Genomic DNA, 70631 nt, shown 5'->3' with positions numbered 1-70631 from the left:
CTTGAAGCTGGCTGCGAATGCACAGCTTAGGAGGAAAGCAGTACGCGCATGCTACGAATGTGATCTCTTGATGGTGCCCCAGAAAGGAACTCTGGCACTTGTACTTCCCAAGTGAGGTTAGCTGCACAACGTTTGCCCCACAGTGGAGAGCAGAAACATTGCTAGTGGCCAGTGAGCCACCCCAAACACCGGGGCAGTAGCACCACACACATCTCCCAGAGAACAGAGACTTCCCAATCCGTGCGTGTTCTCTTCGAATGGGGAGGGTAGTTTGCAGTCTGCGAAGCAGAGACATGGCCCACAGCGCTGTAGGAGTGCCATCTCCAAAGTGAATGGGAAGCTGCCCTCCCTCGAGTGGGTAAAAGCCTAACCCAGGCCTGAAAGCACGTCACCGTGTGCAAAAGAAGAACAGAAAACGGACATTTTTCCCTGCACGAAAAGGGCTCTTGCTTTCTCAAACGGAAAGACAAGCTGTCAGACGTAAGTCAGTATTGGAGAGAGGCAGAAGGCTGTACTTGGCACACGCTAGGGGAAGAGGTTCCTCAAAGAAGCCTTCTCAAAGGGCATAGAAGCAGAGGCCTTCTCCAGCGGCCTATCCACCAGAGTCTATCCACAAAAGGAACACCTTGAAGCTGGCTGCGAATGCACAGCTTAGGAGGAAAGCAGTACCCGCATGCTACGAATGTGATCTCTTGATGGTGCCCCAGAAAGGAACTCTGGCACTTGTACTTCCCAAGTGAGCTTAGCTGCACAACGTTTGCCCCACAGTGGCGAGCAGAAACATTGCTATTGCCGAGTGAGCCACCCCATACACCGGGGCAGTAGCACCACACACAACTCCCAGAGAACAGAGACTTCCCAATCCGTGCGTGTTCTCTTCGAATGGAGAGGGTAGTTTACAGTCTGCGAAGCACAGTCATGGCCCACAGCGCTGCCGGAGTGCCATCTCCAAAGTGAATGGGAAGCTTCCCTCCCTCGAGTGGGTAAAAGCCTAACCACAGCCCTGAAAGCACGTAACCGTGTGCAAAAGAAGAACAGAAAACGGACATTTTTCCCTGCACGAAAAGGGCTCTTGGTTTCTCAAACGGAAAGACAAGCTGTCAGAAGTAAGTCAGTATTGGAGAGAGGCAGAAGGCTGTACTTGGCAGAGGCTAGGGTAAGAGGTTCCTCAAAGCAGCCTTCTCAAAGGGCATAGAAGCAGAAGCCTTCTCCAGCGGCCTCTCCACCAGAGTCTATCCACAAAAGGAACACCTTGAAGCTGGCTGCGAATGCACAGCTTAGGAGGAAAGCAGTACCCGCATGCTACGAATGTGATCTCTTGATGGTGCCCCAGAAAGGAACTCTGGCACTTGTACTTCCCAAGTGAGCTTAGCTGCACAACGTTTGCCCCACAGTGGAGAGCAGAAACATTGCTAGTGGCCAGTGAGCCACCCCAAACACCGGGGCAGTAGCACCACACACATCTCCCAGAGAACAGAGACTTCCCAATCCGTGCGTGTTCTCTTCGAATGGAGAGGGTAGTTTGCAGTCTGCGAAGCAGAGACATGGCCCACAGCGCTGTAGGAGTGCCATCTCCAAAGTGAATGGGAAGCTTCCCTCCCTCGAGTGGGTAAAAGCCTAACCACAGCCCTGAAAGCACGTCACCGTGTGCAAAAGAAGAACAGAAAACGGACATTTTTCCCTGCACGAAAAGGGCTCTTGGTTTCTCAAACGGAAAGACAAGCTGTCAGAAGTAAGTCAGTATTGGAGAGAGGCAGAAGGCTGTACTTGGCACACGCTAGGGGAAGAGGTTCCTCAAAGCAGCCTTCTCAAAGGGCATAGAAGCAGAGGCCTTATCCAGCGACCTCTCCTCCAGAGTCTATCCACAAAAGGAACACCTTGAAGCTGGCTGCGAATGCACAGCTTAGGAGGAAAGCAGTACCCGCATGCTACGAATGTGATGTCTTGATGGTGCCCCAGAAAGGAACTCTGGCACTTGTACTTCCCAAGTGAGCTTAGCTGCACAACGTTTGCCCCACAGTGGCGAGCAGAAACATTGCTAGTGGCCAGTGAGCCACCCCATACACCGGGGCAGTAGCACCACACACATCTCCCAGAGAACAGAGACTTCCCAATCCGTGCGTGTTCTCTTCGAATGGAGAGGGTAGTTTGCAGTCTGCGAAGCACAGACATGGCCCACAGCACTGCAGGAGTGCCATCTCCAAAGTGAATGGGAAGCTGCCCTCCCTCGAGTGGGTAAAAGCCTAACCCAGGCCTGAAAGCACGTCACCGTGTGCAAAAGAAGAACAGAAAACGGACATTTTTCCCTGCACGAAAAGGGCTCTTGCTTTCTCAAACGGAAAGACAAGCTGTCAGAAGTAAGTCAGTATTGGAGAGAGGCAGAAGGCTGTACTTGGCACACGCTAGGGGAAGAGGTTCCTCAAAGAAGCCTTCTCAAAGGGCATAGAAGCAGAGGCCTTCTCCAGCGGCCTCTCCTCCAGAGTCTATCCACAAAAGGAACACCTTGAAGCTGGCTGCGAATGCACAGCTTAGGAGGAAAGCAGTACCCGCATGCTACGAATGTGATCTCTTGATGGTGCCCCAGAAAGGAACTCTGGCACTTGTACTTCCCAAGTGAGCTTAGCTGCACAACGTTTGCCCCACAGTGGCGAGCAGAAACATTGCTAGTGCCGAGTGAGCCACCCCATACACCGGGGCAGTAGCACCACACACATCTCCCAGAGAACAGAGACTTCCCAATCCGTGCGTGTTCTCTTCGAATGGAGAGGGTAGTTTACAGTCTGCGAAGCACAGTCATGGCCCACAGCGCTGCCGGAGTGCCATCTCCAAAGTGAATGGGAAGCTGCCCTCCCTCGAGTGGGTAAAAGCCTAACCCAGCCCTGAAAGCACGTCACCGTGTGCAAAAGAAGAACAGAAAACGGACATTTTTCCCTGCACGAAAAGGGCTCTTGGTTTCTCAAACGGAAAGACAAGCTGTCAGAAGTAAGTCAGTATTGGAGAGAGGCAGAAGGCTGTACTTGGCACACGCTAGGGGAAGAGGTTCCTCAAAGAAGCCTTCTCAAAGGGCATAGAAGCAGAAGCCTTCTCCAGCGGCCTCTCCACCAGAGTCTATCCACAAAAGGAACACCTTGAAGCTGGCTGCGAATGCACAGCTTAGGAGGAAAGCAGTACCCGCATGCTACGAATGTGATCTCTTGATGGTGCCCCAGAAAGGAACTCTGGCACTTGTACTTCCCAAGTGAGCTTAGCTGCACAACGTTTGCCCCACAGTGGAGAGCAGAAACATTGCTAGTGGCCAGTGAGCCACCCCAAACACCGGGGCAGTAGCACCACACACATCTCCCAGAGAACAGAGACTTCCCAATCCGTGCGTGTTCTCTTCGAATGGAGAGGGTAGTTTGCAGTCTGCGAAGCAGAGACATGGCCCACAGCGCTGTAGGAGTGCCATCTCCAAACTGAATGGGAAGCTTCCCTCCCTCGAGTGGGTAAAAGCCTAACCACAGCCCTGAAAGCACGTCACCGTGTGCAAAAGAAGAACAGAAAACGGACATTTTTCCCTGCACGAAAAGGGCTCTTGCTTTCTCAAACGGAAAGACAAGCTGTCAGAACTAAGGCAGTATTGGAGAGAGGCAGAAGGCTGTACTTGGCAGAGGCTAGGGTAAGAGGTTCCTCAAAGCAGCCTTCTCAAAGGGCATAGAAGCAGAGGCCTTATCCAGCGACCTCTCCTCCAGAGTCTATCCACAAAAGGAACACCTTGAAGCTGGCTGCGAATGCACAGCTTAGGAGGAAAGCAGTACCCGCATGCTACGAATGTGATCTCTTGATGGTGCCCCAGAAAGGAACTCTGGCACTTGTACTTCCCAAGTGAGCTTAGCTGCACAACGTTTGCCCCACAGTGGCGAGCAGAAACATTGCTAGTGGCCAGTGAGCCACCCCATACACCGGGGCAGTAGCACCACACACAACTCCCAGAGAACAGAGACTTCCCAATCCGTGCGTGTTCTCTTCGAATGGAGAGGGTAGTTTGCAGTCTGCGAAGCACAGACATGGCCCACAGCGCTGCAGGAGTGCCATCTCCAAATTGAATGGGAAGCTGCCCTCCCTCGAGTGGGTAAAAGCCTAACCCAGGCCTGAAAGCACGTCACCGTGTGCAAAAGAAGAACAGAAAACGGACATTTTTCCCTGCAGGAAAAGGGCTCTTGGTTTCTCAAACGGAAAGACAAGCTGTCAAAAGTAAGTCAGTATTGGAGAGAGGCAGAAGGCTGTACTTGGCACACGCTAGGGTAAGAGGTTCCTCAAAGAAGCCTTCTCAAAGGGCATAGAAGCAGAAGCCTTCTCCAGCGGCCTCTCCACCAGAGTCTATCCACAAAGGGAACACCTTGAAGCTGGCTGCGAATGCACAGCTTAGGAGGAAAGCAGTACCCGCATGCTACGAATGTGATCTCTTGATGGTGCCCCAGAAAGGAACTCTGGCACTTGTACTTCCCAAGTGAGCTTAGCTGAACAACGTTTGCCCCACAGTGGCGAGCAGAAACATTTCTAGTGGCCAGTGAGCCACCCCATACACCGGGGCAGTAGCACCACACACAACTCCCAGAGAACAGAGACTTCCCAATCCGTGCGTGTTCTCTTCAAATGGAGAGGGTAGTTTGCAGTCTGCGAAGCACAGACATGGCCCACAGCGCTGCAGGAGTGCCATGTCCAAAGTGAATGGGAAGCTGCCCTCCCTCGATTGGGTAAAAGCCTAACCACAGCCCTGAAAGCACGTCACCGTGTGCAAAAGAAGAACAGAAAACGGACAATTTTCCCTGCACGAAAAGGGCTCTTGCTTTCTCAAACGGAAAGACAAGCTGTCAGAAGTAAGTCAGTATTGGAGAGAGGCAGAAGGCTGTACTTGGCACACGCTAGGGGAAGAGGTTCCTCAAAGAAGCCTTCTCAAAGGGCATAGAAGCAGAGGCCTTCTCCAGCGGCCTCTCCACCAGAGTCTATCCACAAAAGGAACACCTTGAAGCTGGCTGCGAATGCACAGCTTAGGAGGAAAGCAGTACCCGCATGCTACGAATGTGATCTCTTGATGGTGCCCCAGAAAGGAACTCTGGCACTTGTACTTCCCAAGTGAGCTTAGCTGCACAACGTTTGCCCCACAGTGGCGAGCAGAAACATTGCTAGTGCCGAGTGAGCCACCCCATACACCGGGGCAGTAGCACCACACACATCTCCCAGAGAACAGAGACTTCCCAATCCGTGCGTGTTCTCTTCGAATGCAGAGGGTAGTTTACAGTCTGCGAAGCACAGTCATGGCCCAGAGCGCTGCAGGAGTGCCATCTCCAAAGTGAATGGGAAGCTGCCCTCCCTCGAGTGGGTAAAAGCCTAACCCAGGCCTGAAAGCACGTCACCGTGTGCAAAAGAAGAACAGAAAACGGACATTTTTCCCTGCACGAAAAGGGCTCTTGCTTTCTCAAACGGAAAGACAAGCTGTCAGAAGTAAGTCAGCATTGGAGAGAGGCAGAAGGCTGTACTTGGCACACGCTAGAGGAAGAGGTTCCTCAAAGAAGCCTTCTCAAAGGGCATAGAAGCAGAGGCCTTCTCCAGCGGCCTATCCACCAGAGTCTATCCACAAAAGGAACACCTTGAAGCTGGCTGCGAATGCACAGCTTAGGAGGAAAGCAGTACCCGCATGCTACGAATGTGATCTCTTGATGGTGCCCCAGAAAGGAACTCTGGCACTTGTACTTCCCAAGTGAGCTTAGCAGCACAACGTTTGCCCCACAGTGGCGAGCAGAAACATTGCTAGTGGCGAGTGAGCCACCCCATACACCGGGGCAGTAGCACCACACACATCTCCCAGAGAACAGAGACTTCCCAATCCGTGCGTGTTCTCTTCGAATGGAGAGGGTAGTTTACAGTCTGCGAAGCACAGTCATGGCCCACAGCGCTGCCGGAGTGCCATCTCCAATGTGAATGGGAAGCTGCCCTCCCTCGAGTGGGTAAAAGCCTAACCCAGCCCTGAAAGCACGTCACCGTGTGCAAAAGAAGAACAGAAAACGGACATTTTTCCCTGCACGAAAAGGGCTCTTGGTTTCTCAAACGGAAAGACAAGCTGTCAGAAGTAAGTCAGTATTGGAGAGAGGCAGAAGGCTGTACTTGGCAGAGGCTCGGGTAAGAGGTTCCTCAAAGCAGCCCTCTCAAATGGCATAGAAGCAGAAGCCTTCTCCAGCGGCCTCTCCAACAGAGTCTATCCAAAAAGGAACACCTTGAAGCTGGCTGCGAATGCACAGCTTAGGAGGAAAGCAGTACCCGCATGCTACGAATGTGATCTCTTGATGGTGCCCCAGAAAGGAACTCTGGCACTTGTACTTCCCAAGTGAGCTTAGCTGCACAACGTTTGCCCCACAGTGGAGAGCAGAAACATTGCTAGTGGCCAGTGAGCCACCCCATACACCGGGGCAGTAGCACCACACACAACTCCCAGAGAACAGTGACTTCCCAATCCGTGCGTGTTCTCTTCGAATGGAGAGGGTAGTTTGCAGTCTGCGAAGCACAGACAGGGCCCACAGCGCTGCAGGAGTGCCATCTCCAAAGTGAATGGGAAGCTGCCCTCCCTCGAGTGGGTAAAAGCCTAACCCCAGCCCTGAAAGCACGTCACCGTGTGCAAAAGTAGAACAGAAAACGGACATTTTTCCCTGCACGAAAAGGGCTCTTGGTTTCTCAAACGGAAAGACAAGCTGTCAGAAGTAAGTCAGTATTGGAGAGAGGCAGAAGGCTGTACTTGGCAGAGGCTAGGGTAAGAGGTTCCTCAAAGCAGCCCTCTCAAAGGGCATAGAAGCAGAGGCCTTATCCAGCGACCTCTCCTCCAGAGTTTATCCACAAAAGGAACACCTTGAAGCTGGCTGCGAATGCACAGCTTAGGAGGAAAGCAGTACCCGCATGCTACGAATGTGATCTCTTGATGGTGCCCCAGAAAGGAACTCTGGCACTTGTACTTCCCAAGTGAGCTTAGCTGCACAACGTTTGCCCCACAGTGGCGAGCAGAAACATTGCTAGTGGCGAGTGAGCCACCCCATACACCGGGGCAGTACCAACACACACATCTCCCAGAGAACAGAGACTTCCCAATCCGTGCGTGTTCTCTTCGAATGGAGAGGGTAGTTTACAGTCTGCGAAGCACAGTCATGGCCCACAGCGCTGTAGGAGTGCCATCTCCAAAGTGAATGGGAAGCTTCCCTCCCTCGAGTGGGTAAAAGCCTAACCACAGCCCTGAAAGCACGTCACCGTGTGCAAAAGAAGAACAGAAAACGGACATTTTTCCCTGCACGAAAAGGGCTCTTGGTTTCTCAAACGGAAAGACAAGCTGTCAGAAGTAAGTCAGTATTGGAGAGAGGCAGAAGGCTGTACTTGGCACACGCTAGGGGAAGAGGTTCCTCAAAGCAGCCTTCTCAAAGGGCATAGAAGCAGAGGCCTTATCCAGCGACCTCTCCTCCAGAGTCTATCCACAAAAGGAACACCTTGAAGCTGGCTGCGAATGCACAGCTTAGGAGGAAAGCAGTACCCGCATGCTACGAATGTGATGTCTTGATGGTGCCCCAGAAAGGAACTCTGGCACTTGTACTTCCCAAGTGAGCTTAGCTGCACAACGTTTGCCCCACAGTGGCGAGCAGAAACATTGCTAGTGGCCAGTGAGCCACCCCATACACCGGGGCAGTAGCACCACACACATCTCCCAGAGAACAGAGACTTCCCAATCCGTGCGTGTTCTCTTCGAATGGAGAGGGTAGTTTGCAGTCTGCGAAGCACAGACATGGCCCACAGCACTGCAGGAGTGCCATCTCCAAAGTGAATGGGAAGCTGCCCTCCCTCGAGTGGGTAAAAGCCTAACCCAGGCCTGAAAGCACGTCACCGTGTGCAAAAGAAGAACAGAAAACGGACATTTTTCCCTGCACGAAAAGGGCTCTTGCTTTCTCAAACGGAAAGACAAGCTGTCAGAAGTAAGTCAGTATTGGAGAGAGGCAGAAGGCTGTACTTGGCACACGCTAGGGGAAGAGGTTCCTCAAAGAAGCCTTCTCAAAGGGCATAGAAGCAGAGGCCTTCTCCAGCGGCCTCTCCTCCAGAGTCTATCCACAAAAGGAACACCTTGAAGCTGGCTGCGAATGCACAGCTTAGGAGGAAAGCAGTACCCGCATGCTACGAATGTGATCTCTTGATGGTGCCCCAGAAAGGAACTCTGGCACTTGTACTTCCCAAGTGAGCTTAGCTGCACAACGTTTGCCCCACAGTGGCGAGCAGAAACATTGCTAGTGCCGAGTGAGCCACCCCATACACCGGGGCAGTAGCACCACACACATCTCCCAGAGAACAGAGACTTCCCAATCCGTGCGTGTTCTCTTCGAATGGAGAGGGTAGTTTACAGTCTGCGAAGCACAGTCATGGCCCACAGCGCTGCCGGAGTGCCATCTCCAAAGTGAATGGGAAGCTGCCCTCCCTCGAGTGGGTAAAAGCCTAACCCAGCCCTGAAAGCACGTCACCGTGTGCAAAAGAAGAACAGAAAACGGACATTTTTCCCTGCACGAAAAGGGCTCTTGGTTTCTCAAACGGAAAGACAAGCTGTCAGAAGTAAGTCAGTATTGGAGAGAGGCAGAAGGCTGTACTTGGCACACGCTAGGGGAAGAGGTTCCTCAAAGAAGCCTTCTCAAAGGGCATAGAAGCAGAAGCCTTCTCCAGCGGCCTCTCCACCAGAGTCTATCCACAAAAGGAACACCTTGAAGCTGGTTGCGAATGCACAGCTTAGGAGGAAAGCAGTACCCGCATGCTACGAATGTGATCTCTTGATGGTGCCCCAGAAAGGAACTCTGGCACTTGTACTTCCCAAGTGAGCTTAGCTGCACAACGTTTGCCCCACAGTGGAGAGCAGAAACATTGCTAGTGGCCAGTGAGCCACCCCAAACACCGGGGCAGTAGCACCACACACATCTCCCAGAGAACAGAGACTTCCCAATCCGTGCGTGTTCTCTTCGAATGGAGAGGGTAGTTTGCAGTCTGCGAAGCAGAGACATGGCCCACAGCGCTGTAGGAGTGCCATCTCCAAAGTGAATGGGAAGCTTCCCTCCCTCGAGTGGGTAAAAGCCTAACCACAGCCCTGAAAGCACGTCACCGTGTGCAAAAGAAGAACAGAAAACGGACATTTTTCCCTGCACGAAAAGGGCTCTTGCTTTCTCAAACGGAAAGACAAGCTGTCAGAAGTAAGGCAGTATTGGAGAGAGGCAGAAGGCTGTACTTGGCAGAGGCTAGGGTAAGAGGTTCCTCAAAGCAGCCTTCTCAAAGGGCATAGAAGCAGAGGCCTTATCCAGCGACCTCTCCTCCAGAGTCTATCCACAAAAGGAACACCTTGAAGCTGGCTGCGAATGCACAGCTTAGGAGGAAAGCAGTACCCGCATGCTACGAATGTGATCTCTTGATGGTGCCCCAGAAAGGAACTCTGGCACTTGTACTTCCCAAGTGAGCTTAGCTGCACAACGTTTGCCCCACAGTGGCGAGCAGAAACATTGCTAGTGGCCAGTGAGCCACCCCATACACCGGGGCAGTAGCACCACACACATCTCCCAGAGAACAGAGACTTCCCAATCCGTGCGTGTTCTCTTCGAATGGAGAGGGTAGTTTGCAGTCTGCGAAGCACAGACATGGCCCACAGCACTGCAGGAGTGCCATCTCCAAAGTGAATGGGAAGCTGCCCTCCCTCGAGTGGGTAAAAGCCTAACCCAGGCCTGAAAGCACGTCACCGTGTGCAAAAGAAGAACAGAAAACGGACATTTTTCCCTGCACGAAAAGGGCTCTTGCTTTCTCAAACGGAAAGACAAGCTGTCAGAAGTAAGTCAGTATTGGAGAGAGGCAGAAGGCTGTACTTGGCACACGCTAGGGGAAGAGGTTCCTCAAAGAAGCCTTCTCAAAGGGCATAGAAGCAGAGGCCTTCTCCAGCGGCCTCTCCTCCAGAGTCTATCCACAAAAGGAACACCTTGAAGCTGGCTGCGAATGCACAGCTTAGGAGGAAAGCAGTACCCGCATGCTACGAATGTGATCTCTTGATGGTGCCCCAGAAAGGAACTCTGGCACTTGTACTTCCCAAGTGAGCTTAGCTGCACAACGTTTGCCCCACAGTGGCGAGCAGAAACATTGCTAGTGCCGAGTGAGCCACCCCATACACCGGGGCAGTAGCACCACACACATCTCCCAGAGAACAGAGACTTCCCAATCCGTGCGTGTTCTCTTCGAATGGAGAGGGTAGTTTACAGTCTGCGAAGCACAGTCATGGCCCACAGCGCTGCCGGAGTGCCATCTCCAAAGTGAATGGGAAGCTGCCCTCCCTCGAGTGGGTAAAAGCCTAACCCAGCCCTGAAAGCACGTCACCGTGTGCAAAAGAAGAACAGAAAACGGACATTTTTCCCTGCACGAAAAGGGCTCTTGGTTTCTCAAACGGAAAGACAAGCTGTCAGAAGTAAGTCAGTATTGGAGAGAGGCAGAAGGCTGTACTTGGCACACGCTAGGGGAAGAGGTTCCTCAAAGAAGCCTTCTCAAAGGGCATAGAAGCAGAAGCCTTCTCCAGCGGCCTCTCCACCAGAGTCTATCCACAAAAGGAACACCTTGAAGCTGGTTGCGAATGCACAGCTTAGGAGGAAAGCAGTACCCGCATGCTACGAATGTGATCTCTTGATGGTGCCCCAGAAAGGAACTCTGGCACTTGTACTTCCCAAGTGAGCTTAGCTGCACAACGTTTGCCCCACAGTGGAGAGCAGAAACATTGCTAGTGGCCAGTGAGCCACCCCAAACACCGGGGCAGTAGCACCACACACATCTCCCAGAGAACAGAGACTTCCCAATCCGTGCGTGTTCTCTTCGAATGGAGAGGGTAGTTTGCAGTCTGCGAAGCAGAGACATGGCCCACAGCGCTGTAGGAGTGCCATCTCCAAAGTGAATGGGAAGCTTCCCTCCCTCGAGTGGGTAAAAGCCTAACCACAGCCCTGAAAGCACGTCACCGTGTGCAAAAGAAGAACAGAAAACGGACATTTTTCCCTGCACGAAAAGGGCTCTTGCTTTCTCAAACGGAAAGACAAGCTGTCAGAAGTAAGGCAGTATTGGAGAGAGGCAGAAGGCTGTACTTGGCAGAGGCTAGGGTAAGAGGTTCCTCAAAGCAGCCTTCTCAAAGGGCATAGAAGCAGAGGCCTTATCCAGCGACCTCTCCTCCAGAGTCTATCCACAAAAGGAACACCTTGAAGCTGGCTGCGAATGCACAGCTTAGGAGGAAAGCAGTACCCGCATGCTACGAATGTGATCTCTTGATGGTGCCCCAGAAAGGAACTCTGGCACTTGTACTTCCCAAGTGAGCTTAGCTGCACAACGTTTGCCCCACAGTGGCGAGCAGAAACATTGCTAGTGGCCAGTGAGCCACCCCATACACCGGGGCAGTAGCACCACACACAACTCCCAGAGAACAGAGACTTCCCAATCCGTGCGTGTTCTCTTCGAATGGAGAGGGTAGTTTGCAGTCTGCGAAGCACAGACATGGCCCACAGCGCTGCAGGAGTGCCATCTCCAAATTGAATGGGAAGCTGCCCTCCCTCGAGTGGGTAAAAGCCTAACCCAGGCCTGAAAGCACGTCACCGTGTGCAAAAGAAGAACAGAAAACGGACATTTTTCCCTGCACGAAAAGGGCTCTTGCTTTCTCAAACGGAAAGACAAGCTGTCAAAAGTAAGTCAGTATTGGAGAGAGGCAGAAGGCTGTACTTGGCACACGCTAGGGTAAGAGGTTCCTCAAAGAAGCCTTCTCAAAGGGCATAGAAGCAGAAGCCTTCTCCAGCGGCCTCTCCACCAGAGTCTATCCACAAAGGGAACACCTTGAAGCTGGCTGCGAATGCACAGCTTAGGAGGAAAGCAGTACCCGCATGCTACGAATGTGATCTCTTGATGGTGCCCCAGAAAGGAACTCTGGCACTTGTACTTCCCAAGTGAGCTTAGCTGAACAACGTTTGCCCCACAGTGGCGAGCAGAAACATTTCTAGTGGCCAGTGAGCCACCCCATACACCGGGGCAGTAGCACCACACACAACTCCCAGAGAACAGAGACTTCCCAATCCGTGCGTGTTCTCTTCAAATGGAGAGGGTAGTTTGCAGTCTGCGAAGCACAGACATGGCCCACAGCGCTGCAGGAGTGCCATGTCCAAAGTGAATGGGAAGCTGCCCTCCCTCGATTGGGTAAAAGCCTAACCACAGCCCTGAAAGCACGTCACCGTGTGCAAAAGAAGAACAGAAAACGGACAATTTTCCCTGCACGAAAAGGGCTCTTGCTTTCTCAAACGGAAAGACAAGCTGTCAGAAGTAAGTCAGTATTGGAGAGAGGCAGAAGGCTGTACTTGGCACACGCTAGGGGAAGAGGTTCCTCAAAGAAGCCTTCTCAAAGGGCATAGAAGCAGAGGCCTTCTCCAGCGGCCTCTCCACCAGAGTCTATCCACAAAAGGAACACCTTGAAGCTGGCTGCGAATGCACAGCTTAGGAGGAAAGCAGTACCCGCATGCTACGAATGTGATCTCTTGATGGTGCCCCAGAAAGGAACTCTGGCACTTGTACTTCCCAAGTGAGCTTAGCTGCACAACGTTTGCCCCACAGTGGCGAGCAGAAACATTGCTAGTGGCGAGTGAGCCACCCCATACACCGGGGCAGTAGCACCACACACATCTCCCAGAGAACAGAGACTTCCCAATCCGTGCGTGTTCTCTTCGAATGCAGAGGGTAGTTTACAGTCTGCGAAGCACAGTCATGGCCCAGAGCGCTGCAGGAGTGCCATCTCCAAAGTGAATGGGAAGCTGCCCTCCCTCGAGTGGGTAAAAGCCTAACCCAGGCCTGAAAGCACGTCACCGTGTGCAAAAGAAGAACAGAAAACGGACATTTTTCCCTGCACGAAAAGGGCTCTTGCTTTCTCAAACGGAAAGACAAGCTGTCAGAAGTAAGTCAGTATTGGAGAGAGGCAGAAGGCTGTACTTGGCACACGCTAGAGGAAGAGGTTCCTCAAAGAAGCCTTCTCAAAGGGCATAGAAGCAGAGGCCTTCTCCAGCGGCCTATCCACCAGAGTCTATCCACAAAAGGAACACCTTGAAGCTGGCTGCGAATGCACAGCTTAGGAGGAAAGCAGTACCCGCATGCTACGAATGTGATCTCTTGATGGTGCCCCAGAAAGGAACTCTGGCACTTGTACTTCCCAAGTGAGCTTAGCAGCACAACGTTTGCCCCACAGTGGCGAGCAGAAACATTGCTAGTGGCGAGTGAGCCACCCCATACACCGGGGCAGTAGCACCACACACATCTCCCAGAGAACAGAGACTTCCCAATCCGTGCGTGTTCTCTTCGAATGGAGAGGGTAGTTTACAGTCTGCGAAGCACAGTCATGGCCCACAGCGCTGCCGGAGTGCCATCTCCAATGTGAATGGGAAGCTGCCCTCCCTCGAGTGGGTAAAAGCCTAACCCAGCCCTGAAAGCACGTCACCGTGTGCAAAAGAAGAACAGAAAACGGACATTTTTCCCTGCACGAAAAGGGCTCTTGGTTTCTCAAACGGAAAGACAAGCTGTCAGAAGTAAGTCAGTATTGGAGAGAGGCAGAAGGCTGTACTTGGCAGAGGCTCGGGTAAGAGGTTCCTCAAAGCAGCCTTCTCAAATGGCATAGAAGCAGAAGCCTTCTCCAGCGGCCTCTCCAACAGAGTCTATCCAAAAAGGAACACCTTGAAGCTGGCTGCGAATGCACAGCTTAGGAGGAAAGCAGTACCCGCATGCTACGAATGTGATCTCTTGATGGTGCCCCAGAAAGGAACTCTGGCACTTGTACTTCCCAAGTGAGCTTAGCTGCACAACGTTTGCCCCACAGTGGAGAGCAGAAACATTGCTAGTGGCCAGTGAGCCACCCCATACACCGGGGCAGTAGCACCACACACAACTCCCAGAGAACAGTGACTTCCCAATCCGTGCGTGTTCTCTTCGAATGGAGAGGGTAGTTTGCAGTCTGCGAAGCACAGACAGGGCCCACAGCGCTGCAGGAGTGCCATCTCCAAAGTGAATGGGAAGCTGCCCTCCCTCGAGTGGGTAAAAGCCTAACCCCAGCCCTGAAAGCACGTCACCGTGTGCAAAAGTAGAACAGAAAACGGACATTTTTCCCTGCACGAAAAGGGCTCTTGGTTTCTCAAACGGAAAGACAAGCTGTCAGAAGTAAGTCAGTATTGGAGAGAGGCAGAAGGCTGTACTTGGCAGAGGCTAGGGTAAGAGGTTCCTCAAAGCAGCCCTCTCAAAGGGCATAGAAGCAGAGGCCTTATCCAGCGACCTCTCCTCCAGAGTTTATCCACAAAAGGAACACCTTGAAGCTGGCTGCGAATGCACAGCTTAGGAGGAAAGCAGTACCCGCATGCTACGAATGTGATCTCTTGATGGTGCCCCAGAAAGGAACTCTGGCACTTGTACTTCCCAAGTGAGCTTAGCTGCACAACGTTTGCCCCACAGTGGCGAGCAGAAACATTGCTAGTGGCGAGTGAGCCACCCCATACACCGGGGCAGTAGCACCACACACATCTCCCAGAGAACAGAGACTTCCCAATCCGTGCGTGTTCTCTTCGAATGGAGAGGGTAGTTTACAGTCTGCGAAGCACAGTCATGGCCCACAGCGCTGCAGGAGTGCCATCTCCAAAGTGAATGGGAAGCTGCCCTCCCTCGAGTGGGTAAAAGCCTAACCCAGGCCTGAAAGCACCTCACCGTGTGCAAAAGAAGAACAGAAAACGGACATTTTTCCCTGCACGAAAAGGGCTCTTGTTTTCTCATACGGAAAGACAAGCTGTCAAAAGTAAGTCAGTATTGGAGAGAGGCAGTAGGCTGTACTTGGCAGAGGCTAGGGTAAGAGGTTCCTCAAAGCAGCCTTCTCAAAGGGCATAGAAGCAGAAGCCTTCTCCAGCGGCCTCTCCACCAGAGTCTATAAACAAAAGGAACACCTTGAAGCTGGCTGCGAATGCACAGCTTAGGAGGAAAGCAGTACCCGCATGCCACGAATGTGATCTCTTGATGGTGCCCCAGAAAGGAACTCTGGCACTTGTACTTCCCAAGTGAGCTTAGCTGCACAACGTTTGCCCCACAGTGGCGAGCAGAAACATTGCTAGTGGCCAGTGAGCCACCCCATACACCGGGGCAGTAGCACCACACACAACTCCCAGAGAACAGAGACTTCCCAATCCGTGCGTGTTCTCTTCGAATGGAGAGGGTAGTTTGCAGTCTGCGAAGCACAGACATGGCCCACAGCGCTGCAGGAGTGCCATCTCCAAATTGAATGGGAAGCTGCCCTCCCTCGAGTGGGTAAAAGCCTAACCCAGGCCTGAAAGCACGTCACCGTGTGCAAAAGAAGAACAGAAAACGGACATTTTTCCCTGCACGAAAAGGGCTCTTGGTTTCTCAAACGGAAAGACAAGCTGTCAAAAGTAAGTCAGTATTGGAGAGAGGCAGAAGGCTGTACTTGGCAGAGGCTAGGGTAAGAGGTTCCTCAAAGCAGCCTTCTCAAAGGGCATAGAAGCAGAAGCCTTCTGCAGCGGCCTCTCCACCAGAGTCTATCCACAAAGGGAACACCTTGAAGCTGGCTGCGAATGCACAGCTTAGGAGGAAAGCAGTACCCGCATGCTACGAATGTGATCTCTTGATGGTGCCCCAGAAAGGAACTCTGGCACTTGTACTTCCCAAGTGAGCTTAGCTGAACAACGTTTGCCCCACAGTGGCGAGCAGAAACATTTCTAGTGGCCAGTGAGCCACCCCATACACCGGGGCAGTAGCACCACACACAACTCCCAGAGAACAGAGACTTCCCAATCCGTGCGTGTTCTCTTCAAATGGAGAGGGTAGTTTGCAGTCTGCGAAGCACAGACATGGCCCACAGCGCTGCAGGAGTGCCATGTCCAAAGTGAATGGGAAGCTGCCCTCCCTCGATTGGGTAAAAGCCTAACCACAGCCCTGAAAGCACGTCACCGTGTGCAAAAGAAGAACAGAAAACGGACAATTTTCCCTGCACGAAAAGGGCTCTTGCTTTCTCAAACGGAAAGACAAGCTGTCAGAAGTAAGTCAGTATTGGAGAGAGGCAGAAGGCTGTACTTGGCACACGCTAGGGGAAGAGGTTCCTCAAAGAAGCCTTCTCAAAGGGCATAGAAGCAGAGGCCTTCTCCAGCGGCCTCTCCACCTGAGTCTATCCACAAAAGGAACACCTTGAAGCTGGCTGCGAATGCACAGCTTAGGAGGAAAGCAGTACCCGCATGCTACGAATGTGATCTCTTGATGGTGCCCCAGAAAGGAACTCTGGCACTTGTACTTCCCAAGTGAGCTTAGCTGCACAACGTTTGCCCCACAGTGGCGAGCAGAAACATTGCTAGTGGCGAGTGAGCCACCCCATACACCGGGGCAGTAGCACCACACACATCTCCCAGAGAACAGAGACTTCCCAATCCGTGCGTGTTCTCTTCGAATGCAGAGGGTAGTTTACAGTCTGCGAAGCACAGTCATGGCCCAGAGCGCTGCAGGAGTGCCATCTCCAAAGTGAATGGGAAGCTGCCCTCCCTCGAGTGGGTAAAAGCCTAACCACAGCCCTGAAAGCACGTCACCGTGTGCAAAAGAAGAACAGAAAACGGACATTTTTCCCTGCACGAAAAGGGCTCTTGCTTTCTCAAACGGAAAGACAAGCTGTCAGAAGTAAGTCAGTATTGGAGAGAGGCAGAAGGCTGTACTTGGCACACGCTAGAGGAAGAGGTTCCTCAAAGAAGCCTTCTCAAAGGGCATAGAAGCAGAGGCCTTCTCCAGCGGCCTATCCACCAGAGTCTATCCACAAAAGGAACACCTTGAAGCTGGCTGCGAATGCACAGCTTAGGAGGAAAGCAGTACCCGCATGCTACGAATGTGATCTCTTGATGGTGCCCCAGAAAGGAACTCTGGCACTTGTACTTCCCAAGTGAGCTTAGCAGCACAACGTTTGCCCCACAGTGGCGAGCAGAAACATTGCTAGTGGCGAGTGAGCCACCCCATACACCGGGGCAGTAGCACCACACACATCTCCCAGAGAACAGAGACTTCCCAATCCGTGCGTGTTCTCTTCGAATGGAGAGGGTAGTTTACAGTCTGCGAAGCACAGTCATGGCCCACAGCGCTGCCGGAGTGCCATCTCCAATGTGAATGGGAAGCTGCCCTCCCTCGAGTGGGTAAAAGCCTAACCCAGCCCTGAAAGCACGTCACCGTGTGCAAAAGAAGAACAGAAAACGGACATTTTTCCTGCACGAAAAGGGCTCTTGGTTTCTCAAACGGAAAGACAAGCTGTCAGAAGTAAGTCAGTATTGGAGAGAGGCAGAAGGCTGTACTTGGCAGAGGCTCGGGTAAGAGGTTCCTCAAAGCAGCCTTCTCAAATGGCATAGAAGCAGAAGCCTTCTCCAGCGGCCTCTCCAACAGAGTCTATCCAAAAAGGAACACCTTGAAGCTGGCTGCGAATGCACAGCTTAGGAGGAAAGCAGTACCCGCATGCTACGAATGTGATCTCTTGATGGTGCCCCAGAAAGGAACTCTGGCACTTGTACTTCCCAAGTGAGCTTAGCTGCACAACGTTTGCCCCACAGTGGAGAGCAGAAACATTGCTAGTGGCCAGTGAGCCACCCCATACACCGGGGCAGTAGCACCACACACAACTCCCAGAGAACAGTGACTTCCCAATCCGTGCGTGTTCTCTTCGAATGGAGAGGGTAGTTTGCAGTCTGCGAAGCACAGACAGGGCCCACAGCGCTGCAGGAGTGCCATCTCCAAAGTGAATGGGAAGCTGCCCTCCCTCGAGTGGGTAAAAGCCTAACCCCAGCCCTGAAAGCACGTCACCGTGTGCAAAAGTAGAACAGAAAACGGACATTTTTCCCTGCACGAGAAGGGCTCTTGGTTTCTCAAACGGAAAGACAAGCTGTCAGAAGTAAGTCAGTATTGGAGAGAGGCAGAAGGCTGTACTTGGCAGAGGCTAGGGTAAGAGGTTCCTCAAAGCAGCCCTCTCAAAGGGCATAGAAGCAGAGGCCTTATCCAGCGACCTCTCCTCCAGAGTTTATCCACAAAAGGAACACCTTGAAGCTGGCTGCGAATGCACAGCTTAGGAGGAAAGCAGTACCCGCATGCTACGAATGTGATCTCTTGATGGTGCCCCAGAAAGGAACTCTGGCACTTGTACTTCCCAAGTGAGCTTAGCTGCACAACGTTTGCCCCACAGTGGCGAGCAGAAACATTTCTAGTGGCCAGTGAGCCACCCCATACACCGGGGCAGTAGCACCACACACAACTCCCAGAGAACAGAGACTTCCCAATCCGTGCGTGTTCTCTTCAAATGGAGAGGGTAGTTTGCAGTCTGCGAAGCACAGACATGGCTCACAGCGCTGCAGGAGTGCCATGTCCAAAGTGAATGGGAAGCTGCCCTCCCTCGATTGGGTAAAAGCCTAACCACAGCCCTGAAAGCACGTCACCGTGTGCAAAAGAAGAACAGAAAACGGACAATTTTCCCTGCACGAAAAGGGCTCTTGCTTTCTCAAACGGAAAGACAAGCTGTCAGAAGTAAGTCAGTATTGGAGAGAGGCAGAAGGCTGTACTTGGCACACGCTAGGGGAAGAGGTTCCTCAAAGAAGCCTTCTCAAAGGCATAGAAGCAGAGGCCTTCTCCAGCGGCCTCTCCACCTGAGTCTATCCACAAAAGGAACACCTTGAAGCTGGCTGCGAATGCACAGCTTAGGAGGAAAGCAGTACCCGCATGCTACGAATGTGATCTCTTGATGGTGCCCCAGAAAGGAACTCTGGCACTTGTACTTCCCAAGTGAGCTTAGCAGCACAACGTTTGCCCCACAGTGGCGAGCAGAAACATTGCTAGTGGCGAGTGAGCCACCCCATACACCGGGGCAGTAGCACCACACACATCTCCCAGAGAACAGAGACTTCCCAATCCGTGCGTGTTCTCTTCGAATGGAGAGGGTAGTTTACAGTCTGCGAAGCACAGTCATGGCCCACAGCGCTGCCGGAGTGCCATCTCCAATGTGAATGGGAAGCTGCCCTCCCTCGAGTGGGTAAAAGCCTAACCCAGCCCTGAAAGCACGTCACCGTGTGCAAAAGAAGAACAGAAAACGGACATTTTTCCCTGCACGAAAAGGGCTCTTGGTTTCTCAAACGGAAAGACAAGCTGTCAGAAGTAAGTCAGTATTGGAGAGAGGCAGAAGGCTGTACTTGGCAGAGGCTCGGGTAAGAGGTTCCTCAAAGCAGCCTTCTCAAATGGCATAGAAGCAGAAGCCTTCTCCAGCGGCCTCTCCAACAGAGTCTATCCAAAAAGGAACACCTTGAAGCTGGCTGCGAATGCACAGCTTAGGAGGAAAGCAGTACCCGCATGCTACGAATGTGATCTCTTGATGGTGCCCCAGAAAGGAACTCTGGCACTTGTACTTCCCAAGTGAGCTTAGCTGCACAACGTTTGCCCCACAGTGGAGAGCAGAAACATTGCTAGTGGCCAGTGAGCCACCCCATACACCGGGGCAGTAGCACCACACACAACTCCCAGAGAACAGTGACTTCCCAATCCGTGCGTGTTCTCTTCGAATGGAGAGGGTAGTTTGCAGTCTGCGAAGCACAGACAGGGCCCACAGCGCTGCAGGAGTGCCATCTCCAAAGTGAATGGGAAGCTGCCCTCCCTCGAGTGGGTAAAAGCCTAACCCCAGCCCTGAAAGCACGTCACCGTGTTCAAAAGTAGAACAGAAAACGGACATTTTTCCCTGCACGAGAAGGGCTCTTGGTTTCTCAAACGGAAAGACAAGCTGTCAGAAGTAAGTCAGTATTGGAGAGAGGCAGAAGGCTGTACTTGGCAGAGGCTAGGGTAAGAGGTTCCTCAAAGCAGCCCTCTCAAAGGGCATAGAAGCAGAGGCCTTATCCAGCGACCTCTCCTCCAGAGTTTATCCACAAAAGGAACACCTTGAAGCTGGCTGCGAATGCACAGCTTAGGAGGAAAGCAGTACCCGCATGCTACGAATGTGATCTCTTGATGGTGCCCCAGAAAGGAACTCTGGCACTTGTACTTCCCAAGTGAGCTTAGCTGCACAACGTTTGCCCCACAGTGGCGAGCAGAAACATTGCTAGTGGCGAGTGAGCCACCCCATACACCGGGGCAGTAGCACCACACACATCTCCCAGAGAACAGAGACTTCCCAATCCGTGCGTGTTCTCTTCGAATGGAGAGGGTAGTTTACAGTCTGCGAAGCACAGTCATGGCCCACAGCGCTGCAGGAGTGCCATCTCCAAAGTGAATGGGAAGCTGCCCTCCCTCGAGTGGGTAAAAGCCTAACCCAGGCCTGAAAGCACCTCACCGTGTGCAAAAGAAGAACAGAAAACGGACATTTTTCCCTGCACGAAAAGGGCTCTTGTTTTCTCATACGGAAAGACAAGCTGTCAAAAGTAAGTCAGTATTGGAGAGAGGCAGAAGGCTGTACTTGGCAGAGGCTAGGGTAAGAGGTTCCTCAAAGCAGCCTTCTCAAAGGGCATAGAAGCAGAAGCCTTCTCCAGCGGCCTCTCCACCAGAGTCTATAAACAAAAGGAACACCTTGAAGCTGGCTGCGAATGCACAGCTTAGGAGGAAAGCAGTACCCGCATGCCACGAATGTGATCTCTTGATGGTGCCCCAGAAAGGAACTCTGGCACTTGTACTTCCCAAGTGAGCTTAGCTGCACAACGTTTGCCCCACAGTGGCGAGCAGAAACATTGCTAGTGGCCAGTGAGCCACCCCATATACCGGGGCAGTAGCACCACACACATCTCCCAGAGAACAGAGACTTCCCAATCCGTGCGTGTTCTCTTCGAATGGAGAGGGTAGTTTGCAGTCTGCGAAGCACAGACATGGCCCACAGCGCTGCAGGAGTGCCATCTCCAAAGTGAATGGGAAGCTGCCCTCCCTCGAGTGGGTAAAAGCCTAACCACAGCCGTGAAAGCACGTCACCGTGTGCAAAAGAAGAACAGAAAACGGACATTTTTCCCTGCACGAAAAGGGCTCTTGCTTTCTCAAACGGAAAGACAAGCTGTCAGAAGTAAGTCAGTATTGGAGAGAGGCAGAAGGCTGTACTTGGCAGAGGCTAGGGTAAGAGGTTCCTCAAAGCAGCCTTCTCAAAGGGCATAGAAGCAGAGGCCTTATCCAGCGGCCTCTCCTCCAGAGTCTATCCACAAAAGGAAAACCTTGAAGCTGGCTGCGAATGCACAGCTTAGGAGGAAAGCAGTACCCGCATGCTACGAATGTGATCTCTTGATGGTGCCCCAGAAAGGAACTCTGGCACTTGTACTTCCCAAGTGAGCTTAGCTGAACAACGTTTGCCCCACAGTGGCGAGCAGAAACATTGCTAGTGGCCAGTGAGCCACCCCATACACCGGGGCAGTAGCACCACACACAACTCCCAGAGAACAGAGACTTCCCAATCCGTGCGTGTTCTCTTCGAATGGAGAGGGTAGTTTGCAGTCTGCGAAGCACAGACATGGCCCACAGCGCTGCAGGAGTGCCATCTCAAAAGTGAATGGGAAGCTGCCCTCCCTCGAGTGGGTAAAAGCCTAACCACAGCCCTGAAAGCACGTCACCGTGTGCAAAAGAAGAACAGAAAACGGACATTTTTCCCTGCACGAAAAGGGCTCTTGCTTTCTCAAACGGAAAGACAAGCTGTCAGAAGTAAGTCAGTATTGGAGAGAGGCAGATGGCTGTACGTGGGAGAGGCTAGGGTAAGAGGTTCCTCAAAGAAGCCTTCTCAAAGGGAATAGAGGCAGAGGCCTTCTCCAGCGGCCTCTCCACCAGAGTCTATCCACAAAAGGAACACCTTGAAGCTGGCTGCGAATGCACAGCTTAGGAGGAAAGCAGTACCCGCATGCTACGAATGTGATCTCTTGATGGTGCCCCAGAAAGGAACTCTGGCACTTGTACTTCCCAAGTGAGCTTAGCTGCACAACGTTTGCCCCACAGTGGAGAGCAGAAACATTGCTAGTGGCCAGTGAGCCACCCCAAACACCGGGGCAGTAGCACCACACACATCTCCCAGAGAACAGAGACTTCCCAATCCGTGCGTGTTCTCTTCGAATGGAGAGGGTAGTTTACAGTCTGCGAAGCAGGGTCATGACCCACAGCGCTGCAGGAGTGCCATCTCCAAAGTGAATGGGAAGCTGCCCTCCCTCGAGTGGGTAAAAGCCTAACCCAGGCCTGAAAGCACGTCACCGTGTGCAAAAGAAGAACAGAAAACGGACATTTTTCCCTGCACGAAAAGGGCTCTTGCTTTCTCAAACGGAAAGACAAGCTGTCAGAAGTAAGTCTGTATTGGAGAGAGGCAGAAGGCTGTACTTGGCACACGCTAGGGTAAGAGGTTCTTCAAAGAAGCCTTCTCAAAGGGCATAGAAGCAGAGGCCTTCTCCAGCGGCCTCTCCACCAGAGTCTATCAACAAAAGGAACACCTTGAAGCTGGCTGCGAATGCACAGCTTAGGAGGAAAGCAGTACCCGCATGCTACGAATGTGATCTCTTGATGGTGCCCCAGAAAGGAACTCTGGCACTTGTACTTCCCAAGTGAGCTTAGCTGCACAACGTTTGCCCCACAGTGGCGAGCAGAAACATTGCTAGTGGCCAGTGAGCCACCCCATACACCGGGGCAGTAGCACCACACACATCTCCCAGAGAACAGAGACTTCCCAATTCGTGCGTGTTCTCTTCGAATGGAGAGGGTAGTTTACAGTCTGCGAAGCACAGACATGGCCCACAGCGCTGCAGGAGTGCCATCTCCAAAGTGAATGGGAAGCTGCCCTCCCTTGAGTGGGTAAAAGCCTAACCCAGGCCTGAAAGCACGTCACCGTGTGCAAAAGAAGAACAGAAAACGGACATTTTTCCCTGCACGAAAAGGGCTCTTGGTTTCTCAAACGGAAAGACAAGCTGTCAAAAGTAAGTCAGTATTGGAGAGAGGCAGAAGGCTGTACTTGGCAGAGGCTAGGGTAAGAGGTTCCTCAAAGCCGCCTTCTCAAAGGGCATAGAAGCAGAGGCCTTCTCCAGCGGCCTCTCCACCAGAGTCTATCCACAAAAGGAACACCTTGAAGCTGGCTGCGAATGCACAGCTTAGGAGGAAAACAGTACCCGCATGCTACGAATGTGATCTCTTGATGGTGCCCCAGAAAGGAACTCTGGCACTTGTACTTCCCAAGTGAGCTTAGCTGCACAACGTTTGCCCCACAGTGGAGAGCAGAAACATTGCTAGTGGCCAGTGAGCCACCCCATACACAGGGGCAGTAGCACCACACACATCTCCCAGAGAACAGACTTCCCAATCTGTGCGTGTTCTCTTCGAATGGAGAGGGTAGTTTGCAGTTTGCGAAGCACAGATATGGCCCACAGCGCTGCAGGAGTGCCATCTCCAAAGTGAATGGGAAGCTGCCCTCCCTCGAGTGGGTAAAAGCCTAAACCCAGCCCTGAAAGCACGTAACCGTGTGCAAAAGAAGAACAGAAAACGGACATTTTTCCCTGCACGAAAAGGGCTCCTGGTTTCTCAAACGGAAAGATAAGCTGTCAGAAGTAAGTCAGTATAGGAGAGAGGCAGAAGGCTGTACGTGGCAGAGGCTAGGGTAAGAGGTTCCTCAAAGAAGCCTTCTCAAAGGGCATAGAAGCAGAGGCCTTCTCCAGCGGCCTCTCCACCAGAGTCTATCCACAAAAGGAACACCTTGAAGCTGGCTGCGAATGCACAGCTTAGGAGGAAAGCAGTACCCGCATGCTACGAATGTGATCTCTTGATGGTGCCCCAGAAAGGAACTCTGGCACTTGTACTTCCCAAGTGAGCTTAGCTGCACAACGTTTGCCCCACAGTGGCGAGCAGAAACATTGCTAGTGGTGAGTGAGCCACCCCATACACCGGGGCAGTAGCACCACACACATCTCCCAGAGAACAGAGACTTCCCAATCCGTGCGTGTTCTCTTCTAATGGAGAGGGTAGTTTACAGTCTGCGAAGCACAGTCATGGCCCACAGCGCTGCAGGAGTGCCATCTCCAAAGTGAATGGGAAGCTGCCCTCCCTCGCGTGGGTAAAAGCCTAACCCAGGCCTGAAAGCACGTCACTGTGTGCAAAAGAAGAACAGAAAACGGACATTTTTCCCTGCACGAAAAGGGCTCTTGGTTTCTCAAACGGAAAGTCAAGCTGTCAAAAGTAAGTCAGTATTGGAGAGAGGCAGAAGGCTGTACTTGGCAGAGGCTAGGGTAAGAGGTTCCTCAAAGCAGCCTTCTCAAAGGGCATAGAAGCAGAGGCCTTCTCCAGCGGCCTCTCCACCAGAGTCTATCCACAAAAGGAACACCTTGAAGCTGGCTGCGAATGCACAGCTTAGGAGAACCAGTACCCGCATGCTACGAATGTGATCTCTTGATGGTGCCCCAGAAAGGAACTCTGGCACTTGTACTTCCCAAGTGAGCTTAGCTGCACAACGTTTGCCCCACAGTGGCGAGCAGAAACATTGCTAGTGGCCAGTGAGCCACCCCATACACCGGGGCAGTAGCACCACACACATCTCCCAGAGAACAGAGACTTCCCAATTCGTGCGTGTTCTCTTCGAATGGAGAGGGTAGTTTGCAGTCTGCGAAGCACAGACATGGCCCACAGCGCTGCAGGAGTGCCATCTCCAAAGTGAATGGGAAGCTGGCCTCGCTCGAGTGGGTAAAAGCCTAACCACAGCCGTGAAAGCACGTCACCGTGTGCAAAAGAAGAACAGAAAACGGACATTTTTCCCTGCACGAAAAGGGCTCTTGTTTTCTCATACGGAAAGACAAGCTGTCAAAAGTAAGTCAGTATTGGAGAGAGGCAGAAGGTTGTACTTGGCACACGCTAGGGTAAGAGGTTCCTCAAAGAAGCCTTCTCAAAGGGCATAGAAGCAGAGGCCTTCTCTAGCGGTCTCTCCACCAGAGTCTATCCAGAAAAGGAACACCTTGAAGCTGGCTGCGAATGCACAGCTTAGGAAGAAAGCAGTACCCGCATGCTACGAATGTGATCTCTTGATGGTGCCCCAGAAAGGAACTCTGGCACTTGTACTTCCCAAGTGAGCTTAGCTGCACAACGTTTGCCCCACAGTGGCGAGCAGAAACATTGCTAGTGGCCAGTGAGCCACCCCATACACCGGGGCAGTAGCACCACACACATCTCCCAGAGAACAGAGACTTCCCAATCCGTGCGTGTTCTCTTCGAATGGAGAGGGTAGTTTGCAGTCTGCGAAGCACAGGCATGGCTCACAGGGCGGCAGGAGTGCCATCTCCAAAGTGAATGGGAAGCTGCCCTCCCTCGAGTGGGTAAAAGCCTAACCCCAGCCCTGAAAGCACGTCACCGTGTGCAAAAGAAGAACAGAAAACGGACATTTTTCCCTGCACGAAAAGGGCTCTTGCTTTCTCAAACGGAAAGACAAGCTGTCAGATTTAAGTCAGTATTGGAGAGACGCAGAAGGCTGTACTTGGCAGACGCTAGGGTAAGAGGTTCCTCAAAGCAGCCCTCTCAAAGGGCATAGAAGCAGAGGCCTTCTCCAGCGGCCTCTCCACCAGAGTCTATCCACAAAAGGAACACCTTGAAGCTGGCTGCGAATGCACAGCTTAGGAGGAAAGCAGTACCCGCATGCTACGAATGTGATCTCTTGATGGTGCCCCAGAAAGGAACTCTGGCACTTGTACTTCCCAAGTGAGCTTAGCTGCACAACGTTTGCCCCACAGTGGCGAGCAGAAACATTGCTAGTGGCCAGTGAGCCACCCCATACACCGGGGCAGTAGCACCACACACAACTCCCAGAGAACAGAGACTTCCCAATCCGTGCGTGTTCTCTTCGAATGGAGAGGGTAGTTTGCAGTCTGCGAAGCACAGGCATGGCCCACAGCGCTGCAGGAGTGCCATCTCCAAAGTGAATGGGAAGCTGGCCTCCCTCGAGTGGGTAAAAGCCTAACCCCAGCCCTGAAAGCACGTCACCTTGTGCAAAAGAAGAACAGAAAACGGACATTTTTCCATGCACGAAAAGGGCTCTTGCTTTCTCAAACGGAAAGACAAGCTGTCAAAAGTAAGTCAGTATTGGAGAGAGGCAGAAGGCTGTACTTGGCACACGCTAGGGTAGGAGGTTCCTCAAAGAAGCCTTCTCAAAGGGCATAGAAGCAGAAGCCTTCTCCAGCGGCCTCTCCACCAGAGTCTATCCACAAAAGGAACACCTTGAAGCTGGCTGCGAAAGCACAGCTGAGGAGGAAAGCAGAACCCGCATGCTACGAATGTGATCTCTTGATGGTGCCCCAGAAAGGAACTCTGGCACTTGTACTTCCCAAGTGAGCTTAGCTGCACAACGTTTGCCCCACAGTGGCGAGCAGAAACATTGCTAGTGGCCAGTGAGCCACCCCATACACCGGGGCAGTAGCACCACACACAACTCCCAGAGAACAGAGACTTCCAAATCCGTGCGTGTTCTCTTCGAATGGAGAGGGTAGTTTGCAGTCTGCGAAGCACAGACATGGCCCACAGCGCTGCAGGAGTGCCATCTCCAAAGTGAATGGGAAGCTGCCCTCCCTCGAGTGGGTAAAAGCCTAACCCCAGCCCTGAAAGCACGTCACCGTGTGCAAAAGAAGAACAGAAAACGGACATTTTTCCCTGCACGAAAAGGGCTCTTGCTTTCTCAAACGGAAAGACAAGCTGTCAAAAGTAAGTCAGTATTGGAGAGAGGCAGAAGGCTGTACTTGGCACACGCTAGGTAAGAGGTTTTTCAAAGCAGCCTTCTCAAAGGGCATAGAAGCAGAAGCCTTCTCCAGCGGCCTCTCCACCAGAGTCTATCCACAAAAGGAACACCTTGAAGCTGGCTGCGAATGCACAGCTTAGGAGGAAAGCAGTACCCGCATGCTACGAATGTGATCTCTTGATGGTGCCCCAGAAAGGAACTCTGGCACTTGTACTTCCCAAGTGAGCTTAGCTGCACAACGTTTTCCCCACAGTGGCGAGCAGAAACATTGCTAGTGGCCAGTGAGCCACCCCATACACCGGGGCAGTAGCACCACACACAACTCCCAGAGAACAGAGACTTCCCAATCCGTGCGTGTTCTCTTCGAATGGAGAGGGTAGTTTGCAGTCTGCGAAGCACAGACATGGCCCACAGCGCTGCAGGAGTGCCATCTCCAAAGTGAATGGGAAGCTGCCCTCCCTCGAGTGGGTAAAAGCCTAACCACAGCCCTGAAAGCACGTCACCGTGTGCAAAAGAAGAACAGAAAACGGACATTTTTCCCTGCACGAAAAGGGCTCTTGGTTTCTCAAACGGAAAGACAAGCTGTCAGAAGTAAGTCAGTATTGGAGAGAGGCAGAAGGCTATACTTGGCAGAGGCTAGGGTAATAGGTTCCTCAAAGCAGCCCTCTCAAAGGGCATAGAAGCAGAGGCCTTCTCCAGCGGCCTCCCCTCCAGAGTCTATCCACAAAAGGAACACCTTGAAGCTGGCTGCGATTGCACAGCTTAGGAGGAAAGCAGTTCCCGCATGCTACGAATGTGATCTCTTGATGGTGCCCCAGAAAGGAACTCTGGCACTTGTACTTCCCAAGTGAGCTTAGCTGCACAACGTTTGCCCCACAGTGGCGAGCAGAAACATTGCTAGTGGCCAGTGAGCCACCCCATACACCGGGGCAGTAGCACCACACACAACTCCCAGAGAACAGAGACTTCCCAATCCGTGCGAGTTCTCTTCGAATGGAGAGGGTAGTTTGCAGTCTGCGAAGCACAGACATGGCCCACAGCGCTGCAGGAGTGCCATCTCCAAAGTGAATGGGAAGCTGCCCTCCCTCGAGCGGGTAAAAGCCTAACCACTGCCCTGAAAGCACGTCACCTTGTGCAAAAGAAGAACAGAAAACGGACATTTTTCCTGCACGAAAAGGGCTCTTGGTTTCTCAAACGGAAAGACAAGCTGTCAGAAGTAAGTCAGTATTGGGGAGAGGCAGAAGGCTGTACGTGGCAGAGGCTAGGGTAAGAGGTTCCTCAAAGAAGCCTTCTCAAAGGGCATAGAAGCAGAGGCCTTCTCCAGCGGCCTCTCCACCAGAGTCTATACACAAAAGGAACACCTTGAAGCTGGCTGCGAATGCACAGCTTAGGAGGAAAGCAGTACCCGCATGCTACGAATGTGATCTCTTGATGGTGCCCCAGAAAGGAACTCTGGCACTTGTACTTCCCAAGTGAGCTTAGCTGCACAACGTTTGCCCCACAGTGGAGAGCAGAAACATTGCTAGTGGCCAGTGAGCCACCCCATACACCGGGGCAGTAGCACCACACACATCTCCCAGAGAACAGAGACTTCCCAATCCGTGCGTGTTCTCTTCAAATGGAGAGGGTACTTTACAGTCTGCGAAGAACAGTCATGACCCACAGCGCTGCAGGAGTGCCATCTCCAAAGTGAATGGGAAGCTGCCCTCCCTCGAGTGGGTAAAAGCCTAACCCAGGCCTGAAAGCACGTCACCGTGTGCAAAAGAAGAACAGAAAACGGACATTTTTCCCTGCACGAAAAGGGCTCTTGGTTTCTCAAACGGAGAGGCAAGCTGTCAAAAGTAAGTCAGTATTGGAGAGAGGCAGAAGGCTGTACTTGCCAGAGGCTAGGGTAAGAGGTTCCTCAAAGCAGCCTTCTCAAAGGGCATAGAAGCAGAAGCCTTCTCCAGCGGCCTCTCCACCAGAGTCTATCCACAAAAGAACACCTTGAAGGTGGCTGCGAATGCACCGATTAGGAGGAAAGCAGTACCCGCATGCTACGAATGTGATCTCTTGATGGTGCCCCAGAAAGGAACTCTGGCACTTGTACTTCCCAAGTGAGCTTAGCTGCACAACGTTTGCCCCACAGTGGCGAGCAGAAACATTGCTAGAGGCCAGTGAGCCACCCCATACACCGGGGCAGTAGCACCACACACAACTCCCAGAGAACAGAGACTTCCCAATCCGTGCGTGTTCTCTTCGAATGGAGAGGGTAGTTTGCAGTCTGCGAAGCACAGTCATGGCCCACAGCGCTGCAGGAGTGCCATCTCCAAAGTGAATGGGAAGCTGCCCTCCATCGAGTGGGTAAAAGCCTAACCCCAGCCCTGAAAGCACGTCACCGTGTGCAAAAGAAGAACAGAAAACGGACATTTTTCCCTGCACGAAAAGGGCCCTTGGTTTCTCAAACGGAAAGACAAGCTGTCAAAAGTAAGTCAGTATTGGAGAGAGGCAGAAGGCTGTACTTGGCACACGCTAGGGTAAGAGGTTCCTCAAAGAAGCCTTCTCAAAGGGCATAGAAGCAGAGGCCTTCTCCAGCGGCCTCTCCACCAGAGTCTATCCACAAAAGGAACACTTTGAAGCTGGCTGCGAATGCACAGCTTAGGAGGAAAGCAGTACCCGCATGCTACGAATGTGATCTCTTGATGGTGCCCCAGAAAGGAACTCTGGCACTTGTACTTCCCAAGTGAGCTTAGCTGCACAACGTTTGCCCCACAGTGGCGAGCAGAAACATTGCTAGTGGCGAGTGAGCCACCCCATACACCGGGGCAGTAGCACCACACACATCTCCCAGAGAACAGAGACTTCCCAATCCGTGCGTGTTCTCTTCGAATGGAGAGGGTAGTTTACAGTCTGCGAAGCACAGTCTTGGCCCACAGCGCTGCAGGAGTGCCATCTCCAAAGTGAATGGGAAGCTGCCCTCCCTCGAGTGGGTAAAAGCCTAAACCAGGCCTGAAAGCACGTCACCGTGTGCAAAAGAAGAACAGAAAACGGACATTTTTCCCTGCACGAAAAGGGCTCTTGGTTTCTCAAACGGAAAGACAAGCTGTCAAAAGTAAGTCAGTATTGGAGAGAGGCAGAAGGCTGTACTTGGCAGAGGCTAGGGTAAGAGGTTCCTCAAAGCAGCCTTCTCAAAGGGCATAGAAGCAGAAGCCTTCTCCAGCGGCCTCTCCTCCAGAGTCTATCCACAAAAGGAACACCTTGAAGCTGGCTGCGAATGCACAGCTTAGGAGGAAAGCAGTACCCGCATGCTACGAATGTGATCTCTTGATGGTGCCCCAGAAAGGAACTCTGGCACTTGTACTTCCCAAGTGAGCTTAGCTGCACAACGTTTGCCCCACAGTGGCGAGCAGAAACATTGCTAGTGGCCAGTGAGCCACCCCATACACCGGGGCAGTAGCACCACACACAACTCCCAGAGAACAGAGACTTCCCAATCCGTGCGTGTTCTCTTCGAATGGAGAGGGTAGTTTGCAGTCTGCGAAGCACAGGCATGGCCCACAGCGCTGCAGGAGTGCCATCTCCAAAGTGAATGGGAAGCTGCCCTCCCTCGAGTGGGTAAAAGCCTAACCCCAGCCCTGAAAGCACGTCACCTTGTGCAAAAGAAGAACAGAAAACGGACATTTTTCCCTGCACGAAAAGGGCTCTTGCTTTCTCAAACGGAAAGACAAGCTGTCAAAAGTAAGTCAGTATTGGAGAGAGGCAGAAGGCTGTACTTGGCACACGCTAGGGTAAGAGGTTCCTCAAAGAAGCCTTCTCAAAGGGCATAGAAGCAGAAGCCTTCTCCAGCGGCCTCTCCACCAGAGTCTATCCACAAAAGGAACACCTAGAAGCTGGCTGCGAAAGCACAGCTGAGGAGGAAAGCAGAACCCGCATGCTACGAATGTGATCTCTTGATGGTGCCCCAGAAAGGAACTCTGGCACTTGTACTTCCCAAGTGAGCTTAGCTGCACAACGTTTGCCCCACAGTGGCGAGCAGAAACATGGCTAGTGGCCAGTGAGCCACCCCATACACCGGGGCAGTAGCACCACACACAACTCCCAGAGAACAGAGACTTCCAAATCCGTGCGTGTTCTCTTCGAATGGAGAGGGTAGTTTGCAGTCTGCGAAGCACAGACATGGCCCACAGCGCTGCAGGAGTGCCATCTCCAAAGTGAATGGGAAGCTGCCCTCCCTCGAGTGGGTAAAAGCCTAACCACAGCCCTGAAAGCACGTCACCGTGTGCAAAAGAAGAACAGAAAACGGACATTTTTCCCTGCACGAAAAGGGCTCTTGCTTTCTCAAACGGAAAGACAAGCTGTCAGAAGTAAGTCAGTATTGGAGAGAGGCAGAAGGCTGTACTTGGCAGAGGCTAGGGTAATAGGTTCCTCAAAGCAGCCCTCTCAAAGGGCATAGAAGCAGAGGCCTTCTCCAGCGGCCTCTCCTCCAGAGTCTATCCACAAAAGGAACACCTTGAAGCTGGCTGCGATTGCACAGCTTAGGAGGAAAGCAGTTCCCGCATGCTACGAATGTGATCTCTTGATGGTGCCCCAGAAAGGAACTCTGGCACTTGTACTTCCCAAGTGAGCTTAGCTGCACAACGTTTGCCCCACAGTGGCGAGCAGAAACATTGCTAGTGGCCAGTGAGCCACCCCATACACCGGGGCAGTAGCACCACACACAACTCCCAGAGAACAGAGACTTCCCAATCCGTGCGTGTTCTCTTCGAATGGAGAGGGTAGTTTGCAGTCTGCGAAGCACAGACATGGCCCACAGCGCTGCAGGAGTGCCATCTCCAAAGTGAATGGGAAGCTGCCCTCCCTCGAGCGGGTAAAAGCCTAACCACAGCCCTGAAAGCACGTCACCTTGTGCAAAAGAAGAACAGAAAACGGACATTTTTCCCTGCACGAAAAGGGCTCTTGGTTTCTCAAACGGAAAGACAAGCTGTCAGAAGTAAGTCAGTATTGGGGAGAGGCAGAAGGCTGTACGTGGCAGAGGCTAGGGTAAGAGGTTCCTCAAAGAAGCCTTCTCAAAGGGCATAGAAGCAGAGGCCTTCTCCAGCGGCCTCTCCACCAGAGTCTATCCACAAAAGGAACACCTTGAAGCTGGCTGCGAATGCACAGCTTAGGAGGAAAGCAGTACCCGCATGCTACGAATGTGATCTGTTGATGGTGCCCCAGAAAGGAACTCTGGCACTTGTACTTCCCAAGTGAGCTTAGCTGCACAACGTTTGCCCCACAATGGCGAGCAGAAACATTGCTAGTGGCCAGTGAGCCACCCCATACACCGGGGCAGTAGCACCACACACAACTCCCAGAGAACAGAGACTTCCCAATCCGTGCGTGTTCTCTTCGAATGGAGAGGGTAGTTTGCAGTCTGCGAAGCACAGTCATGGCCCACAGCGCTGCAGGAGTGCCATCTCCAAAGTGAATGGGAAGCTGCCCTCCATCGAGTGGGTAAAAGCCTAACCCCAGCCCTGAAAGCACGTCACCGTGTGCAAAAGAAGAACAGAAAACGGACATTTTTCCCTGCACGAAAAGGGCTCTTGCTTTCTGAAACGGAAAGACAAGCTGTCAAAAGTAAGTCAGTATTGGAGAGAGGCAGAAGGCTGTACTTGGCACACGCTAGGGTAAGAGGTTCCTCAAAGAAGCCTTCTCAAAGGGCATAGAAGCAGAGGCCTTCTCCAGCGGCCTCTCCACCAGAGTCTATCCACAAAAGGAACACTTTGAAGCTGGCTGCGAATGCACAGCTTAGGAGGAAAGCAGTACCCGCATGCTACGAATGTGATCTCTTGATGGTGCCCCAGAAAGGAACTCTGGCACTTGTACTTCCCAAGTGAGCTTAGCTGCACAACGTTTGCCCCACAGTGGCGAGCAGAAACATTGCTAGTGGCGAGTGAGCCACCCCATACACCGGGGCAGTAGCACCACACACATCTCCCAGAGAACAGAGACTTCCCAATCCGTGCGTGTTCTCTTCGAATGGAGAGGGTAGTTTACAGTCTGCGAAGCACAGTCTTGGCCCACAGCGCTGCAGGAGTGCCATCTCCAAAGTGAATGGGAAGCTGCCCTCCCTCGAGTGGGTAAAAGCCTAAACCAGGCCTGAAAGCACGTCACCGTGTGCAAAAGAAGACCAGAAAACGGACATTTTTCCCTGCACGAAAAGGGCTCTTGGTTTCTCAAACGGAAAGACAAGCTGTCAAAAGTAAGTCAGTATTGGAGAGAGGCAGAAGGCTGTACTTGGCAGAGGCTAGGGTAAGAGGTTCCTCAAAGCAGCCTTCTCAAAGGGCATAGAAGCAGAAGCCTTCTCCAGCGGCCTCTCCACCAGAGTCTATCCACAAAAGGAACACCTTGAAGCTGGCTGCGAATGCACAGCTTAGGAGGAAAGCAGTACCCGCATGCTACGAATGTGATCTCTTGATGGTGCCCCAGAAAGGAACTATGGCACTTGTACTTCCCAAGTGAGCTTAGCTGCACAACGTTTGCCCCACAGTGGCGAGCAGAAACATTGCTAGTGGCCAGTGAGCCACCCCATACACCGGGGCAGTAGCACCACACACAACTCCCAGAGAACAGAGACTTCCCAATCCGTGCGTGTTCTCTTCGAATGGAGAGGGTAGTTTGCAGTCTGCGAAGCACAGACATGGCCCACAGCGCTGCAGGATTGCCATCTCCAAAGTGAATGGGAAGCTGCCCTCCCTCGAGTGGGTAAAAGCCTAACCCAGGCCTGAAAGCACGTCACCTTGTGCAAAAGAAGAACAGAAAACGGACATTTTTCCCTGCACGAAAAGGGCTCTTTGTTTCTCAAACGGAAAGACAAGCTGTCAGAAGTAAGTCAGTATTGGAGAGAGGCAGAAGGCTGTACTTGGCAGAGGCTAGGGTAAGAGGTTCCTCAAAGCAGCCCTCTCAAAGGGCATAGAAGCAGAAGCCTTCTCCAGCGGCCTCTCCTCCAGAGTCTATCCACAAAAGGAACACCTTGAAGCTGGCTGCGAATGCACAGCTTAGGAGGAAAGCAGTACCCGCATGCTACGAATGTGATCTCTTGATGGTGCCCCAGAAAGGAACTCTGGCACTTGTACTTCCCAAGTGAGCTTAGCTGCACAACGTTTGCCCCACAGTGGCGAGCAGAAACATTGCTAGTGGCCAGTGAGCCACCCCATACACCGGGGCAGTAGCACCACACACAACTCCCAGAGAACAGAGACTTCCCAATCCGTGCGTGTTCTCTTCGAATGGAGAGGGTAGTTTGCAGTCTGCGAAGCACAGGCATGGCCCACAGCGCTGCAGGAGTGCCATCTCCAAAGTGAATGGGAAGCTGCCCTCCCTCGAGTGGGTAAAAGCCTAACCCCAGCCCTGAAAGCACGTCACCTTGTGCAAAAGAAGAACAGAAAACGGACATTTTTCCCTGCACGAAAAGGGCTCTTGCTTTCTCAAACGGAAAGACAAGCTGTCAAAAGTAAGTCAGTATTGGAGAGAGGCAGAAGGCTGTACTTGGCACACGCTAGGGTAGGAGGTTCCTCAAAGAAGCCTTCTCAAAGGGCATAGAAGCAGAAGCCTTCTCCAGCGGCCTCTCCACCAGAGTCTACCCACAAAAGGAACACCTTGAAGCTGGCTGCGAAAGCACAGCTGAGGAGGAAAGCAGAACCCGCATGCTACGAATGTGATCTCTTGATGGTGCCCCAGAAAGGAACTCTGGCACTTGTACTTCCCAAGTGAGCTTAGCTGCACAACGTTTGCCCCACAGTGGCGAGCAGAAACAATGCTAGTGGCCAGTGAGCCACCCCATACACCGGGGCAGTAGCACCACACACAACTCCCAGAGAACAGAGACTTCCAAATCCGTGCGTGTTCTCTTCGAATGGAGAGGGTAGTTTGCAGTCTGCGAAGCACAGACATGCCCCACAGCGCTGCAGGAGTGCCATCTCCAAAGTGAATGGGAAGCTGCCCTCCCTCGAGTGGGTAAAAGCCTAACCACAGCCCTGAAAGCACGTCACCGTGTGCAAAAGAAGAACAGAAAACGGACATTTTTCCCTGCACGAAAAGGGCTCTTGCTTTCTCAAACGGAAAGACAAGCTGTCAAAAGTAAGTCAGTATTGGAGAGAGGCAGAAGGCTGTACTTGGCACACGCTAGGGTAAGAGGTTCCTCAAAGAAGCATTCTCAAAGGGCATAGAAGCAGAGGCCTTCTACAGCGGCCTCTCCACCAGAGTCTATCCACAAAAGGAACACTTTGAAGCTGGCTGCGAATGCACAGCTTAGGAGGAAAGCAGTACCCGCATGCTACGAATGTGATCTCTTGATGGTGCCCCAGAAAGGAACTCTGGCACTTGTACTTCCCAAGTGAGCTTAGCTGCACAACGTTTGCCCCACAGTGGCGAGCAGAAACATTGCTAGTGGCGAGTGAGCCACCCCATACACCGGGGCAGTAGCACCACACACATCTCCCAGAGAACAGAGACTTCCCAATCCGTGCGTGTTCTCTTCGAATGGAGAGGGTAGTTTACAGTCTGCGAAGCACAGTCTTGGCCCACAGCGCTGCAGGAGTGCCATCTCCAAAGTGAATGGGAAGCTGCCCTCCCTCGAGTGGGTAAAAGCCTAAACCAGGCCTGAAAGCACGTCACCGTGTGCAAAAGAAGACCAGAAAACGGACATTTTTCCCTGCACGAAAAGGGCTCTTGGTTTCTCAAACGGAAAGACAAGCTGTCAAAAGTAAGTCAGTATTGGAGAGAGGCAGAAGGCTGTACTTGGCAGAGGCTAGGGTAAGAGGTTCCTCAAAGCAGCCTTCTCAAAGGGCATAGAAGCAGAAGCCTTCTCCAGCGGCCTCTCCACCAGAGTCTATCCACAAAAGGAACACCTTGAAGCTGGCTGCGAATGCACAGCTTAGGAGGAAAGCAGTACCCGCATGCTACGAATGTGATCTCTTGATGGTGCCCCAGAAAGGAACTCTGGCACTTGTACTTCCCAAGTGAGCTTAGCTGCACAACGTTTGCCCCACAGTGGCGAGCAGAAACATTGCTAGTGGCCAGTGAGCCACCCCATACACCGGGGCAGTAGCACCACACACAACTCCCAGAGAACAGAGACTTCCCAATCCGTGCGTGTTCTCTTCGAATGGAGAGGGTAGTTTGCAGTCTGCGAAGCACAGACATGGCCCACAGCGCTGCAGGATTGCCATCTCCAAAGTGAATGGGAAGCTGCCCTCCCTCGAGTGGGTAAAAGCCTAACCCAGGCCTGAAAGCACGTCACCTTGTGCAAAAGAAGAACAGAAAACGGACATTTTTCCCTGCACGAAAAGGGCTCTTGGTTTCTCAAACGGAAAGACAAGCTGTCAGAAGTAAGTCAGTATTGGAGAGAGGCAGAAGGCTGTACTTGGCAGAGGCTAGGGTAAGAGGTTCCTCAAAGCAGCCCTCTCAAAGGGCATAGAAGCAGAAGCCTTCTCCAGCGGCCTCTCCTCCAGAGTCTATCCACAAAAGGAACACCTTGAAGCTGGCTGCGAATGCACAGCTTAGGAGGAAAGCAGTACCCGCATGCTACGAATGTGATCTCTTGATGGTGCCCCAGAAAGGAACTCTGGCACTTGTACTTCCCAAGTGAGCTTAGCTGCACAACGTTTGCCCCACAGTGGCGAGCAGAAACATTGCTAGTGGCCAGTGAGCCACCCCATACACCGGGGCAGTAGCACCACACACAACTCCCAGAGAACAGAGACTTCCCAATCCGTGCGTGTTCTCTTCGAATGGAGAGGGTAGTTTGCAGTCTGCGAAGCACAGGCATGGCCCACAGCGCTGCAGGAGTGCCATCTCCAAAGTGAATGGGAAGCTGCCCTCCCTCGAGTGGGTAAAAGCCTAACCCCAGCCCTGAAAGCACGTCACCTTGTGCAAAAGAAGAACAGAAAACGGACATTTTTCCCTGCACGAAAAGGGCTCTTGCTTTCTCAAACGGAAAGACAAGCTGTCAAAAGTAAGTCAGTATTGGAGAGAGGCAGAAGGCTGTACTTGGCACACGCTAGGGTAGGAGGTTCCTCAAAGAAGCCTTCTCAAAGGGCATAGAAGCAGAAGCCTTCTCCAGCGGCCTCTCCACCAGAGTCTACCCACAAAAGGAACACCTTGAAGCTGGCTGCGAAAGCACAGCTGAGGAGGAAAGCAGAACCCGCATGCTACGAATGTGATCTCTTGATGGTGCCCCAGAAAGGAACTCTGGCACTTGTACTTCCCAAGTGAGCTTAGCTGCACAACGTTTGCCCCACAGTGGCGAGCAGAAACAATGCTAGTGGCCAGTGAGCCACCCCATACACCGGGGCAGTAGCACCACACACAACTCCCAGAGAACAGAGACTTCCAAATCCGTGCGTGTTCTCTTCGAATGGAGAGGGTAGTTTGCAGTCTGCGAAGCACAGACATGCCCCACAGCGCTGCAGGAGTGCCATCTCCAAAGTGAATGGGAAGCTGCCCTCCCTCGAGTGGGTAAAAGCCTAACCACAGCCCTGAAAGCACGTCACCGTGTGCAAAAGAAGAACAGAAAACGGACATTTTTCCCTGCACGAAAAGGGCTCTTGCTTTCTCAAACGGAAAGACAAGCTGTCAAAAGTAAGTCAGTATTGGAGAGAGGCAGAAGGCTGTACTTGGCACACGCTAGGTAAGAGGTTTTTCAAAGCAGCCTTCTCAAAGGGCATAGAAGCAGAAGCCTTCTCCAGCGGCCTCTCCACCAGAGTCTATCCACAAAAGGAACACCTTGAAGCTGGCTGCGAATGCACAGCTTAGGAGGAAAGCAGTACCCGCATGCTACGAATGTGATCTCTTGATGGTGCCCCAGAAAGGAACTCTGGCACTTGTACTTCCCAAGTGAGCTTAGCTGCACAACGTTTGCCCCACAGTGGCGAGCAGAAACATTTCTAGTGGCCAGTGAGCCACCCCATACACCGGGGCAGTAGCACCACACACAACTCCCAGAGAACAGAGACTTCCCAATCCGTGCGTGTTCTCTTCGAATGGAGAGGGTAGTTTGCAGTCTGCGAAGCACAGACATGGCCCACAGCGCTGCAGGAGTGCCATCTCCAAAGTGAATGGGAAGCTGCCCTCCCTCGAGTGGGTAAAAGCCTAACCACAGCCCTGAAAGCACGTCACCGTGTGCAAAAGAAGAACAGAAAACGGACATTTTTCCCTGCACGAAAAGGGCTCTTGGTTTCTCAAACGGAAAGACAAGCTGTCAGAAGTAAGTCAGTATTGGAGAGAGGCAGAAGGCTGTACTTGGCAGAGGCTAGGGTAATAGGTTCCTCAAAGCAGCCCTCTCAAAGGGCATAGAAGCAGAGGCCTTCTCCAGCGGCCTCTCCTCCAGAGTCTATCCACAAAAGGAACACCTTGAAGCTGGCTGCGATTGCACAGCTTAGGAGGAAAGCAGTTCCCGCATGCTACGAATGTGATCTCTTGATGGTGCCCCAGAAAGGAACTCTGGCACTTGTACTTCCCAAGTGAGCTTAGCTGCACAACGTTTGCCCCACAGTGGCGAGCAGAAACATTGCTAGTGGCCAGTGAGCCACCCCATACACCGGGGCAGTAGCACCACACACAACTCCCAGAGAACAGAGACTTCCCAATCCGTGCGTGTTCTCTTCGAATGGAGAGGGTAGTTTGCAGTCTGCGAAGCACAGACATGGCCCACAGCGCTGCAGGAGTGCCATCTCCAAAGTGAATGGGAAGCTGCCCTCCCTCGAGCGGGTAAAAGCCTAACCACAGCCCTGAAAGCACGTCACCTTGTGCAAAAGAAGAACAGAAAACGGACATTTTACCCTGCACGAAAAGGGCTCTTGGTTTCTCAAACGGAAAGACAAGCTGTCAGAAGTAAGTCAGTATTGGGGAGAGGCAGAAGGCTGTACGTGGCAGAGGCTAGGGTAAGAGGTTCCTCAAAGAAGCCTTCTCAAAGGGCATAGAAGCAGAGGCCTTCTCCAGCGGCCTCTCCACCAGAGTCTATCCACAAAAGGAACACCTTGAAGCTGGCTGCGAATGCACAGCTTAGGAGGAAAGCAGTACCCGCATGCTACGAATGTGATCTCTTGATGGTGCCCCAGAAAGGAACTCTGGCACTTGTACTTCCCAAGTGAGCTTAGCTGCACAACGTTTGCCCCACAGTGGAGAGCAGAAACATTGCTAGTGGCCAGTGAGCCACCCCATACACCGGGGCAGTAGCACCACACACATCTCCCAGAGAACAGAGACTTCCCAATCCGTGCGTGTTCTCTTCAAATGGAGAGGGTACTTTACAGTCTGCGAAGAACAGTCATGACCCACAGCGCTGCAGGAGTGCCATCTCCAAAGTGAATGGGAAGCTGCCCTCCCTCGAGTGGGTAAAAGCCTAACCCAGGCCTGAAAGCACGTCACCGTGTGCAAAAGAAGAACAGAAAACGGACATTTTTCCCTGCACGAAAAGGGCTCTTGGTTTCTCAAACGGAGAGGCAAGCTGTCAAAAGTAAGTCAGTATTGGAGAGAGGCAGAAGGCTGTACTTGCCAGAGGCTAGGGTAAGAGGTTCCTCAAAGCAGCCTTCTCAAAGGGCATAGAAGCAGAAGCCTTCTCCAGCGGCCTCTCCACCAGAGTCTATCCACAAAAGAACACCTTGAAGGTGGCTGCGAATGCACCGATTAGGAGGAAAGCAGTACCCGCATGCTACGAATGTGATCTCTTGATGGTGCCCCAGAAAGGAACTCTGGCACTTGTACTTCCCAAGTGAGCTTAGCTGCACAACGTTTGCCCCACAGTGGCGAGCAGAAACATTGCTAGTGGCCAGTGAGCCACCCCATACACCGGGGCAGTAGCACCACACACAACTCCCAGAGAACAGAGACTTCCCAATCCGTGCGTGTTCTCTTCGAATGGAGAGGGTAGTTTGCAGTCTGCGAAGCACAGTCATGGCCCACAGCGCTGCAGGAGTGCCATCTCCAAAGTGAATGGGAAGCTGCCCTCCATCGAGTGGGTAAAAGCCTAACCCCAGCCCTGAAAGCACGTCACCGTGTGCAAAAGAAGAACAGAAAACGGACATTTTTCCCTGCACGAAAAGGGCTCTTGGTTTCTCAAAGGGAAAGACAAGCTGTCAAAAGTAAGTCAGTATTGGAGAGAGGCAGAAGGCTGTACTTGGCAGAGGCTAGGGTAAGAGGTTCCTCAAAGCAGCCTTCTCAAAGGGCATAGAAGCAGAAGCCTTCTCCAGCGGCCTCTCCACCAGAGTCTATCCACAAAAGGAACACCTTGAAGCTGGCTGCGAATGCACAGCTTAGGAGGAAAGCAGTACCCGCATGCTACGAATGTGATCTCTTGATGGTGCCCCAGAAAGGAACTCTGGCACTTGTACTTCCCAAGTGAGCTTAGCTGCACAACGTTTGCCCCACAGTGGCGAGCAGAAACATTGCTAGTGGCCAGTGAGCCACCCCATACACCGGGGCAGTAGCACCACACACAACTCCCAGAGAACAGAGACTTCCCAATCCGTGCGTGTTCTCTTCGAATGGAGAGGGTAGTTTGCAGTCTGCGAAGCACAGTCATGGCCCACAGCGCTGCAGGAGTGCCATCTCCAAAGTGAATGGGAAGCTGCCCTCCATCGAGTGGGTAAAAGCCTAACCCCAGCCCTGAAAGCACGTCACCGTGTGCAAAAGAAGAACAGAAAACGGACATTTTTCCCTGCACGAAAAGGGCTCTTGCTTTCTGAAACGGAAAGACAAGCTGTCAAAAGTAAGTCAGTATTGGCGAGAGGCAGAAGGCTGTACTTGGCACACGCTAGGGTAAGAGGTTCCTCAAAGAAGCCTTCTCAAAGGGCATAGAAGCAGAGGCCTTCTCCAGCGGCCTCTCCACCAGAGTCTATCCACAAAAGGAACACTTTGAAGCTGGCTGCGAATGCACAGCTTAGGAGGAAAGCAGTACCCGCATGCTACGAATGTGATCTCTTGATGGTGCCCCAGAAAGGAACTCTGGCACTTGTACTTCCCAAGTGAGCTTAGCTGCACAACGTTTGCCCCACAGTGGCGAGCAGAAACATTGCTAGTGGCGAGTGAGCCACCCCATACACCGGGGCAGTAGAACCACACACATCTCCCAGAGAACAGAGACTTCCCAATCCGTGCGTGTTCTCTTCGAATGGAGAGGGTAGTTTACAGTCTGCGAAGCACAGTCTTGGCCCACAGCGCTGCAGGAGTGCCATCTCCAAAGTGAATGGGAAGCTGCCCTCCCTCGAGTGGGTAAAAGCCTAAACCAGGCCTGAAAGCACGTCACCGTGTGCAAAAGAAGACCAGAAAACGGACATTTTTCCCTGCACGAAAAGGGCTCTTGGTTTCTCAAACGGAAAGACAAGCTGTCAAAAGTAAGTCAGTATTGGAGAGAGGCAGAAGGCTGTACTTGGCAGAGGCTAGGGTAAGAGGTTCCTCAAAGCAGCCTTCTCAAAGGGCATAGAAGCAGAAGCCTTCTCCAGCGGCCTCTCCACCAGAGTCTATCCACAAAAGGAACACCTTGAAGCTGGCTGCGAATGCACAGCTTAGGAGGAAAGCAGTACCCGCATGCTACGAATGTGATCTCTTGATGGTGCCCCAGAAAGGAACTCTGGCACTTGTACTTCCCAAGTGAGCTTAGCTGCACAACGTTTGCCCCACAGTGGCGAGCAGAAACATTGCTAGTGGCCAGTGAGCCACCCCATACACCGGGGCAGTAGCACCACACACAACTCCCAGAGAACAGAGACTTCCCAATCCGTACGTGTTCTCTTCGAATGGAGAGGGTAGTTTGCAGTCTGCGAAGCACAGACATGGCCCACAGCGCTGCAGGAGTGCCATCTCCAAAGTGAATGGGAAGCTGCCCTCCCTCGAGTGGGTAAAAGCCTAACCCAGGCCTGAAAGCACGTCACCGTGTGCAAAAGAAGAACAGAAAACGGACATTTTTCCCTGCACGAAAAGGGCTCTTGGTTTCTCAAACGGAAAGACAAGCTGTCAGAAGTAAGTCAGTATTGGAGAGAGGCAGAAGGCTGTACTTGGCAGAGGCTAGGGTAAGAGGTTCCTCAAAGCAGCCCTCTCAAAGGGCATAGAAGCAGAGGCCTTCTCCAGCGGCCTCTCCACCAGAGTCTATCCACAAAAGGAACACCTTGAAGCTGGCTGCGAATGCACAGCTGAGGAGGAAAGCAGTACCCGCATGCTACGAATGTGATCTCTTGATGGTGCCCCAGAAAGGAACTCTGGCACTTGTACTTCCCAAGTGAGCTTAGCTGCACAACGTTTGCCCCACAGTGGCGAGCAGAAACATTGCTAGTGGCCAGTGAGCCACCCCATACACCGGGGCAGTAGCACCACACACAACTCCCAGAGAACAGAGACTTCCCAATCCGTGCGTGTTCTCTTCGAATGGAGAGGGTAGTTTGCAGTCTGCGAAGCACAGACATGGCCCACAGCGCTGCAGGAGTGCCATCTCCAAAGTGAATGGGAAGCTGCCCTCCCTCGAGCGGGTAAAAGCCTAACCACAGCCCTGAAAGCACGTCACCGTGTGCCAAAGAAGAACAGAAAACGGACATTTTTCCCTGCACGAAAAGGGCTCTTGGTTTCTCAAACGGAAAGACAAGCTGTCAGAAGTAAGTCAGTATTGGGGAGAGGCAGAAGGCTGTACGTGGCAGAGGCTAGGGTAAGAGGTTCCTCAAAGAAGCCTTCTCAAAGGGCATAGAAGCAGAGGCCTTCTCCAGCGGCCTCTCCACCAGAGTCTATCCACAAAAGGAACACCTTGAAGCTGGCTGCGAATGCACAGCTTAGGAGGAAAGCAGTACCCGCATGCTACGAATGTGATCTCTTGATGGTGCCCCAGAAAGGAACTCTGGCACTTGTACTTCCCAAGTGAGCTTAGCTGCACAACGTTTGCCCCACAGTGGCGAGCAGAAACATTGCTAGTGGCCAGTGAGCCACCCCATACACCGGGGCAGTAGCACCACACACAACTCCCAGAGAACAGAGACTTCCCAATCCGTGCGTGTTCTCTTCGAATGGAGAGGGTAGTTTGCAGTCTGCGAAGCACAGTCATGGCCCACAGCGCTGCAGGAGTGCCATCTCCAAAGTGAATGGGAAGCTGCCCTCCATCGAGTGGGTAAAAGCCTAACCCCAGCCCTGAAAGCACGTCACCGTGTGCAAAAGAAGAACAGAAAACGGACATTTTTCCCTGCACGAAAAGGGCTCTTGCTTTCTGAAACGGAAAGACAAGCTGTCAAAAGTAAGTCAGTATTGGCGAGAGGCAGAAGGCTGTACTTGGCACACGCTAGGGTAAGAGGTTCCTCAAAGAAGCCTTCTCAAAGGGCATAGAAGCAGAGGCCTTCTCCAGCGGCCTCTCCACCAGAGTCTATCCACAAAAGGAACACTTTGAAGCTGGCTGCGAATGCACAGCCTAGGAGGAAAGCAGTACCCGCATGCTACGAATGTGATCTCTTGATGGTGCCCCAGAAAGGAACTCTGGCACTTGTACTTCCCAAGTGAGCTTAGCTGCACAACGTTTGCCCCACAGTGGCGAGCAGAAACATTGCTAGTGGCGAGTGAGCCACCCCATACACCGGGGCAGTAGCACCACACACATCTCCCAGAGAACAGAGACTTCCCAATCCGTGCGTGTTCTCTTCGAATGGAGAGGGTAGTTTACAGTCTGCGAAGCACAGTCTTGGCCCACAGCGCTGCAGGAGTGCCATCTCCAAAGTGAATGGGAAGCTGCCCTCCCTCGAGTGGGTAAAAGCCTAAACCAGGCCTGAAAGCACGTCACCGTGTGCAAAAGAAGACCAGAAAACGGACATTTTTCCCTGCACGAAAAGGGCTCTTGGTTTCTCAAACGGAAAGGCAAGCTGTCAAAAGTAAGTCAGTATTGGAGAGAGGCAGAAGGCTGTACTTGGCAGAGGCTAGGGTAAGAGGTTCCTCAAAGCAGCCTTCTCAAAGGGCATAGAAGCAGAAGCCTTCTCCAGCGGCCTCTCCACCAGAGTCTATCCACAAAAGGAACACCTTGAAGCTGGCTGCGAATGCACAGCTTAGGAGGAAAGCAGTACCCGCATGCTACGAATGTGATCTCTTGATGGTGCCCCAGAAAGGAACTCTGGCACTTGTACTTCCCAAGTGAGCTTAGCTGCACAACGTTTGCCCCACAGTGGCGAGCAGAAACATTGCTAGTGGCGAGTGAGCCACCCCATACACCGGGGCAGTAGCACCACACACAACTCCCAGAGAACAGAGACTTCCCAATCCGTGCGTGTTCTCTTCGAATGGAGAGGGTAGTTTGCAGTCTGCGAAGCACAGACATGGCCCACAGCGCTGCAGGAGTGCCATCTCCAAAGTGAATGGGAAGCTGCCCTCCCTCGAGTGGGTAAAAGCCTAACCCCAGCCCTGAAAGCACGTCACCTTGTGCAAAAGAAGAACAGAAAACGGACATTTTTCCCTGCACGAAAAGGGCTCTTGGTTTCTCAAACGGAAAGACAAGCTGTCAGAAGTAAGTCAGTATTGGAGAGAGGCAGAAGGCTGTACTTGGCAGAGGCTAGGGTAAGAGGTTCCTCAAAGCAGCCCTCTCAAAGGGCATAGAAGCAGAAGCCTTCTCCAGCGGCCTCTCCTCCAGAGTCTATCCACAAAAGGAACACCTTGAAGCTGGCTGCGAATGCACAGCTTAGGAGGAAAGCAGTACCCGCATGCTACGAATGTGATCTCTTGATGGTGCCCCAGAAAGGAACTCTGGCACTTGTACTTCCCAAGTGAGCTTAGCTGCACAACGTTTGCCCCACAGTGGCGAGCAGAAACATTGCTAGTGGCCAGTGAGCCACCCCATACACCGGGGCAGTAGCACCACACACAACTCCCAGAGAACAGAGACTTCCCAATCCTTGCGTGTTCTCTTCGAATGGAGAGGGTAGTTTGCAGTCTGCGAAGCACAGACATGGCCCACAGCGCTGCAGGAGTGCCATCTCCAAAGTGAATGGGAAGCTGCCCTCCCTCGAGTGGGTAAAAGCCTAACCCCAGCCCTGAAAGCACGTCACCGTGTGCAAAAGAAGAACAGAAAACGGACATTTTTCCCTGCACGAAAAGGGCTCTTGCTTTCTCAAAGGGAAAGACAAGCTGTCAGAAGTAAGTCAGTATTGGGGAGAGGCAGAAGGCTGTACGTGGCAGAGGCTAGGGTAAGCGGTTCCTCAAAGAAGCCTTCTCAAAGGGCATAGAAGCAGAGGCCTTCTCCAGCGGCCTCTCCACCAGAGTCTATCCACAAAAGGAACACCTTGAAGCTGGCTGCGAATGCACATCTTAGGAGGAAAGCAGTACCCGCATGCTACGAATGTGATCTCTTGATGGTGCCCCAGAAAGGAACTCTGGCACTTGTACTTCCCAAGTGAGCTTAGCTGCACAACGTTTGCCCCACAGTGGCGAGCAGAAACATTGCTAGTGGCCAGTGAGCCACCCCATACACCGGGGCAGTAGCACCACACACAACTCCCAGAGAACAGAGACTTCCCAATCCGTGCGTGTTCTCTTCGAATGGAGAGGGTAGTTTGCAGTCTGCGAAGCACAGACATGGCCCACAGCGCTGCAGGAGTGCCATCTCCAAAGTGAATGGGAAGCTGCACTCCCTCGAGTGGGTAAAAGCCTAACCACAGCCCTGAAAGCACGTCACCGTGTGCAAAAGAAGAACAGAAAACGGACATTTTTCCCTGCACGAAAAGGGCTCTTGCTTTCTCAAACGGAAAGACAAGCTGTCAAAAGTAAGTCAGTATTGGGGAGAGGCAGAAGGCTGTACGTGGCAGAGGCTAGGGTAAGAGGTTCCTCAAAGAAGCCTTCTCAAAGGGCATAGAAGCAGACGCCTTCTCCAGGGGCCTCTCCACCAGAGTCTATCCACAAAAGGAACACCTCGAAGCTGGCTGCGAATGCACAGCTTAGGAGGAAAGCAGTACCCGCATGCTACGAATGTGATCTCTTGATGGTGCCCCAGAAAGGAACTCTGGCACTTGTACTTCCCAAGTGAGCTTAGCTGCACAACGTTTGCCCCACAGTGGAGAGCAGAAACATTGCTAGTGGCGAGTGAGCCACCCCATACACCGGGGCAGTAGCACCACACACATCTCCCAGAGAACAGAGACTTCCCAATCCGTGCGTGTTCTCTTCGAATGGAGAGGGTAGTTTACAGTCTGCGAAGCACAGTTATGGCCCACAGCGCTGCAGGAGTGCCATCTCCAAAGTGAATGGGAAGCTGCCCTCCCTCGAGTGGGTAAAAGCCTAACCCAGGCCTGAAAGCACGTCACCGTGTGCAAAAGAAGAACAGAAAACGGACATTTTTCCCTGCACGAAAAGGGCTCTTGGTTTCTCAAACGGAAAGACAAGCTGTCAAAAGTAAGTCAGTATTGGAGAGAGGCAGAAGGCTGTACTTGCCAGAGGCTAGGGTAAGAGGTTCCTCAAAGCAGCCTTCTCAAAGGGCATAGAAGCAGAAGCCTTCTCCAGCGGCCTCTCCACCAGAGTCTATCCACAAAAGGAACACCTTGAAGGTGGCTGCGAATGCACCGATTAGGAGGAAAGCAGTACCCGCATGCTACGAATGTGATCTCTTGATGGTGCCCCAGAAAGGAACTCTGGCACTTGTGCTTCCCAAGTGAGCTTAGCTGCACAACGTTTGCCCCACAGTGGCGAGCAGAAACATTGCTAGTGGCCAGTGAGCCACCCCATACACCGGGGCAGTAGCACCACACACAACTCCCAGAGAACAGAGACTTCCCAATCCGTGCGTGTTCTCTTCGAATGGAGAGGGTAGTTTGCAGTCTGCGAAGCACAGACATGGCCCACAGCGCTGCAGGAGTGCCATCTCCAAAGTGAATGGGAAGCTGCCCTCCCTCGAGTGGGTAAAAGCCTAACCACAGCCCTGAAAGCACGTCACCTTGTGCAAAAGAAGAACAGAAAACGGACATTTTTCCCTGCATGAAAAGGGCTCTTGGTTTCTCAAACGGAAAGACAAGCTGTCAGAAGTAAGTCAGTATTGGAGAGAGGCAGAAGACTGTACTTGGCAGAGGCTAGGGTAAGAGGTTCCTCAAAGCAGCCCTCTCAAAGGGCATAGAAGCAGAAGCCTTCTCCAGCGGCCTCTCCTCCAGAGTCTATCCACAAAAGGAACACCTTGAAGCTGGCTGCGAATGCACAGCTTAGGAGGAAAGCAGTACCCGCATGCTACGAATGTGATCTCTTGATGGTGCCCCAGAAAGGAACTCTGGCACTTGTACTTCCCAAGTGAGCTTAGCTGCACAACGTTTGCCCCACAGTGGCGAGCAGAAACATTGCTAGTGGCCAGTAGGCACCCCATACACCGGGGCAGTAGCACCACACACAACTCCCAGAGAACAGAGACTTCCCAATCCGTGCGTGTTCTCTTCGAATGGAGAGGGTAGTTTGCAGTCTGCGAAGCACAGACATGGCCCACAGCGCTGCAGGAGTGCCATCTCCAAAGTGAATGGGAAGCTGCCCTCCCTCGAGTGGGTAAAAGCCTAACCCCAGCCCTGAAAGCACGTCACCGTGTGCAAAAGAAGAACAGAAAACGGACATTTTTCCCTGCACGAAAAGGGCTCTTGCTTTCTCAAACGGAAAGACAAGCTGTCAGAAGTAAGTCAGTATTGGGGAGAGGCAGAAGGCTGTACGTGGCAGAGGCTAGGGTAAGAGGTTCCTCAAAGAAGCCTTCTCAAAGGGCATAGAAGCAGAGGCCTTCTCCAGCGGCCTCTCCACCAGAGTCTATCCACAAAAGGAACACCTTGAAGCTGGCTGCGAATGCACATCTTAGGAGGAAAGCAGTACCCGCATGCTACGAATGTGATCTCTTGATGGTGCCCCAGAAAGGAACTCTGGCACTTGTACTTCCCAAGTGAGCTTAGCTGCACAACGTTTGCCCCACAGTGGAGAGCAGAAACATTGCTAGTGGCCAGTGAGCCACCCCATACACCGGGGCAGTAGCACCACACACATCTCCCAGAGAACAGAGACTTCCCAATCCGTGCGTGTTCTCTTCGAATGGAGAGGGTAGTTTACAGTCTGCGAAGCACAGTCATGACCCACAGCGCTGCAGGAGTGCCATCTCCAAAGTGAATGGGAAGCTGCCCTCCCTCGAGTGGGTAAAAGCCTAACCCAGGCCTGAAAGCACGTCACCGTGTGCAAAAGAAGAACAGAAAACGGACATTTTTCCCTGCACGAAAAGGGCTCTTGGTTTCTCAAACGGAAAGACAAGCTGTCAAAAGTAAGTCAGTATTGGAGAGAGGCAGGAGGCTGTACTTGCCAGAGGCTAGGGTAAGAGGTTCCTCAAAGCAGCCTTCTCAAAGGGCATAGAAGCAGAAGCCTTCTCCAGCGGCCTCTCCACCAGAGTCTATCCACAAAAGGAACACCTTGAAGGTGGCTGCGAATGCACCGATTAGGAGGAAAGCAGTACCCGCATGCTACGAATGTGATCTCTTGATGGTGCCCCAGAAAGGAACTCTGGCACTTGTACTTCCCAAGTGAGCTTAGCTGCACAACGTTTGCCCCACAGTGGCGAGCAGAAACATTGCTAGTGGCCAGTGAGCCACCCCATACACCGGGGCAGTAGCACCACACACAACTCCCAGAGAACAGAGACTTCCCAATCCGTGCGTGTTCTCTTCGAATGGAGAGGGTAGTTTGCAGTCTGCAAAGCACAGACATGGCCCACAGCGCTGCAGGAGTGCCATCTCCAAAGTGAATGGGAAGCTGCCCTCCCTCGAGTGGGTAAAAGCCTAACCACAGCCCTGAAAGCACGTCACCTTGTGCAAAAGAAGAACAGAAAACGGACATTTTTCCCTGCACGAAAAGGGCTCTTGGTTTCTCAAACGGAAAGACAAGCTGTCAGAAGTAAGTCAGTATTGGAGAGAGGCAGAAGGCTGTACTTGGCAGAGGCTAGGGTAAGAGGTTCCTCAAAGCAGCCCTCTCAAAGGGCATAGAAGCAGAAGCCTTCTCCAGCGGCCTCTCCTCCAGAGTCTATCCACAAAAGGAACACCTTGAAGCTGGCTGCGAATGCACAGCTTAGGAGGAAAGCAGTACCCGCATGCTACGAATGTGATCTCTTGATGGTGCCCCAGAAAGGAACTCTGGCACTTGTACTTCCCAAGTGAGCTTAGCTGCACAACGTTTGCCCCACAGTGGCGAGCAGAAACATTGCTAGTGGCCAGTGAGCCACCCCATACACCGGGGCAGTAGCACCACACACAACTCCCAGAGAACAGAGACTTCCCAATCCGTGCGTGTTCTCTTCGAATGGAGAGGGTAGTTTGCAGTCTGCGAAGCACAGACATGGCCCACAGCGCTGCAGGAGTGCCATCTCCAAAGTGAATGGGAAGCTGCACTCCCTCGAGTGGGTAAAAGCCTAACCACAGCCCTGAAAGCACGTCACCGTGTGCAAAAGAAGAACAGAAAACGGACATTTTTCCCTGCACGAAAAGGGCTCTTGCTTTCTCAAACGGAAAGACAAGCTGTCAGAAGTAAGTCAGTATTGGGGAGAGGCAGAAGGCTGTACGTGGCAGAGGCTAGGGTAAGAGGTTCCTCAAAGAAGCCTTCTCAAAGGGCATAGAAGCAGAGGCCTTATCCAGCGGCCTCTCCACCAGAGTCTATCCACAAAAGGAACACCTCGAAGCTGGCTGCGAATGCACAGCTTAGGAGGAAAGCAGTACCCGCATGCTACGAATGTGATCTCTTGATGGTGCCCCGGAAAGGAACTCTGGCACTTGTACTTCCCAAGTGAGCTTAGCTGCACAACGTTTGCCCCACAGTGGAGAGCAGAAACATTGCTAGTGGCGAGTGAGCCACCCCATACACCGGGGCAGTAGCACCACACACATCTCCCAGAGAACAGAGACTTCCCAATCCGTGCGTGTTCTCTTCGAATGGAGAGGGTAGTTTACAGTCTGCGAAGCACAGTTATGGCCCACAGCGATGCAGGAGTGCCATCTCCAAAGTGAATGGGAAGCTGCCCTCCCTCGAGTGGGTAAAAGCCTAACCCAGGCCTGAAAGCACGTCACCGTGTGCAAAAGAAGAACAGAAAACGGACATTTTTCCCTGCACGAAAAGGGCTCTTGGTTTCTCAAACGGAAAGACAAGCTGTCAAAAGTAAGTCAGTATTGGAGAGAGGCAGGAGGCTGTACTTGCCAGAGGCTAGGGTAAGAGGTTCCTCAAAGCAGCCTTCTCAAAGGGCATAGAAGCAGAAGCCTTCTCCAGCGGCCTCTCCACCAGAGTCTATCCACAAAAGGAACACCTTGAAGGTGGCTGCGAATGCACCGATTAGGAGGAAAGCAGTACCCGCATGCTACGAATGTGATCTCTTGATGGTGCCCCAGAAAGGAACTCTGGCACTTGTACTTCCCAAGTGAGCTTAGCTGCACAACGTTTGCCCCACAGTGGCGAGCAGAAACATTGCTAGTGGCCAGTGAGCCACCCCATACACCGGGGCAGTAGCACCACACACAACTCCCAGAGAACAGAGACTTCCCAATCCGTGCGTGTTCTCTTCGAATGGAGAGGGTAGTTTGCAGTCTGCAAAGCACAGACATGGCCCACAGCGCTGCAGGAGTGCCATCTCCAAAGTGAATGGGAAGCTGCCCTCCCTCGAGTGGGTAAAAGCCTAACCACAGCCCTGAAAGCACGTCACCTTGTGCAAAAGAAGAACAGAAAACGGACATTTTTCCCTGCACGAAAAGGGCTCTTGGTTTCTCAAACGGAAAGACATGCTGTCAGAAGTAAGTCAGTATTGGAGAGAGGCAGAAGGCTGTACTTGGCAGAGGCTAGGGTAAGAGGTTCCTCAAAGCAGCCCTCTCAAAGGGCATAGAAGCAGAAGCCTTCTCCAGCGGCCTCTCCTCCAGAGTCTATCCACAAAAGGAACACCTTGAAGCTGGCTGCGAATGCACAGCTTAGGAGGAAAGCAGTACCCGCATGCTACGAATGTGATCTCTTGATGGTGCCCCAGAAAGGAACTCTGGCACTTGTACTTCCCAAGTGAGCTTAGCTGCACAACGTTTGCCCCACAGTGGCGAGCAGAAACATTGCTAGTGGCCAGTGAGCCACCCCATACACCGGGGCAGTAGCACCACACACAACTCCCAGAGAACAGAGACTTCCCAATCCGTGCGTGTTCTCTTCGAATGGAGAGGGTAGTTTGCAGTCTGCGAAGCACAGACATGGCCCACAGCGCTGCAGGAGTGCCATCTCCAAAGTGAATGGGAAGCTGCACTCCCTCGAGTGGGTAAAAGCCTAACCACAGCCCTGAAAGCACGTCACCGTGTGCAAAAGAAGAACAGAAAACGGACATTTTTCCCTGCACGAAAAGGGCTCTTGCTTTCTCAAACGGAAAGACAAGCTGTCAGAAGTAAGTCAGTATTGGGGAGAGGCAGAAGGCTGTACGTGGCAGAGGCTAGGGTAAGAGGTTCCTCAAAGAAGCCTTCTCAAAGGGCATAGAAGCAGAGGCCTTATCCAGCGGCCTCTCCACCAGAGTCTATCCACAAAAGGAACACCTCGAAGCTGGCTGCGAATGCACAGCTTAGGAGGAAAGCAGTACCCGCATGCTACGAATGTGATCTCTTGATGGTGCCCCGGAAAGGAACTCTGGCACTTGTACTTCCCAAGTGAGCTTAGCTGCACAACGTTTGCCCCACAGTGGAGAGCAGAAACATTGCTAGTGGCGAGTGAGCCACCCCATACACCGGGGCAGTAGCACCACACACATCTCCCAGAGAACAGAGACTTCCCAATCCGTGCGTGTTCTCTTCGAATGGAGAGGGTAGTTTACAGTCTGCGAAGCACAGTTATGGCCCACAGCGCTGCAGGAGTGCCATCTCCAAAGTGAATGGGAAGCTGCCCTCCCTCGAGTGGGTAAAAGCCTAACCCAGGCCTGAAAGCACGTCACCGTGTGCAAAAGAAGAACAGAAAACGGACATTTTTCCCTGCACGAAAAGGGCTCTTGGTTTCTCAAACGGAAAGACAAGCTGTCAAAAGTAAGTCAGTATTGGAGAGAGGCAGAAGGCTGTACTTGCCAGAGGCTAGGGTAAGAGGTTCCTCAAAGCAGCCTTCTCAAAGGGCATAGAAGCAGAAGCCTTCTCCAGCGGCCTCTCCACCAGAGTCTATCCACAAAAGGAACACCTTGAAGGTGGCTGCGAATGCACCGATTAGGAGGAAAGCAGTACCCGCATGCTACGAATGTGATCTCTTGATGGTGCCCCAGAAAGGAACTCTGGCACTTGTACTTCCCAAGTGAGCTTAGCTGCACAACGTTTGCCCCACAGTGGCGAGCAGAAACATTGCTAGTGGCCAGTGAGCCACCCCATACACCGGGGCAGTAGCACCACACACAACTCCCAGAGAACACAGACTTCCCAATCCGTGCGTGTTCTCTTCGAATGGAGAGGGTAGTTTGCAGTCTGCAAAGCACAGACATGGCCCACAGCGCTGCAGGAGTGCCATCTCCAAAGTGAATGGGAAGCTGCCCTCCCTCGAGTGGGTAAAAGCCTAACCACAGCCCTGAAAGCACGTCACCTTGTGCAAAAGAAGAACAGAAAACGGACATTTTTCCCTGCACGAAAAGGGCTCTTGCTTTCTCAAACGGAAAGACAAGCTGTCAAAAGTAAGTCAGTATTGGGGAGAGGCAGAAGGCTGTACGTGGCAGAGGCTAGGGTAAGAGGTTCCTCAAAGAAGCCTTCTCAAAGGGCATAGAAGCAGAGGCCTTCTCCAGCGGCCTCTCCACCAGAGTCTATCCACAAAAGGAACACCTCGAAGCTGGCTGCGAAAGCACAGCTTAGGAGGAAAGCAGTACCCGCATGCTACGAATGTGATCTCTTGATGGTGCCCCAGAAAGGAACTCTGGCACTTGTACTTCCCAAGTGAGCTTAGCTGCACAACGTTTGCGCCACAGTGGAGAGCAGAAACATTGCTAGTGGCGAGTGAGCCACCCCATACACCGGGGCAGTAGCACCACACACATCTCCCAGAGAACAGAGACTTCCCAATCCGTGCGTGTTCTCTTCGAATGGAGAGGGTAGTTTACAGTCTGCGAAGCACAGTTATGGCCCACAGCGCTGCAGGAGTGCCATCTCCAAAGTGAATGGGAAGCTGCCCTCCCTCGAGTGGGTAAAAGCCTAACCCACGCCTGAAAGCACGTCACCGTGTGCAAAAGAAGAACAGAAAACGGACATTTTTCCCTGCACAAAAAGGGCTCTTGATTTCTCAAACGGAAAGACAAGCTGTCAGAAGTAAGTCAGTATTGGAGAGAGGCAGAAGGCTGTACTTGGCAGAGGCTAGGGTAAGAGGTTCCTCAAAGCAGCCCTCTCAAAGGGCATAGAAGCAGAGGCCTTATCCAGCGGCCTCTCCACCAGAGTCTATCCACAAAAGGAACACCTTGAAGCTGGCTGCGAATGCACAGCTTAGGAGGAAAGCAGTACCCGCATGCTACGAATGTGATCTCTTGATGGTGCCCCAGAAAGGAACTCTGGCACTTGTACTTCCCAAGTGAGCTTAGCTGCACAACGTTTGCCCCACAGTGGCGAGCAGAAACATTGCTAGTGGCCAGTGAGCCACCCCATACACCGGGGCAGTAGCACCACACACAACTCCCAGAGAACAGAGACTTCCCAATCCGTGCGTGTTCTCTTCGAATGGAGAGGGTAGTTTGCAGTCTGCGAAGCACAGACATGGCCCACAGCGCTGCAGGAGTGCCATCTCCAAAGTGAATGGGAAGCTGCCCTCCCTCGAGTGGGTAAAAGCCTAACCCCAGCCCTGAAAGCACGTCACCGTGTGCAAAAGAAGAACAGAAAACGGACATTTTTCCCTGCACGAAAAGGGCTCTTGCTTTCTCAAACGGAAAGACAAGCTGTCAGAAGTAAGTCAGTATTGGGGAGAGGCAGAAGGCTGTACGTGGCAGAGGCTAGGGTAAGAGGTTCCTCAAAGAAGCCTTCTCAAAGGGCATAGAAGCAGAGGCCTTCTCCAGCGGCCTCTCCACCAGAGTCTATCCACAAAAGGAACACCTTGAAGCTGGCTGCGAATGCACAGCTTAGGAGGAAAGCAGTACCCGCATGCTACGAATGTGATCTCTTGATGGTGCCCCAGAAAGGAACTCTGGCACTTGTACTTCCCAAGTGAGCTTAGCTGCACAACGTTTGCCCCACAGTGGAGAGCAGAAACATTGCTAGTGGCCAGTGAGCCACCCCATACACCGGGGCAGTAGCACCACACACATCTCCCAGAGAACAGAGACTTCCCAATCCGTGCGTGTTCTCTTCGAATGGAGAGGGTAGTTTACAGTCTGCGAAGCATAGTCATGACCCACAGCGCTGCAGGAGTGCCATCTCCAAAGTGAATGGGAAGCTGCCCTCCCTCGAGTGGGTAAAAGCCTAACCCAGGCCTGAAAGCACGTCACCGTGTGCAAAAGAAGAACAGAAAACGGACATTTTTCCCTGCACGAAAAGGGCTCTTGGTTTCTCAAACGGAAAGACAAGCTGTCAAAAGTAAGTCAGTATTGGAGAGAGGCAGAAGGCTGTACTTGCCAGAGGCTAGGGTAAGAGGTTCCTCAAAGCAGCCTTCTCAAAGGGCATAGAAGCAGAAGCCTTCTCCAGCGGCCTCTCCACCAGAGTCTATCCACAAAAGGAACACCTTGAAGGTGGCTGCGAATGCACCGATTAGGAGGAAAGCAGTACCCGCATGCTACGAATGTGATCTCTTGATGGTGCCCCAGAAAGGAACTCTGGCACTTGTGCTTCCCAAGTGAGCTTAGCTGCACAACGTTTGCCCCACAGTGGCGAGCAGAAACATTGCTAGTGGCCAGTGAGCCACCCCATACACCGGGGCAGTAGCACCACACACAACTCCCAGAGAACAGAGACTTCCCAATCCGTGCGTGTTCTCTTCGAATGGAGAGGGTAGTTTGCAGTCTGCGAAGCACAGACATGGCCCACAGCGCTGCAGGAGTGCCATCTCCAAAGTGAATGGGAAGCTGCCCTCCCTCGAGTGGGTAAAAGCCTAACCACAGCCCTGAAAGCACGTCACCTTGTGCAAAAGAAGAACAGAAAACGGACATTTTTCCCTGCATGAAAAGGGCTCTTGGTTTCTCAAACGGAAAGACAAGCTGTCAGAAGTAAGTCAGTATTGGAGAGAGGCAGAAGACTGTACTTGGCAGAGGCTAGGGTAAGAGGTTCCTCAAAGCAGCCCTCTCAAAGGGCATAGAAGCAGAAGCCTTCTCCAGCGGCCTCTCCTCCAGAGTCTATCCACAAAAGGAACACCTTGAAGCTGGCTGCGAATGCACAGCTTAGGAGGAAAGCAGTACCCGCATGCTACGAATGTGATCTCTTGATGGTGCCCCAGAAAGGAACTCTGGCACTTGTACTTCCCAAGTGAGCTTAGCTGCACAACGTTTGCCCCACAGTGGCGAGCAGAAACATTGCTAGTGGCCAGTAGGCACCCCATACACCGGGGCAGTAGCACCACACACAACTCCCAGAGAACAGAGACTTCCCAATCCGTGCGTGTTCTCTTCGAATGGAGAGGGTAGTTTGCAGTCTGCGAAGCACAGACATGGCCCACAGCGCTGCAGGAGTGCCATCTCCAAAGTGAATGGGAAGCTGCCCTCCCTCGAGTGGGTAAAAGCCTAACCCCAGCCCTGAAAGCACGTCACCGTGTGCAAAAGAAGAACAGAAAACGGACATTTTTCCCTGCACGAAAAGGGCTCTTGCTTTCTCAAACGGAAAGACAAGCTGTCAGAAGTAAGTCAGTATTGGGGAGAGGCAGAAGGCTGTACGTGGCAGAGGCTAGGGTAAGAGGTTCCTCAAAGAAGCCTTCTCAAAGGGCATAGAAGCAGAGGCCTTCTCCAGCGGCCTCTCCACCAGAGTCTATCCACAAAAGGAACACCTTGAAGCTGGCTGCGAATGCACATCTTAGGAGGAAAGCAGTACCCGCATGCTACGAATGTGATCTCTTGATGGTGCCCCAGAAAGGAACTCTGGCACTTGTACTTCCCAAGTGAGCTTAGCTGCACAACGTTTGCCCCACAGTGGAGAGCAGAAACATTGCTAGTGGCCAGTGAGCCACCCCATACACCGGGGCAGTAGCACCACACACATCTCCCAGAGAACAGAGACTTCCCAATCCGTGCGTGTTCTCTTCGAATGGAGAGGGTAGTTTACAGTCTGCGAAGCACAGTCATGACCCACAGCGCTGCAGGAGTGCCATCTCCAAAGTGAATGGGAAGCTGCCCTCCCTCGAGTGGGTAAAAGCCTAACCCAGGCCTGAAAGCACGTCACCGTGTGCAAAAGAAGAACAGAAAACGGACATTTTTCCCTGCACGAAAAGGGCTCTTGGTTTCTCAAACGGAAAGACAAGCTGTCAAAAGTAAGTCAGTATTGGAGAGAGGCAGGAGGCTGTACTTGCCAGAGGCTAGGGTAAGAGGTTCCTCAAAGCAGCCTTCTCAAAGGGCATAGAAGCAGAAGCCTTCTCCAGCGGCCTCTCCACCAGAGTCTATCCACAAAAGGAACACCTTGAAGGTGGCTGCGAATGCACCGATTAGGAGGAAAGCAGTACCCGCATGCTACGAATGTGATCTCTTGATGGTGCCCCAGAAAGGAACTCTGGCACTTGTACTTCCCAAGTGAGCTTAGCTGCACAACGTTTGCCCCACAGTGGCGAGCAGAAACATTGCTAGTGGCCAGTGAGCCACCCCATACACCGGGGCAGTAGCACCACACACAACTCCCAGAGAACAGAGACTTCCCAATCCGTGCGTGTTCTCTTCGAATGGAGAGGGTAGTTTGCAGTCTGCAAAGCACAGACATGGCCCACAGCGCTGCAGGAGTGCCATCTCCAAAGTGAATGGGAAGCTGCCCTCCCTCGAGTGGGTAAAAGCCTAACCACAGCCCTGAAAGCACGTCACCTTGTGCAAAAGAAGAACAGAAAACGGACATTTTTCCCTGCACGAAAAGGGCTCTTGGTTTCTCAAACGGAAAGACAAGCTGTCAGAAGTAAGTCAGTATTGGAGAGAGGCAGAAGGCTGTACTTGGCAGAGGCTAGGGTAAGAGGTTCCTCAAAGCAGCCCTCTCAAAGGGCATAGAAGCAGAAGCCTTCTCCAGCGGCCTCTCCTCCAGAGTCTATCCACAAAAGGAACACCTTGAAGCTGGCTGCGAATGCACAGCTTAGGAGGAAAGCAGTACCCGCATGCTACGAATGTGATCTCTTGATGGTGCCCCAGAAAGGAACTCTGGCACTTGTACTTCCCAAGTGAGCTTAGCTGCACAACGTTTGCCCCACAGTGGCGAGCAGAAACATTGCTAGTGGCCAGTGAGCCACCCCATACACCGGGGCAGTAGCACCACACACAACTCCCAGAGAACAGAGACTTCCCAATCCGTGCGTGTTCTCTTCGAATGGAGAGGGTAGTTTGCAGTCTGCGAAGCACAGACATGGCCCACAGCGCTGCAGGAGTGCCATCTCCAAAGTGAATGGGAAGCTGCACTCCCTCGAGTGGGTAAAAGCCTAACCACAGCCCTGAAAGCACGTCACCGTGTGCAAAAGAAGAACAGAAAACGGACATTTTTCCCTGCACGAAAAGGGCTCTTGCTTTCTCAAACGGAAAGACAAGCTGTCAGAAGTAAGTCAGTATTGGGGAGAGGCAGAAGGCTGTACGTGGCAGAGGCTAGGGTAAGAGGTTCCTCAAAGAAGCCTTCTCAAAGGGCATAGAAGCAGAGGCCTTATCCAGCGGCCTCTCCACCAGAGTCTATCCACAAAAGGAACACCTCGAAGCTGGCTGCGAATGCACAGCTTAGGAGGAAAGCAGTACCCGCATGCTACGAATGTGATCTCTTGATGGTGCCCCGGAAAGGAACTCTGGCACTTGTACTTCCCAAGTGAGCTTAGCTGCACAACGTTTGCCCCACAGTGGAGAGCAGAAACATTGCTAGTGGCGAGTGAGCCACCCCATACACCGGGGCAGTAGCACCACACACATCTCCCAGAGAACAGAGACTTCCCAATCCGTGCGTGTTCTCTTCGAATGGAGAGGGTAGTTTACAGTCTGCGAAGCACAGTTATGGCCCACAGCGATGCAGGAGTGCCATCTCCAAAGTGAATGGGAAGCTGCCCTCCCTCGAGTGGGTAAAAGCCTAACCCAGGCCTGAAAGCACGTCACCGTGTGCAAAAGAAGAACAGAAAACGGACATTTTTCCCTGCACGAAAAGGGCTCTTGGTTTCTCAAACGGAAAGACAAGCTGTCAAAAGTAAGTCAGTATTGGAGAGAGGCAGGAGGCTGTACTTGCCAGAGGCTAGGGTAAGAGGTTCCTCAAAGCAGCCTTCTCAAAGGGCATAGAAGCAGAAGCCTTCTCCAGCGGCCTCTCCACCAGAGTCTATCCACAAAAGGAACACCTTGAAGGTGGCTGCGAATGCACCGATTAGGAGGAAAGCAGTACCCGCATGCTACGAATGTGATCTCTTGATGGTGCCCCAGAAAGGAACTCTGGCACTTGTACTTCCCAAGTGAGCTTAGCTGCACAACGTTTGCCCCACAGTGGCGAGCAGAAACATTGCTAGTGGCCAGTGAGCCACCCCATACACCGGGGCAGTAGCACCACACACAACTCCCAGAGAACAGAGACTTCCCAATCCGTGCGTGTTCTCTTCGAATGGAGAGGGTAGTTTGCAGTCTGCAAAGCACAGACATGGCCCACAGCGCTGCAGGAGTGCCATCTCCAAAGTGAATGGGAAGCTGCCCTCCCTCGAGTGGGTAAAAGCCTAACCACAGCCCTGAAAGCACGTCACCTTGTGCAAAAGAAGAACAGAAAACGGACATTTTTCCCTGCACGAAAAGGGCTCTTGGTTTCTCAAACGGAAAGACAAGCTGTCAGAAGTAAGTCAGTATTGGAGAGAGGCAGAAGGCTGTACTTGGCAGAGGCTAGGGTAAGAGGTTCCTCAAAGCAGCCCTCTCAAAGGGCATAGAAGCAGAAGCCTTCTCCAGCGGCCTCTCCTCCAGAGTCTATCCACAAAAGGAACACCTTGAAGCTGGCTGCGAATGCACAGCTTAGGAGGAAAGCAGTACCCGCATGCTACGAATGTGATCTCTTGATGGTGCCCCAGAAAGGAACTCTGGCACTTGTACTTCCCAAGTGAGCTTAGCTGCACAACGTTTGCCCCACAGTGGCGAGCAGAAACATTGCTAGTGGCCAGTGAGCCACCCCATACACCGGGGCAGTAGCACCACACACAACTCCCAGAGAACAGAGACTTCCCAATCCGTGCGTGTTCTCTTCGAATGGAGAGGGTAGTTTGCAGTCTGCGAAGCACAGACATGGCCCACAGCGCTGCAGGAGTGCCATCTCCAAAGTGAATGGGAAGCTGCACTCCCTCGAGTGGGTAAAAGCCTAACCACAGCCCTGAAAGCACGTCACCGTGTGCAAAAGAAGAACAGAAAACGGACATTTTTCCCTGCACGAAAAGGGCTCTTGCTTTCTCAAACGGAAAGACAAGCTGTCAGAAGTAAGTCAGTATTGGAGAGAGGCAGAAGGCTGTACGTGGCAGAGGCTAGGGTAAGAGGTTCCTCAAAGAAGCCTTCTCAAAGGGCATAGAAGCAGAGGCCTTATCCAGCGGCCTCTCCACCAGAGTCTATCCACAAAAGGAACACCTCGAAGCTGGCTGCGAATGCACAGCTTAGGAGGAAAGCAGTACCCGCATGCTACGAATGTGATCTCTTGATGGTGCCCCGGAAAGGAACTCTGGCACTTGTACTTCCCAAGTGAGCTTAGCTGCACAACGTTTGCCCCACAGTGGAGAGCAGAAACATTGCTAGTGGCGAGTGAGCCACCCCATACACCGGGGCAGTAGCACCACACACATCTCCCAGAGAACAGAGACTTCCCAATCCGTGCGTGTTCTCTTCGAATGGAGAGGGTAGTTTACAGTCTGCGAAGCACAGTTATGGCCCACAGCGCTGCAGGAGTGCCATCTCCAAAGTGAATGGGAAGCTGCCCTCCCTCGAGTGGGTAAAAGCCTAACCCAGGCCTGAAAGCACGTCACCGTGTGCAAAAGAAGAACAGAAAACGGACATTTTTCCCTGCACGAAAAGGGCTCTTGGTTTCTCAAACGGAAAGACAAGCTGTCAAAAGTAAGTCAGTATTGGAGAGAGGCAGAAGGCTGTACTTGCCAGAGGCTAGGGTAAGAGGTTCCTCAAAGCAGCCTTCTCAAAGGGCATAGAAGCAGAAGCCTTCTCCAGCGGCCTCTCCACCAGAGTCTATCCACAAAAGGAACACCTTGAAGGTGGCTGCGAATGCACCGATTAGGAGGAAAGCAGTACCCGCATGCTACGAATGTGATCTCTTGATGGTGCCCCAGAAAGGAACTCTGGCACTTGTACTTCCCAAGTGAGCTTAGCTGCACAACGTTTGCCCCACAGTGGCGAGCAGAAACATTGCTAGTGGCCAGTGAGCCACCCCATACACCGGGGCAGTAGCACCACACACAACTCCCAGAGAACACAGACTTCCCAATCCGTGCGTGTTCTCTTCGAATGGAGAGGGTAGTTTGCAGTCTGCAAAGCACAGACATGGCCCACAGCGCTGCAGGAGTGCCATCTCCAAAGTGAATGGGAAGCTGCCCTCCCTCGAGTGGGTAAAAGCCTAACCACAGCCCTGAAAGCACGTCACCTTGTGCAAAAGAAGAACAGAAAACGGACATTTTTCCCTGCACGAAAAGGGCTCTTGCTTTCTCAAACGGAAAGACAAGCTGTCAAAAGTAAGTCAGTATTGGGGAGAGGCAGAAGGCTGTACGTGGCAGAGGCTAGGGTAAGAGGTTCCTCAAAGAAGCCTTCTCAAAGGGCATAGAAGCAGAGGCCTTCTCCAGCGGCCTCTCCACCAGAGTCTATCCACAAAAGGAACACCTCGAAGCTGGCTGCGAAAGCACAGCTTAGGAGGAAAGCAGTACCCGCATGCTACGAATGTGATCTCTTGATGGTGCCCCAGAAAGGAACTCTGGCACTTGTACTTCCCAAGTGAGCTTAGCTGCACAACGTTTGCGCCACAGTGGAGAGCAGAAACATTGCTAGTGGCGAGTGAGCCACCCCATACACCGGGGCAGTAGCACCACACACATCTCCCAGAGAACAGAGACTTCCCAATCCGTGCGTGTTCTCTTCGAATGGAGAGGGTAGTTTACAGTCTGCGAAGCACAGTTATGGCCCACAGCGCTGCAGGAGTGCCATCTCCAAAGTGAATGGGAAGCTGCCCTCCCTCGAGTGGGTAAAAGCCTAACCCACGCCTGAAAGCACGTCACCGTGTGCAAAAGAAGAACAGAAAACGGACATTTTTCCCTGCACAAAAAGGGCTCTTGATTTCTCAAACGGAAAGACAAGCTGTCAGAAGTAAGTCAGTATTGGAGAGAGGCAGAAGGCTGTACTTGGCAGAGGCTAGGGTAAGAGGTTCCTCAAAGCAGCCCTCTCAAAGGGCATAGAAGCAGAGGCCTTATCCAGCGGCCTCTCCACCAGAGTCTATCCACAAAAGGAACACCTTGAAGCTGGCTGCGAATGCACAGCTTAGGAGGAAAGCAGTACCCGCATGCTACGAATGTGATCTCTTGATGGTGCCCCAGAAAGGAACTCTGGCACTTGTACTTCCCAAGTGAGCTTAGCTGCACAACGTTTGCCCCACAGTGGCGAGCAGAAACATTGCTAGTGGCCAGTGAGCCACCCCATACACCGGGGCAGTAGCACCACACACAACTCCCAGAGAACAGAGACTTCCCAATCCGTGCGTGTTCTCTTCGAATGGAGAGGGTAGTTTGCAGTCTGCGAAGCACAGACATGGCCCACAGCGCTGCAGGAGTGCCATCTCCAAAGTGAATGGGAAGCTGCCCTCCCTCGAGTGGGTAAAAGCCTAACCCCAGCCCTGAAAGCACGTCACCGTGTGCAAAAGAAGAACAGAAAACGGACATTTTTCCCTGCACGAAAAGGGCTCTTGCTTTCTCAAACGGAAAGACAAGCTGTCAGAAGTAAGTCAGTATTGGGGAGAGGCAGAAGGCTGTACGTGGCAGAGGCTAGGGTAAGAGGTTCCTCAAAGAAGCCTTCTCAAAGGGCATAGAAGCAGAGGCCTTCTCCAGCGGCCTCTCCACCAGAGTCTATCCACAAAAGGAACACCTTGAAGCTGGCTGCGAATGCACAGCTTAGGAGGAAAGCAGTACCCGCATGCTACGAATGTGATCTCTTGATGGTGCCCCAGAAAGGAACTCTGGCACTTGTACTTCCCAAGTGAGCTTAGCTGCACAACGTTTGCCCCACAGTGGAGAGCAGAAACATTGCTAGTGGCCAGTGAGCCACCCCATACACCGGGGCAGTAGCACCACACACATCTCCCAGAGAACAGAGACTTCCCAATCCGTGCGTGTTCTCTTCGAATGGAGAGGGTAGTTTACAGTCTGCGAAGCATAGTCATGACCCACAGCGCTGCAGGAGTGCCATCTCCAAAGTGAATGGGAAGCTGCCCTCCCTCGAGTGGGTAAAAGCCTAACCCAGGCCTGAAAGCACGTCACCGTGTGCAAAAGAAGAACAGAAAACGGACATTTTTCCCTGCACGAAAAGGGCTCTTGGTTTCTCAAACGGAAAGACAAGCTGTCAAAAGTAAGTCAGTATTGGAGAGAGGCAGAAGGCTGTACTTGCCAGAGGCTAGGGTAAGAGGTTCCTCAAAGCAGCCTTCTCAAACGGCATAGAAGCAGAAGCCTTCTCCAGCGGCCTCTCCACCAGAGTCTATCCACAAAAGGAACACCTTGAAGGTGGCTGCGAATGCACCGATTAGGAGGAAAGCAGTACCCGCATGCTACGAATGTGATCTCTTGATGGTGCCCCAGAAAGGAACTCTGGCACTTGTACTTCCCAAGTGAGCTTAGCTGCACAACGTTTGCCCCACAGTGGCGAGCAGAAACATTGCTAGTGGCCAGTGAGCCACCCCATACACCGGGGCAGTAGCACCACACACAACTCCCAGAGAACAGAGACTTCCCAATCCGTGCGTGTTCTCTTCGAATGGAGAGGGTAGTTTGCAGTCTGCAAAGCACAGACATGGCCCACAGCGCTGCAGGAGTGCCATCTCCAAAGTGAATGGGAAGCTGCCCTCCCTCGAGTGGGTAAAAGCCTAACCCACGCCTGAAAGCACGTCACCGTGTGCAAAAGAAGAACAGAAAACGGACATTTTTCCCTGCACAAAAAGGGCTCTTGATTTCTCAAACGGAAAGACAAGCTGTCAGAAGTAAGTCAGTATTGGAGAGAGGCAGAAGGCTGTACTTGGCAGAGGCTAGGGTAAGAGGTTCCTCAAAGCAGCCCTCTCAAAGGGCATAGAAGCAGAGGCCTTATCCAGCGGCCTCTCCACCAGAGTCTATCCACAAAAGGAACACCTTGAAGCTGGCTGCGAATGCACAGCTTAGGAGGAAAGCAGTACCCGCATGCTACGAATGTGATCTCTTGATGGTGCCCCAGAAAGGAACTCTGGCACTTGTACTTCCCAAGTGAGCTTAGCTGCACAACGTTTGCCCCACAGTGGCGAGCAGAAACATTGCTAGTGGCCAGTGAGCCACCCCATACACCGGGGCAGTAGCACCACACACAACTCCCAGAGAACAGAGACTTCCCAATCCGTGCGTGTTCTCTTCGAATGGAGAGGGTAGTTTGCAGTCTGCGAAGCACAGACATGGCCCACAGCGCTGCAGGAGTGCCATCTCCAAAGTGAATGGGAAGCTGCCCTCCCTCGAGTGGGTAAAAGCCTAACCCCAGCCCTGAAAGCACGTCACCGTGTGCAAAAGAAGAACAGAAAACGGACATTTTTCCCTGCACGAAAAGGGCTCTTGCTTTCTCAAACGGAAAGACAAGCTGTCAGAAGTAAGTCAGTATTGGGGAGAGGCAGAAGGCTGTACGTGGCAGAGGCTAGGGTAAGAGGTTCCTCAAAGAAGCCTTCTCAAAGGGCATAGAAGCAGAGGCCTTCTCCAGCGGCCTCTCCACCAGAGTCTATCCACAAAAGGAACACCTTGAAGCTGGCTGCGAATGCACAGCTTAGGAGGAAAGCAGTACCCGCATGCTACGAATGTGATCTCTTGATGGTGCCCCAGAAAGGAACTCTGGCACTTGTACTTCCCAAGTGAGCTTAGCTGCACAACGTTTGCCCCACAGTGGCGAGCAGAAACATTGCTAGTGGCCAGTGAGCCACCCCATACACCGGGGCAGTAGCACCACACACAACTCCCAGAGAACAGAGACTTCCCAATCCGTGCGTGTTCTCTTCGAATGGAGAGGGTAGTTTGCAGTCTGCGAAGCACAGACATGGCCCACAGCGCTGCAGGAGTGCCATCTCCAAAGTGAATGGGAAGCTGCCCTCCCTCGAGTGGGTAAAAGCCTAACCCCAGCCCTGAAAGCACGTCACCGTGTGCAAAAGAAGAACAGAAAACGGACATTTTTCCCTGCACGAAAAGGGCTCTTGCTTTCTCAAACGGAAAGACAAGCTGTCAGAAGTAAGTCAGTATTGGGGAGAGGCAGAAGGCTGTACGTGGCAGAGGCTAGGGTAAGAGGTTCCTCAAAGAAGCCTTCTCAAAGGGCATAGAAGCAGAGGCCTTCTCCAGCGGCCTCTCCACCAGAGTCTATCCACAAAAGGAACACCTTGAAGCTGGCTGCGAATGCACAGCTTAGGAGGAAAGCAGTACCCGCATGCTACGAATGTGATCTCTTGATGGTGCCCCAGAAAGGAACTCTGGCACTTGTACTTCCCAAGTGAGCTTAGCTGCACAACGTTTGCCCCACAGTGGAGAGCAGAAACATTGCTAGTGGCCAGTGAGCCACCCCATACACCGGGGCAGTAGCACCACACACATCTCCCAGAGAACAGAGACTTCCCAATCCGTGCGTGTTCTCTTCGAATGGAGAGGGTAGTTTACAGTCTGCGAAGCATAGTCATGACCCACAGCGCTGCAGGAGTGCCATCTCCAAAGTGAATGGGAAGCTGCCCTCCCTCGAGTGGGTAAAAGCCTAACCCAGGCCTGAAAGCACGTCACCGTGTGCAAAAGAAGAACAGAAAACGGACATTTTTCCCTGCACGAAAAGGGCTCTTGGTTTCTCAAACGGAAAGACAAGCTGTCAAAAGTAAGTCAGTATTGGAGAGAGGCAGAAGGCTGTACTTGCCAGAGGCTAGGGTAAGAGGTTCCTCAAAGCAGCCTTCTCAAACGGCATAGAAGCAGAAGCCTTCTCCAGCGGCCTCTCCACCAGAGTCTATCCACAAAAGGAACACCTTGAAGGTGGCTGCGAATGCACCGATTAGGAGGAAAGCAGTACCCGCATGCTACGAATGTGATCTCTTGATGGTGCCCCAGAAAGGAACTCTGGCACTTGTACTTCCCAAGTGAGCTTAGCTGCACAACGTTTGCCCCACAGTGGCGAGCAGAAACATTGCTAGTGGCCAGTGAGCCACCCCATACACCGGGGCAGTAGCACCACACACAACTCCCAGAGAACAGAGACTTCCCAATCCGTGCGTGTTCTCTTCGAATGGAGAGGGTAGTTTGCAGTCTGCAAAGCACAGACATGGCCCACAGCGCTGCAGGAGTGCCATCTCCAAAGTGAATGGGAAGCTGCCCTCCCTCGAGTGGGTAAAAGCCTAACCCACGCCTGAAAGCACGTCACCGTGTGCAAAAGAAGAACAGAAAACGGACATTTTTCCCTGCACAAAAAGGGCTCTTGATTTCTCAAACGGAAAGACAAGCTGTCAGAAGTAAGTCAGTATTGGAGAGAGGCAGAAGGCTGTACTTGGCAGAGGCTAGGGTAAGAGGTTCCTCAAAGCAGCCCTCTCAAAGGGCATAGAAGCAGAGGCCTTATCCAGCGGCCTCTCCACCAGAGTCTATCCACAAAAGGAACACCTTGAAGCTGGCTGCGAATGCACAGCTTAGGAGGAAAGCAGTACCCGCATGCTACGAATGTGATCTCTTGATGGTGCCCCAGAAAGGAACTCTGGCACTTGTACTTCCCAAGTGAGCTTAGCTGCACAACGTTTGCCCCACAGTGGCGAGCAGAAACATTGCTAGTGGCCAGTGAGCCACCCCATACACCGGGGCAGTAGCACCACACACAACTCCCAGAGAACAGAGACTTCCCAATCCGTGCGTGTTCTCTTCGAATGGAGAGGGTAGTTTGCAGTCTGCGAAGCACAGACATGGCCCACAGCGCTGCAGGAGTGCCATCTCCAAAGTGAATGGGAAGCTGCCCTCCCTCGAGTGGGTAAAAGCCTAACCCCAGCCCTGAAAGCACGTCACCGTGTGCAAAAGAAGAACAGAAAACGGACATTTTTCCCTGCACGAAAAGGGCTCTTGCTTTCTCAAACGGAAAGACAAGCTGTCAGAAGTAAGTCAGTATTGGGGAGAGGCAGAAGGCTGTACGTGGCAGAGGCTAGGGTAAGAGGTTCCTCAAAGAAGCCTTCTCAAAGGGCATAGAAGCAGAGGCCTTCTCCAGCGGCCTCTCCACCAGAGTCTATCCACAAAAGGAACACCTTGAAGCTGGCTGCGAATGCACAGCTTAGGAGGAAAGCAGTACCCGCATGCTACGAATGTGATCTCTTGATGGTGCCCCAGAAAGGAACTCTGGCACTTGTACTTCCCAAGTGAGCTTAGCTGCACAACGTTTGCCCCACAGTGGAGAGCAGAAACATTGCTAGTGGCCAGTGAGCCACCCCATACACCGGGGCAGTAGCACCACACACATCTCCCAGAGAACAGAGACTTCCCAATCCGTGCGTGTTCTCTTCGAATGGAGAGGGTAGTTTACAGTCTGCGAAGCATAGTCATGACCCACAGCGCTGCAGGAGTGCCATCTCCAAAGTGAATGGGAAGCTGCCCTCCCTCGAGTGGGTAAAAGCCTAACCCAGGCCTGAAAGCACGTCACCGTGTGCAAAAGAAGAACAGAAAACGGACATTTTTCCCTGCACGAAAAGGGCTCTTGGTTTCTCAAACGGAAAGACAAGCTGTCAAAAGTAAGTCAGTATTGGAGAGAGGCAGAAGGCTGTACTTGCCAGAGGCTAGGGTAAGAGGTTCCTCAAAGCAGCCTTCTCAAACGGCATAGAAGCAGAAGCCTTCTCCAGCGGCCTCTCCACCAGAGTCTATCCACAAAAGGAACACCTTGAAGGTGGCTGCGAATGCACCGATTAGGAGGAAAGCAGTACCCGCATGCTACGAATGTGATCTCTTGATGGTGCCCCAGAAAGGAACTCTGGCACTTGTACTTCCCAAGTGAGCTTAGCTGCACAACGTTTGCCCCACAGTGGCGAGCAGAAACATTGCTAGTGGCCAGTGAGCCACCCCATACACCGGGGCAGTAGCACCACACACAACTCCCAGAGAACAGAGACTTCCCAATCCGTGCGTGTTCTCTTCGAATGGAGAGGGTAGTTTGCAGTCTGCAAAGCACAGACATGGCCCACAGCGCTGCAGGAGTGCCATCTCCAAAGTGAATGGGAAGCTGCCCTCCCTCGAGTGGGTAAAAGCCTAACCACAGCCCTGAAAGCACGTCACCTTGTGCAAAAGAAGAACAGAAAACGGACATTTTTCCCTGCACGAAAAGGGCTCTTGGTTTCTCAAACGGAAAGACAAGCTGTCAGAAGTAAGTCAGTATTGGAGAGAGGCAGAAGGCTGTACTTGGCAGAGGCTAGGGTAAGAGGTTCCTCAAAGCAGCCCTCTCAAAGGGCATAGAAGCAGAAGCCTTCTCCAGCGGCCTCTCCTCCAGAGTCTATCCACAAAAGGAACACCTTGAAGCTGGCTGCGAATGCACAGCTTAGGAGGAAAGCAGTACCCGCATGCTACGAATGTGATCTCTTGATGGTGCCCCAGAAAGGAACTCTGGCACTTGTACTTCCCAAGTGAGCTTAGCTGCACAACGTTTGCCCCACAGTGGCGAGCAGAAACATTGCTAGTGGCCAGTGAGCCACCCCATACACCGGGGCAGTAGCACCACACACAACTCCCAGAGAACAGAGACTTCCCAATCCGTGCGTGTTCTCTTCGAATGGAGAGGGTAGTTTGCAGTCTGCGAAGCACAGACATGGCCCACAGCGCTGCAGGAGTGCCATCTCCAAAGTGAATGGGAAGCTGCACTCCCTCGAGTGGGTAAAAGCCTAACCACAGCCCTGAAAGCACGTCACCGTGTGCAAAAGAAGAACAGAAAACGGACATTTTTCCCTGCACGAAAAGGGCTCTTGCTTTCTCAAACGGAAAGACAAGCTGTCAAAAGTAAGTCAGTATTGGGGAGAGGCAGAAGGCTGTACGTGGCAGAGGCTAGGGTAAGAGGTTCCTCAAAGAAGCCTTCTCAAAGGGCATAGAAGCAGAGGCCTTCTCCAGGGGCCTCTCCACCAGAGTCTATCCACAAAAGGAACACCTCGAAGCTGGCTGCGAATGCACAGCTTAGGAGGAAAGCAGTACCCGCATGCTACGAATGTGATCTCTTGATGGTGCCCAAGAAAGGAACTCTGGCACTTGTACTTCCCAAGTGAGCTTAGCTGCACAACGTTTGCCCCACAGTGGAGAGCAGAAACATTGCTAGTGGCTAGTGAGCCACCCCATACACCGGGGCAGTAGCACCACACACATCTCCCAGAGAACAGAGACTTCCCAATCCGTGCGTGTTCTCTTCGAATGGAGAGGGTAGTTTACAGTCTGCGAAGCACAGTTATGGCCCACAGCGCTGCAGGAGTGCCATCTCCAAAGTGAATGGGAAGCTGCCCTCCCTCGAGTGGGTAAAAGCCTAACCCAGGCCTGAAAGCACGTCACCGTGTGCAAAAGAAGAACAGAAAACGGACATTTTTCCCTGCACGAAAAGGGCTCTTGGTTTCTCAAACGGAAAGACAAGCTGTCAAAAGTAAGTCAGTATTGGAGAGAGGCAGAAGGCTGTACTTGCCAGAGGCTAGGGTAAGAGGTTCCTCAAAGCAGCCTTCTCAAAGGGCATAGAAGCAGAAGCCTTCTCCAGCGGCCTCTCCACCAGAGTCTATCCACAAAAGGAACACCTTGAAGGTGGCTGCGAATGCACCGATTAGGAGGAAAGCAGTACCCGCATGCTACGAATGTGATCTCTTGATGGTGCCCCAGAAAGGAACTCTGGCACTTGTGCTTCCCAAGTGAGCTTAGCTGCACAACGTTTGCCCCACAGTGGCGAGCAGAAACATTGCTAGTGGCCAGTGAGCCACCCCATACACCGGGGCAGTAGCACCACACACAACTCCCAGAGAACAGAGACTTCCCAATCCGTGCGTGTTCTCTTCGAATGGAGAGGGTAGTTTGCAGTCTGCGAAGCACAGACATGGCCCACAGCGCTGCAGGAGTGCCATCTCCAAAGTGAATGGGAAGCTGCCCTCCCTCGAGTGGGTAAAAGCCTAACCACAGCCCTGAAAGCACGTCACCTTGTGCAAAAGAAGAACAGAAAACGGACATTTTTCCCTGCATGAAAAGGGCTCTTGGTTTCTCAAACGGAAAGACAAGCTGTCAGAAGTAAGTCAGTATTGGAGAGAGGCAGAAGGCTGTACTTGGCACACGCTAGGGTAAGAGGTTCCTCAAAGCAGCCCTCTCAAAGGGCATAGAAGCAGAAGCCTTCTCCAGCGGCCTCTCCTCCAGAGTCTATCCACAAAAGGAACACCTTGAAGCTGGCTGCGAATGCACAGCTTAGGAGGAAAGCAGTACCCGCATGCTACGAATGTGATCTCTTGATGGTGCCCCAGAAAGGAACTCTGGCACTTGTACTTCCCAAGTGAGCTTAGCTGCACAACGTTTGCCCCACAGTGGCGAGCAGAAACATTGCTAGTGGCCAGTGAGCCACCCCATACACCGGGGCAGTAGCACCACACACAACTCCCAGAGAACAGAGACTTCCCAATCCGTGCGTGTTCTCTTCGAATGGAGAGGGTAGTTTGCAGTCTGCGAAGCACAGACATGGCCCACAGCGCTGCAGGAGTGCCATCTCCAAAGTGAATGGGAAGCTGCCCTCCCTCGAGTGGGTAAAAGCCTAACCCCAGCCCTGAAAGCACGTCACCGTGTGCAAAAGAAGAACAGAAAACGGACATTTTTCCCTGCACGAAAAGGGCTCTTGCTTTCTCAAACGGAAAGACAAGCTGTCAGAAGTAAGTCAGTATTGGGGAGAGGCAGAAGGCTGTACGTGGCAGAGGCTAGGGTAAGAGGTTCCTCAAAGAAGCCTTCTCAAAGGGCATAGAAGCAGAGGCCTTCTCCAGCGGCCTCTCCACCAGAGTCTATCCACAAAAGGAACACCTTGAAGCTGGCTGCGAATGCACATCTTAGGAGGAAAGCAGTACCCGCATGCTACGAATGTGATCTCTTGATGGTGCCCCAGAAAGGAACTCTGGCACTTGTACTTCCCAAGTGAGCTTAGCTGCACAACGTTTGCCCCACAGTGGCGAGCAGAAACATTGCTAGTGGCCAGTGAGCCACCCCATACACCGGGGCAGTAGCACCACACACATCTCCCAGAGAACAGAGACTTCCCAATCCGTGCGTGTTCTCTTCGAATGGAGAGGGTAGTTTACAGTCTGCGAAGCACAGTCATGACCCACAGCGCTGCAGGAGTGCCATCTCCAAAGTGAATGGGAAGCTGCCCTCCCTCGAGTGGGTAAAAGCCTAACCCAGGCCTGAAAGCACGTCACCGTGTGCAAAAGAAGAACAGAAAACGGACATTTTTCCCTGCACGAAAAGGGCTCTTGGTTTCTCAAACGGAAAGACAAGCTGTCAAAAGTAAGTCAGTATTGGAGAGAGGCAGAAGGCTGTACTTGCCAGAGGCTAGGGTAAGAGGTTCCTCAAAGCAGCCTTCTCAAAGGGCATAGAAGCAGAAGCCTTC

Source organism: Kogia breviceps, chromosome 7 (assembly GCF_026419965.1).
Source record: "Kogia breviceps isolate mKogBre1 chromosome 7, mKogBre1 haplotype 1, whole genome shotgun sequence".
Classification (NCBI taxonomy): domain Eukaryota; kingdom Metazoa; phylum Chordata; class Mammalia; order Artiodactyla; family Physeteridae; genus Kogia; species Kogia breviceps.
The sequence above is the reverse complement of the archived record's forward strand: the minus strand, read 5'-3'. Positions refer to the sequence as shown.